General features: G+C 40.0%; 1 protein-coding gene across 2 annotated transcripts; it reads left to right on the top strand.

Annotated features, from left to right (window-relative positions):
• The first annotated feature begins 26,971 nt into the window (after positions 1–26,971).
• Positions 26,972–69,580, top strand: SLC25A43 (solute carrier family 25 member 43). 2 transcript variants are annotated; one of them, XM_079123431.1, is made up of 5 exons: positions 26,972–27,332; positions 33,614–33,855; positions 36,248–36,387; positions 67,460–67,594; positions 68,291–69,580. In XM_079123431.1, exons 1-5 carry the CDS (start codon positions 27,058–27,060, stop codon positions 68,489–68,491), a joined length of 993 nt encoding a protein of 330 aa, XP_078979557.1. In that variant the 5' UTR covers positions 26,972–27,057; the 3' UTR covers positions 68,492–69,580. The 2 variants fall into 2 exon arrangements, with proteins under 2 accessions (XP_078979557.1, XP_078979556.1); XM_079123430.1 differs by having other exon boundaries at positions 26,973–27,332; positions 36,215–36,387; positions 68,291–69,579.
• The last annotated feature ends 2,509 nt before the right edge of the window (positions 69,581–72,089 follow it).

Here is a 72,089-nt window from a genome sequence, read left to right as displayed (position 1 = left end):
GACTTGATTCATGGTGTTGGCTTTCCTACTACAACCTTGGCCCTACTCCACACAGCATCTGGCTCTCTGCCTTAGGATTCTTTAGGAACTGCCACCCGATTTGCCCTGATCATTTTAGGAGGGGAGGCCAGGACCCAGATCCCAGCACCAGAATCTCACTAACAGAACCCTGGCAGGGCCATGTAGTGTAAATTTCCAAACTGGTATTCTGGATTAGCAATCAACTGCTTGTAAATTGAAGTAGGGCAATTCCATCCCTAGACCTGAATACTCCTGGGGAAGCCAAGAAGACAAAGTGTCTGAGTCCTTGAATTTGCAAAACAGACCTTAGGCCCTTTCAGAAATAGCCCCTAGGCCCTTGAGAGGCCTCCCTCTTACAGCATCCAGTTCCTTTCTTTACCACATCATCACCGCAACTGGCAAAGCCCAAGAGATGATTCTGAAAACAGGACCTTGCCAGGGATGACAGGCTTTCTAAGGCCTCTGAGGAGGGTTGTAGGCAAAGCATAAAGGGTGTGAAAGTAGATTGTGGGTGTGTTAAGGTTGGTGGCAAGAAGGAAGATATAAAATAGCATGGTAGTTAAGAATATGGCCTTTGCCATGTTTGCATCTCAGTCCAGCCTCTTACAAGCCAGGGGACACTGAGAAAGCTCTTTAACTTCTCTGAAGCTCAGTTTCCTCCTTTTTTGTGCATGTTGGGGTGGTTACTGGAGATTGAACCCAGGGGCATTTTATTACTGAGCTATATCCCCAGACCTTTTTATTCTTTTATTTTGAGACAGGATCTCACTAAGTTGCTTTGGGTCTCACTAAGTAGATGAGGCTGGCCTCAAACTTACAATCCTCCTGCTTCCATCTCCTGAGTTTCTGAGATCACAGGCATGCTCCACTGTACCCAGCTCCTCCTATGTAAAATGAAATACTAATAGCATTTACCACTGTTATGATAATTAAATGAGATAATACCACAGAAGACTTAGCACAATGTCCAGCACATAGGAAGCACTCAGCAAATGTCACCTGATTCTAGAGGCTAAGATGTTCTAACAAGGAGGAAAAGGGGTGTTGTGGTTTAGATATGAGGTGTCCTCTGAAAGTTCATGTGTGAGACAATGCAAGAAAGTTTAGAAGTGAAATGATTGAGTTATGAGTTATGAGAACCTTAACCCCAACAGGGCATTAATCCACTTGAATGAATTAACTGCATGGTAATTATAGGTGGATAGGGTGTGGTGGGAGGAGGTAGGTCACTGGGGGCATGCTTTTGGGGTATATATTTTGTCCTCGATGAGTGGAGCTCTCTCTCTGCTTCCTGACTGCCATGTCCTGAGCTGCTTTTCTCCTCCACCCACTTCCAGCATGATGTTCTGCCTCTCCTCGGCCCAGAGTTAAGGAATTGGTCTTCTATGGACAGGCCTCTAAAACCATGAGCACCAAATAAACTTTTCCTCCTCTAAAATGTTCTGGTCAGGTCTTTTGGTCACAGTGGGGGTGGAGGGGACAAGATGACTAAGGTAAGGGGAATGAAGGAAGAAGAGAAGACTCAGATAAGCTTTGCCTAATTCCCACTTTTATCCTAGAGCCAGCATTAAGTATTTTAGGTGTTTAATCAGAAACATATTTGCAGGATTTGTAAATTTCCCTGTCATTACTGATTTCCAGTCCTAGCCCTTTCCTTGTTTAACTTATTTCCTTGTTAGCTGTGTGATCTTGGGAGAATCTTCTAATTTCTCTCTGCTTCAGTTTTTCCAAATTTAAAAATAGGTAGCTGTGTAAAAAATTGTTACATTCATTCTGGTTCTAGTTTACATTCTCGTTTTCCTTTTTCATGTCTCCCAAAACCATATGTTGAAGTCTTCATCCCTAGTACCTATAAATGGTACCTTATTTGGAAATAATCACAGATGTAATCATGTTCAAGTGAGTTCACTAGGGTGGGCCCTAATACAATATGGCAGATGCCCTTACAAGAAGTGTATAAGATACCTGGAGAGTCACAGGGAGAAGATGGCATGTGATGACAGAGGAAGATATTGGGTGGGTACATTCATAGGCCAAGGAATACAAACAATTGTCAGAAAATAATAGAAGCTAAGGAGAAGCAGGGAAGGATTCTCCCCTACAGTTTTCAGAGGAAACAGGCTCTGAAAGCGCTTTGATTTTGGACATGTAGCCTCCAGGACTGTGAGACAATAAATTTCAATTGTTTTAAGTCACCCAACTTATGGTTCTTTGTAGTGGCAGCCCCAGGAAACTAATCCAGAAAATCTTTCCCCCCCAAAAAAATGATTATTTTGTGTTAAACTGTTGTTTCTAAGGATTCTACCCACTTGTATATGTTCATTTATAATTAAAGTTAAAGCATAGCATTCTAAATTCCTGATTTAGCAATTTCATTAAATGATAAAAATCAATGCATGATATACCAGATATTTGGAAAACATAAATTGCCAGAATATTGTAGCAATATCCATACTAACTAACATGTCTTAAGAAAGGCTATGCATGTTTATCAACTAATTAGAATCATACAATCAACAGAATAAAAAGTATTTCCTTGGGGGACTTAAAATAAATAAATAACTACAATGTTTTCATTAGAGTTGGCAATGTTCCTTTGAACCTATTTGAATGCTAGAAACTGGAGTATAAATTAAATTTTATATTCATAAGAGATTTAGACCATTAGAGAAAAGTGTTTTAAACCATACTGTGTGGAGGTAGATTCAGTGGTAAAGCTCATGCTTAGCAAGCATGAGTCCCTGGGTTCAATCCCCAAAACCAAATAAATAAATGTATTACGTGTTTAAATCCTATGACACTTAAAATTCTATGTGAAAAAAATGAGCTATAACTCATTTCAAATCTTGAAGAAAAAATGCTTTAAAGACTCACTTCCATGTTTCCATCAGACATGAAAAATTCTCAGAGGTTCAGAGGTGGGCTGGGGGAGTAGCTCAGTAGTAGAGCATGTGCCTAGCACACGCAAGGTCCTGGGTTTAATCCCCAACATGAAACATACATTGATATGCACACACACACACACACACACACAAGTTCAGAGAATTTGACTGAAATGTACCAATTCCTAGATCAGGGCTTGCCAAACTATAACTCACAGGTCAAATCCATCCCACTACTGGTTTTTGTATAGCCCATAAGCTAAGAATGTTTTTTACTTACTTTATTTTTGCTACTGGGATTTGAACCCAGGGGTGCTTTACCACTGAGCTACATCCCCAGACCTTTTTTTAAAATTCGAGCCAGGGTCTTGCTAAGTTGCTTAGGGCCTTGCTAAGTTGTTGAGGCTGGCTTTGGACTTGTGATCCTCCTGTCTCAGCCTCCCAAATCACTGGGATTACAAATGTACACCACAGCATCCTGCGAGAATGATTTTTATATACTTAAATGGTAGGGGAAAGTCAAAAAGAGAATATTTTGTGACACATGAGAGTTACATGAAATTCAAATTTCACTGTCCATAAATAAAGTTTTATTGGAACACAGACTCCCTAACACATTCACTTCTGTATTGTCTGTGGCTGTTTGTATGGGTTAACTATTGATATGTAACAAACGATCACAACCTCACTTTAATAGAACACAAGTGTATTATCTCAGTTTCTGTAAGTCAGAAGACTGGGGAGGACTTAACTAGGCTCTCAGTTCAGGGTCTCACCAGGCTGAAATCCAAGTGTTGACTAGGGCAACAGTCTTATCTGAGGCTCAAGGTCCTCTTTCATCTCATTAGGTTGTTGCCAGAATTCAGTTCCTTGCAGTGGTAGGACTGAGGCTCCCATTGCCCTGCTGGCCATCAGCCCAGGGCTGCCCTCAGCTCCTTGAGCCTGCCTACATTCCTTGCTACATGGCCCTTTCATCTTCAAAGTCAGCAACAAAATCTCTCTCACATGAAACCTCTGAATCTCTCTGATTGGGAAGAGCCCCATTCCTTTAAAAGGCTCACTTGATTAGGTCAAACCTACAGAGTATAATCTCCCTATCTTAAAGTTAACTGACTTAGGACCTAATTACATCTCTGAAATTCCTTCACAGCAGCACTTGGATTAGTGTTTGACTAACCAAGATAAAGTATGTGTACATCAGGGGCCAGGAATTTGGGGGGCCATCTTAGAATTCTATGTACCACTCTGCTTTCACTCTATAATGGCAGACTTGTGTAGTTGCAACAGAAACCATATGGCCCACAAAGCTGAAGAAAATACTTGCTATCTGGCCTTTTCCAGAAAAAGTTATCAGACTCCTGCCCAAGTTAAGCTCAGTTTCAAACTCAAGAACTGTGTGATCCCTGTTCAGCAAATAACCATAAACCTGGGACAGCATAAACAGAGAGGCCATGAGGATGGAAAAATAGAGCATATGCTCTTACACACACACACACACACACACACACACACACACAGTTTAGTCAGCTTTTCATCACCGTGCCCAAAATACCTAACAAGAACAACTTAGAGGAGAAAAAATTTATTTTGGCTTATATGTTCAGAGGTCTCAGTCTATGGCTGCCTGACTCCATTGCAGAAACATCATGGCAGAAAGGTGTAGCAGAAGAACATTGCTCAGTTTAAGGCAGTCAGGAAACTGAGAGCAAGAGAGAAAGAGCCAGGAGCGGATATGATGCCAAAGGGCACACCCTCAGTGATCTTCTTCCTCCAGACAAACCCTACCTTCTTACCATTACCACCCAGAAACCCATTCAAATTATTAATCCATCAAATGGATTAATACACTGATGGAATTACAGCTCACATGATCTGATCAGTTCACCTCTGAGCCTTGAGGCATTGCCTAACATGTAAGATTTGGGGAGGGCATTCCAGATCTGTAACATAAATGCACACAAATTGATGATATTGAACTAATGGTGCTTTTTCAAATGAATAGTTCCACACACACTAAGGGAATAAGAAAATAATTCATGTCATGATGTTATTACTATTCATTTTTGTTAAATCCTAACATTTTTGCTTCTTTTTGAAGTAATAAGGAACACATAGTTGAAGGCTCCTCATACAGGCTCCTCTGATCCCATACCACTCCCTCCCACTCCAGAGGTAACCACTATCTTTCTTCCACATATACATCTATGCATTAACAATATGTAGAGGGAACTGGGGGGTGGGGACGGGGTGGGAGGAAGGAAAGATAATACAATGAAACAGACATCATTACCCTATGTACATGTATGATTAAACAAACAGTGTGAATATACTTCGTGTACAACCAGAGTAAGGAAAATTGTACCCCATTTGTGTACAATGAATCAAAAAATAACAATTTTTTTTTGTGGTGCTGGGGATTTGAACCCAAGGCCTTGTGCTTACAAGGCAAGCACTCTACCAACTGAGCTATATCCCCAACCCCCATAAATTTTTTAAAAATAAACAATATATGTCTGTTTGCTGTGTTTTAAAACTACATAAGTGGAATTATACAGCATGTATTCTTTTTATTTTTTATTTTTTTGTTTTTGTTTGCAGTGCTGGGGATCAAACCCAGGGACTTGTGCTTACAATGCAAGCACTCTACCAACTGAGCTATCTCCCCAGCCCCACGTATTCTTTAATTTGGTTCTTTTTCCCAGTGTGTTAATGAAATTCATCCACATTAGTATGCATGGTTATAATTTGTCCATTTTTACTGCTGTATAGCATTCCATTGTATGAATATATTAGGGTATATTTTTCTATTCTACTGGTGATATACATTTGAGTTATAGTGCAGTCATTTGTTACTACAAACAGTGCTTCTTTGAATATTCTTATGTAATCCCTTGAGTCAAATAAGAAAAAGTATCACTAGCATATTTGCCTGGAAATAGAAAGAGGATATGTTTATGTATATCTTTATTAGACACTATCAAAGTCTTCTCCAAGATGCTTATGCCAATTTGTTATACAGTTAACAGTGAACAGTTCCTCTTTCCCCCAAGTCCTTACCAATAACTAGCATTATCAGGCTTTTAATTTCTACCAGTCACTTGATTATGAAGTGGCAGTTTCATTATTGTTTAATTTTGCATTTTCCTGATTACAAATTATATTAAATATTTTTCCATATTTTTATTATCCCTTCAAGTTTCCTCTTCTACAAACAGCCTATACATAGTCCTTCACAATTTTGCTCTTGAGCTATTTATCAGTTTTTAATTGACTTGTACTTCTTTACATATTCTGAATACTAACCCCTTTTCATTTATATTCATTTGTGCATTCATTCAATAATTATCCATGTCTGGTCCATAGCACATACTACTCAACAAGTATTACTCTAGTATATGCTATGGGCCAGACATTGATTGAGGACTGCAGTATATGGCAGCCAGCAAAACAAAACTCTGCTCTCAAAGGACTTTTGAATTCTAGTGGGGAGACAGGCAATAAATAAGACAGCAAATGGAGGTCAGGTAGTAATAAGAGTTAAGGGGACGAAGCAGAGGGAGAAGATGGATGGTAGTATTTCCAACAGGTTGGCCAAGGAAGGCCTCTCTGAGAAAGTGACATTTAGACAGAGCCAAAGCAAAATGTATATTTGGACATAGATTGTTCTAAGCAGAGGAAGATGACATGCCAAGGGTCTAAAGTAGGTACAACCATGTGGTAGATATACTTTCCTAGTCAGTGGCTTGTTTTTTTGTTTTGTTTGTGATTTATTTTCTTGTACACAAATTTAATGTAGTAAAATATATAATGGTTTTGCTTTATAGTTTATCAATACATATTTTGTTTATGAAATCCTTATCACAAGGTCATAAAGATATTTGCTTATGTTATCTTCTAAAAGTTTTCAAGTATTGGTCACATATTTAGGTCAAAAAATTACTTTGAGTTTGTTTTATTTATAGTGTGAGATTGAGATAAAATTTTATTTTTTCCATCTGGATACCCAGTGGTTCCAGTGACATATTAAATTATTCATTTCCATAGTGTTCATGTATTGGGTTTCCATTTATTTGTTGGTCTGTTTCTAGACTCTCTATATTATATTTCACTGGTCTAATTTTCTCTGTACCCTCTTAATTACTATGGCTTATAGGAAATATTGACATCTGGTAGGGTATATTGTGTTACTTTCATATTGTCTTGGCTACCTTTGGTCCTACTTGGAATATTAATTAGAACTGTATTAAATCTCAAAATTAATTTAGGGAGGATTGACATCATTACATTAGTAAGTCTTCATATATATGAAAACATTTTATCCCTCCTTTAAGTTAGGTTTTCTTTAATATCATTCAGTTAATATTTATACTTTCTTGCATACAGATCTTGTGCATCTTTTGTTAGATTTATTCCTGGGTGTCTTTTAGTTTTTGTTGCAACTGTAAGGTCTAATTGTCACAATATTGATTTTTTTAATATTGTTCTTAAGTCCTCAAATATCGCTAACTAGTCTTTCTTGTTTCAATAGTTTGCTTATTCTCATGGATTTTTTGGATTTTTTTGGGGGGGTGGGATTATTTTGGGGGGGGGTTACCAGGAACTAAACCCAGGGGTGCTTAACCACTGAGCCACATCCCCAGTCCTTTATATTTTTTTTATTTTGAGGCAGGGTCTCACTAAGGGTCTCACTAAGTTTCTGAGGGTGGTTTTGAACTCATGATCCTCCTGCCTCAGCCTCCCAAGCAGCTGGGATTAAAGGAGTGCACCGCCGCACCTGGCATATTCTCTTGTATTTTCTATGTAGACAGTCATGTCATCTACAAATATTAAGGTTTGTTTCTTCTTTTTAGATTCTTTTTTTTTTTTTAGAGTTTTCTTTTCTTACTACACTGATTGGAGCCTACAGTACAAGGTTGAAAAGAAGTGGTAGTTTCACTCTTTTTTTCTATGGTTGTGGTACATTTATAGTTTTCTAGTATTAAATCATTTTAATTATTGAGATAAGCCCAACTTGGTCGTAACATATTCATTCTAATTGCTAGTGTTTTGTTTTGGATTTTTGCCTGTATGTTCTTAACTGAAGTTAACCTGTAATTTTATTTTCCCATAATATTCTTACCTGGTTTGGTATCAAGGTTATGCTACCTTTATAACATTAATTGGGAGGAAATTAAGTGCAACAGATAGTATATTCCTTGAACGTTTGATAGAACTAAACTATACAACTAAGCCTCTAAGGGGTGAATGGTGGTTTGTTTCTTTCTTGGTTTGTTGGTTGATAGATTTTAACCGTGACTTTAATTTTGCTAATAATCACAAATCTGCTTAGTTTTCCCATTTCTTCTTGAAAGAAATTTGTTAAGATGTAATTTATATTAAAGTATCCATTTAAGTTCCCAAATTTATTGACATAAATATATTCATAAGATTCTCTTATTATTTTAATATCCTACTATATTAATTATTGTAAAATAATTAATTTTACATTATATTAATTTACATCTATTTTCATTCTAAGTTTTTACTTGTGCCTTTTTTCTCTTTCTTCTTTATCAGTCTAGCAAAGAGTGATCTATTTTATTCATCTTTATAAAACAACTAGGGTTTCATTATATTTTTTGTTTGTAAATGTATCTACAACATGAATTTACAAAGATTAAACCACATTTGATTTTCTATTTAACCTTTCCTATAAAGAATAACTTACATGAGAAGAAATATAAACTTTAAGAACAATAATAGCCTACTAACATAAGAAGTACCTATATGAGATCAAACCTAATCTGGCATATCTACCATATATATTTGTCAACTTTATATTCATATAAAAACTAGTGTTTGATTTTGTTGATCCTCTTGATCTGACTTAGTATTATATTTCAATCATTTCTTTTTGAATGTTTTTGTTAACGTATTATAGTTATACATAGTATTGGGGCTCATTCTGACATAATCATATAAGCATGGAATATAATTTGCTCCATTTCAGTCCTCAGTACTTCCTCTTTCCCTCCTCTCCTCCCTCTCCATTCCCCTTCCTCTATTCTACTACTCTTCCTTCTATTTATTTATAGTTTTTTAAATTGGTGCTTTATAGACATACAAAAAGATAAAATTCACTGTGGTATATACATATATGTACATAGCACAATTTGGTCAGTTTAATTCCACTGTTACTCCCTTTTCCTGTCCCTCCTACCTTCTCTCTACCCCTCCTTTTACTCCACTGATCTCCCTTCTATTTTCATGGATCCCCATTTTTTCCGTTATTTTTACCTAGCTTCTGCATATGATAGAAAACATTTCACCCTTGACTTTCTGAGCCTGGCTTATTTCAGTAAGCATGATGTTCTTCATCAGTTCCACCCATTTACCCACAAATGCCATAATTTCATTCCATGTGCCATACCACATTTTCTTTATCCATTCATCTGTTGACATGTACTTGGGCTGGTTCCATAGCTTGACTCTTGTGAACTGTGCTGCCATAAACATTGATGTTCCTGTATCACTGTAATATGCTGATTTTAATTATTTAGGATAAATAACAAGGAGTGAAATAGCTGGGTCATATGGTCCCATTCCTAGTCATTTGAGGAATCTCCATATTGCTTTCTAAAGTAGTTGTGCTAATTTGCAGTCCCACAAATAATGTATGATTTTACCTTTTCCCCCTCATCCTCATCAGGACCTATTTCTTAATATTTTTTTAGTTGTTGATGGACCTTTATTTTATTTTATTCATTTATATGTGGTGCTAAGAATTGAACCCAGTGCCTCACACATGCTAGGCAAGCACTCTACCATTGAGCTGAACCCAATCAAGGATCTATTTTTATTTGTTTTTGTTTTTGTTTTTTGTACTGGGGATTGAACCCAGAGGTACTCAACCACTGAGCCACATCCTCAGCCCTTTTAATTTTGTATTTTGGGATAGGGTCTCACTAAGTTGCTTAGGGCTTCACTATGTTGTTGAGGTTGGCTTTGAACACCAAATCCTGCTGCCTAACTATAAATAAATGGAAAGAAGACCCATAAAGAAGAGGAAGGGAACAGTGGGGAGGGAGGAGGAAAGTGACTAAAAAGTATTGGGTACTGAAATGAAGCAAATTATATTCCATGCATGTATGATTATGTCAAAATGAGCCCCATGAGGCTGGGATTACAGGTGTGCACCATTGTGTCCAGCTTATTTGTATTCTTGATGATTGCCATTCTGACTGGAGTGAGATGAAATCTCAGTGTAATTTTTAATAGCTTTATATTTATTAGACAAATTGAATTTGTAGTTAACATAACTGTGACATGCAAAAAGTCTTCAAGATCAAGTGGTTCCATTGGTGAATTAAGTTAAAGAATAAACAAAGAAATAATGCATTTCCCTGATTGCTAGGGATATCGAATGTTTTTTCATATATTTGTAGGTCATTTGTATTTCTTATTTTGAGAAATATCTTTTTAGTTCTTTTGCCCATTTATTGAATTTTTTTGGTGTTGCTTTTTTTTTTTTTTTTTTTTTTTTGAGTTCTTTATGAGTTCTGGATAATAATCCCCTGACAGAGAAGTAACTGCCAAAGATTTTCTCTCATTCTGTAGGCTCTCTCTTCATGCTCTTAATTGCTCCTTTTGCTGTGCAGAAGCCTTTAAATTTGATGTCATCCCATGTATTGATGGTTGGCTTGATTTCTTGAGCTTTAGGGGTCTTGTTAAGGACATCAGTGTCTGTGTCAATGTGTTGGAGTGTTAAGTCTATGTTTTCTTCTAGCAGTTGCAACATTTCTCATCTAATTCCTAGGTCTTTGATCCATTTGAGTTTATTTTTGTGCAGTGTGAGAGAGAGGGATCGAGTTTCATTCTACATATGGATAATTAGTTCTCCTAGAATCGCCTATTAAAAATGCTATCTTTATCATATGTTTTGGTATCTTTGTCACCTATCAGATGGCCATAAGTATGTGTGTTTGTCTCTGTGTTTTCTATTCTATTCCATTGATCTTCACGTCTCTTTTGATGCCAATACCATGCTGTTTTGTACTATAGCTCTGTAGTATAATTTGAGATCATATATTCTGATGCCTCCAGCATCACTCTTCTGGCTCAGTATTGCTTTGGCTACTTTGGGTCTTTTATTCTTCCAAATGAATTTTACCACTCTTTTCCCTAGTTCTGTGAAGAATGTCATTGGCATTTTGATGGGGAGTGTATTGAATCTGTATAATGTTTTTGGTAACATGGACATTTTGACAATATTAATTCTGACTCTCCAAGAATATGGACGGTCTTTCCATCTTCTAAGGATTTCTTCATTTTCTTTTTTCAATGTTCTATAGCTTTCAATGTAGAGGTCTTTCACCTCCTTGGCCACATTTATTCCCAAGTTGTTTTGTTTTGTGATCTATTTCAATAATTTCTACTCATACTTTACAAAGTATTTTCCTCTACTTTCTTGTTACATCTCAAACTATTTTAAATTTTAGTCTTTCACCTTATATAACACTTTAAAGTCATATTTTCCTCTACATACCTCCTTAGTTGCACCCTCACAAGCTTTGATATTTGATATTTTCATTATCGTTCATTTCTAAATATTTTCTAGTTTTCAGTGTGATTTCTTCTTTGATCCCTGTGATATTTAACTATAAATATTTAAGTACATGTGGCTTTAAAATTACCCTAATAATGTTTTCTTCCTTAAAGTCCATTTTGTCTGACATTAATATAGTGGCACCAGTTTTCTTTTGGTTGTTTCCTGGGCATTTTTTTTCTATCATTTCACTTTCATATTTTGTATCCTTATGTTTTAGGGACATCTCTATAAACATCATATAGTTGAAATTTTAAAAAACAGTCTGTAATATATGTTATTTAATCTGCAAGTTTCATCTGTTTATATTTGTCATTGCTAGCTTTCCATTTACCCTATTCTTTCTTTCTTTTTTCCTATTTATTTGTGTTTGAAGCCTTCATGTTACATTTTCACTGGTTTTATATGATTTATGACATGGATCAAATGACATAATAAATGTAAAAGCATTTGGAAAACAAACAGTATTCACATGTGAGTTGGCATTGATTATGTCTGTCTATTCTTGTAGTTTGCAGATATTTTTAACATTTCTTATTATTCTACTTGTAAAGTTCTTATTGTTATTTCTAATCCATGACTGGGATTGGGCAGAAGTTGAACAGAGGGGTATTTGTTTTTAATAGGAATATTTTTATTTCTTATTTATATTTATTTATTTATTTTGGTGTTTGGGATTGAACCCAGGGTTGTTTAACCACTGAGTCACATCCCCATCACTTTTTATTTTTATTTTTTTATTCAGAGACAGTGTCTCTCTAAGTTGCTTAGGGCCTTGCTAAGTTGCTGAGGTTGGCTTTGAACTTGAGATCCTCCTGCCTCAGCCTCCCAATTCACTGGAAATACAGGCAAGCACCACTTCACCCAGCTACAAGAATCACTTTAATTCACTTTATCATTTTGTAAGGGTTGGGTTTAACATAATCATGTTGTCCATAAATTCACTATGCATGGCACAGTAAACAGCAGAATATTGCAACACACCAAAAGTCAGTATGGCACTATAGCCAAACCCTCCGTGTTGTGCAACTTTCCACCCTGTTTTCAACACCAACAGTCAGACATAAGACTAAATAAGTATGCCCATGACATCAGTTCATATGTTAAATATTAATATCTTACTCTTTGGTTTAAAAAATATACATATACATTCTGATATTTTATTCCCATCCTCAAAAGGGTTGGTGTTATGGGTTGAATTATATCCCCCCAAAAAAGATGTTGAAGTCCTAACTTCTTCAGAATGCAGCCTTATTTGGGAATAGGGCCCTTACAAAGGTAATCAAGTTAAAACGAGGTCATTAGGGTGAGCCCTAATCCAGTATGATTGGTGCCCTTATAAAAGGAGGACATTTGAATACAAAGATAGAGATATGGAGAGAAGGCCATGTGAAGATGAAGGCAGAAATTGGAGTAATGCAGCCATAAGGCAAGGAACACCAAAGATTGGCAGTAAACTACCAGAAGCAAGGAAAGAAACCTGAAAAATATCTTCCTCACAACCCTCAGAAGAAACCTATTCTGCTGACATCTCAATTTCAGACTTTTAGGCCCCAGAACTTAGACAAGAAATCTTTGTACCCAGTTTAAGATAACAGTTTACAACAGCCCTAGGAAACTAAGACAGTATTAATTTGTTAATTAAGCATTGATCTTGTCTGCCATATTCCTGGAATCAAATGTCCTTAAGTATACTTCTTTACTTACCTAAAATGCAGTTATTAAAATGCTTCTGTTCAAAGATAGAAGACAAGAAATTATTACAAATATGCTTATTTCTTCATTCAATCAATATTATTGAACACTTACTAAATGGCACTTACTGGGCATACAGCAGAGAACAAAACAAATGAGACCCTTATAGAGCTCACATGCTAGTGAGGGACACAGACATTACACAGACAAATTTATAAGTGATATTAGTGAAAAGTATGATGCTATGAGAGAGTATCAGAGAGTGCTCATATTGTTCTAGAGAAACAATAAGATGTGAGTTGAAGGAGGAAAAGTATTTCCATGTGAAGATTTGGTAAGATAATTTCAGACAGAGGGAGCTACATGTGCACAGGTCTTAAAGTAGAAATACTTGGGCATGGTTGAAGAACAGAAGGCATATCAGAACTTGACAATGCACTATATATGCATGGGAAATATTCAATGGCAAGTAACTTGAAAACTGGGTAAAAAGGGGTAGATATTTATTGAGATGAGAAAGACTCTAGGAAGAGTGAAATGGGTCTAGGTTGAAAGCAAGTGTTCATTTTTGATGTGTTGGGAATCTAGTAGATCTTCAAGTGGGAAATTGAATGTATAAGTTTGGAACTCAAGGGAAAGGTCTGAACTGGAGATATAAATGTTGGAGTTGTCAATGGAGGAGATGATTAAATCCATAAAACTGGAAAGGATTAGCAAGGGAGTAAGTGTAGCTAAAGAAGGGAAGAGGGCCAAGGACTGAGCATTTTAACATTCAGGTATTAGACTTTGCCAGATTACTTTGTAGTCTGAGAATCTCCCTTGCCAATTATTCTGCCTCTTCCTTGTCTGCTCGTAAATGACATGTCTATAATCACAGTCTTGAGGCATTTCCTGCCCAATCCTGCATCCTCCTCTTAAGTCTCTTGTGCTCCTAACTCTCACAGTGTTTGCTTCCCAGAGAACCTGAACTAATAGAATTGGTACGAGGACTGAGCTGAGAAAGCAAGGATAAGGTGGAACATTGATACTGAACCATTCACTGAAATGAAGATGCCATCACAGGTGGTATATGGGCAACAGTCCCTGATACAATATGGTGATCCAATTACAAAAATTTCCACTAGTAGTGATTTGGAAGGATGTTCTGGTTAAAGAAAATGCCCTGACAAATGCAATGAAAAGCAGAGATGGATAACTTTGCACACAAGGCAGTGGAATTGACTGGCTGTTCTTGAGATACATTGACCCTGTATGGAGGGATAATTGAACTGCTGAGGACAGTTAACAATTGAAAACTTAAGTGTGAGATCCAGAAGACCTCTTTTCTAGCTCACAAAGAGGTCCCTCTCTCCTTCACTGGGAGAGCAGAAAAAACTGAAGATGAAACTCTCTACTCAGTCACCAAATTTCAAAGATGAATAAACATTCATCCAAGTCGTTCCAACTAGTGAATTAGTTTCCAAGGCTTTAGTTGAACAAAGCTAGAATCCTGGCACATGGCACTGAAACATCTAAGTGTATACTCCTAAAAATTTTTATTCTCCAGACTTCTCTGAACCCCTAGATCCTGCAGAGATAATTCACACCTCCCTATTAAGGTCTTCCACCTTGTGAGAAAACAGTAGAAAGTTCTCACTTTTATAAGGAAACAAGATATGTCTCCATCTCTTCTTCTGGCTACAAGAACAGTAAAAAATGGTTAATACAAGGTATAATCCAACCAGGAATGTGCTGGGTCGGTAAGAAAGGTAAGAGTCTATGCTCCTAAACGAGTTGCAAGACAGCTAACATATACTGGAAGGAGAGAGAGGACCGTGGATTTGATTTACAGGGTGTTTGATCAATGAGGTCAGAATATAAGACTAGACAAGAACAAGTTTATTGATTTGGGAGCACTGTGTTGGAATACAGAACTTAATCTGGCAAGGATCCTAGGGATTGGTGCAAACTTGCTGTTTGGGTAGCTCCTAGAGGCTGGTGGAAAGTAAGGGCCCACACCAAGTGAGAATTAAATGCCTGAATTACCAAGGAAGATGATAAAAATAAAGGAACTAAAAGGCTCAGGAAGATGAGCTTGCTGGAGTGGATTTATTACCCAGAGGCCAGAAGACCCACTAGATAATTATGTTGCATGAGAGAAGCACCAGCATCACCAAGAAATTCCAGTGGTTCTTCTCCACAAGACAAGGAGACCGGTAGGAGAGGCAGTCACAAGAGCTGGGCTTGTTAATAGAGATCCAAATAATAAGGGACAGGTGGCTGTGTTTGTCTAAAACCAGGAGGCCACAGTTACCATAACAACCAGCAGTCACCAGGGCAGCCAAGGTGGCTTGACCCTCAAGGAGTCAAGAGGATTAATAGAGCACGGTGTTCCTAGAGACAAAAATATATGGATTTCCAACGAGGATATTATTTAATTTTATTATTTAATTTTTTAAAAGTAGTAATAAATGAACAGGAGGCTAAGGGTCAATACTTCAAATAGATATGATCCCTTGCCCGGTTCCTAGATCTGAGCTGGTTTTTTGACCCAGAACCCATTCACTGAAGAGGTAATGACTAGGTCCCTAAGAAGAAGACGCCTGTATACCATAATTATGATACTATTCCTTCCCTGAGGGGAGCTGTGGCCACTTACTTGGGTGACTCTACACCAAGAAGAGACATTTAGAGGACTACCGGAGACTGAAATCAAAAGGCCCAAAGTCTCTCTATAGTAAGATTCCAGGTAATAAGTATGGAGATAGAACACAAATGTGGATCATAGATAGTTTACCAATATATAAGAGGACCCTCCGGGGATAAAGAATTTAACACACTGGCAAGGACCCTGGGGCAAACACACTGCTAGCAAGGATCCTAGAAGCTTGGAAGACATGTTTGTCCACACTAAGTCAAGTAACAAGGCCTGAATTGCCACAATAGACAGTGAAGAAATGAAGTAAAAGGCTCCTTAGGGAGGTGGGCACGTGGGAGTGGACATATGAGGTCAGAAGATCCACTGGGCGATCATGTTGCACATAAGGGCTCAGAGAATGGACAGTTTACTCAGGCCATGAGGAATGTGCTGGTGAGAGGGGCACCAGCATCACTAAGCTCAGTGTGACTCTTCTGCAGGTCAGGACAGAGAGTGGGAGAGGCAATCACAGGGTTGGGCTTGTAACCAGCAATGGGAATGATGGGGTTTCTTCCGTCCTAGAAAGTCCAGCAATTCTCACAGGAATGGACATTTGTTCTGAGTAAGGTTTTACCTTTCCTGCCCCAGAACTTCATCCAGTACCTTAAGGGGCTTAAGAAGTGCCTGCTCCACACAATGATATCCAACACAGCACAGAATCTGACCAAGGAACTTATTTCGTAGTTAATACCATAGTTTGGGACTGTGCCCATGACCATGGAATCCCCTGGGCATGTTATATTCCACAGCATTAATAAGTAGCTGGCCCAAAAGAACAAAGGAATGGCCTGCTGAAGGTACAGCTGAGGTATCAGCTGAGAGGTACACTCTACAAAGATGTGGTATCATCATCCAGGGTACAGTGCAAACACTAAATCTGAGAGCTCTACATGGCGCCATCTCCCCAAGAGAAAAATTATAGTACATGGGTGCGGGAACCAAGAAGCAGAACCTACTAGTAGGCAGAAACCCTGCCTTCATTCTTCACAATCAGAGTTCTGGAGTGTAAGATGTACTCCCCCACAGGGGCTCAGCAGGAGTGCCACTGAACTCTGAGTTACAGCTGCCACCAGAATACTTTGGAGGCCTGAGAAATGGGAAGAAAGAATTAGAAATATTCTGTTATAAAGTATCTATGCTATACTAGCAATAGTTCAAGCGTAATATAGTGTTAGTTGAAAGTAAAGTTAGATTAGTTAAAAATGTGTATTATAAACTCTAGGGCAACCAGTATAGAGGGATAAAATGGATCCAGCTCAATGGTGCATGCCCATAATCCTAGCCACATGGGAACTGAGGCAGGAAGATTGCAAATTGGAGGCCAGACTCAGCATCTTAGCAAGACCCTGTCTCAAAATTTTTAAAAATTAAATAAAAAGGGCTGGGGATGTAGTTCAGTGATAAAGCACTCCTGGATTCAATCCCCAGTACCAAGAAAAGGAAATAAAATAGAATCATATAAAGAGCTTGGTTAAAACCTGGGAAGACAGAAAAAGAGAGTGCGGAAGAACAAAGGCAACTATTTCAGTTTGGATATGATTTATGTCAAAGATTCATATACTGGATGCTTGGTCCTTAATGTAATGGTACTGAGTGGTGGTGGGACCTTTGAGAGGTTGGAAGTAGTGAGAATTAATTAGGTCATGGGGTACTACTCTCAGAAAAGATTAATGCCTTCTATCCAGAGTAGATTAGGGTTCACAGGACTGAATTAGTTACCATGATAGCTGGTCATTATAAAGTGAGACCACCCCATGTGTTTGGCCTCTTCCAAAAGGGCCACTCACTACTCTCACACATACTTCCCACCAAGATGCCTTCCGCCTTGTTATCATGCAGCATGAGGTCCTCAGCAGATGTAACTGCCCAAGCTTGGACTTTTCAGCCTCCAAAATCATAAGCCACAGTAAACCTGTTTTCCATAATCACCCAGTGTTGAGTGGTTATAGCAACAAAAAACAACTAAGATAGCATCAAACAGAAAACAGTTATAAATATTAGCCTAAGTACATCAATAATCATATTAAATCTGGATGATCTAAATGCACCAATTAAAAGAGGTTGTCCCCATTTGTTAATAATAAAAATAAATTTTAAAAAATCTATTTTTGAAATTAGTTGATAAGATTTGAGTATTATTTATCACTTTATATGTTTAAATGCTATAAATTGTGTTAAATGGTTGGTTTATTATTTATGGTTTATTCATTGATTTTTGCATAATTATAAATCATTCATCATAATTGTTATTTAATATCTCTAGGGAAAAAAAAGAGGTTGTCAGAGTGGATTATAAAACAAATGGCCCAGCTACATGTTGTGTACAAGAAACCCACTTTAAATATAAAGGCATAGGTAGGTTAAAAGTAAAAGGATAGCCACAAATATACCAAGAAAACACTAATCAAAAAAAAAAAAGCTGGAGTAGCTGTATTTCTATCAGGGAAAAGTAGACTTCAGAAGAAAGAATATTATCAAGAATAAAGGACCTGGGGTTGTACCTCAGTAGCAGAGCGCTTGCCTAGCATGTGTGAGGCACTGGGTTCCATCCTCAGCACCACATATAAATAAATAAATAAAGTGAAAGTTTAATAAATGACATCTCATGAACTCTTTCTCAGGAAGCTACTAAAATGTACCTTTCTTGAAAAAAATAGTAATAAACCAAGAAAACAGAAAAAAAAATAAAAAAAATAAAGCGGGGTATTATGTAATGAATAAGAGGTCAGTTCTCAAGACAATGCAATCTTAAATGTGTATGCACTTAACAACAAAGCACTGAAATAAATGAAGCAAAAACTGATAGGACAGCAAGGAGAAATAGATACATCCACTATTACTGTTGGAGACTTCAACACCTCTCTGTCAGTAGTTAATAGATCAAGCAGGCAGAAAATCGATACAGAGATAGCATTTGGGTAGTGGAGAAGGGACAAGGTGAGAGCCAGTTGCAGCCCTGACACCACTGCAGCAAGACAAGCTGTATCTCTTCCTATTAATCCCCTATTCTAAGTTTTCCTTCATAAAAAGAGGTCCACAGGAACTCTGAACGTATCTGGAGGAGTTACTGTAAACAGAGGGTAGATCACGGCAGGCATGGAGGTATGCAGTTCAGCTCTCTCTTCAAGAAATACTCTGCCTTTTAGAAAAATTTGATTATCTTTCTATATTGTTTGTCTGCCTTATGTGTTTGCCAAGTTTACTTCATGTTCATTTTAGTTAGAATAAGTTTACCCATAATATTTTATTCTCTGATTTTGTGTTGGGCTTAAAGTGAAGTAATGAAAATTTCTTCTTCATTTTTGATATTGTTATTAAGATATCATTCACTTTTTCTGTCTCATAAAAAAAAGAAATAATCTACCATATGTCTGTGAGAATGCAATTAGCTCAGGCCTCAGCCACAGCATTCTTTTTTGTGGGAGGTACCAGGGATTGAATTTGGGTGAACTTGTCCAACGAGCCACATCCCCAGCTATATTTTATATTTTTTTTAGAGACAGGGTCTCACTGAGTTGCATAGTGCCTTGCTTTGGCTCAAGCTGACTGTGAACTTGCGATCCTCCTGCCTCAGCCTCCCAAACTACTGGGATTTACAGGCATGCGCTACCACACCAGGCAGCCACAGCATTCTTGACAAGGCCATGTTTTCCCTGTGCAACCTCCAGTTGATGACTAAGCAGGGTGGCAGAGTTAAGGGCTGGCCATTTCCATCCAACACTGGACTAGTAACAGGCAGCCTTTCCTCCAGAACTTGCCATTGGGTTGACCAAGACTTTGTCACTCCTGCCTCAGTCTAAGGAGATTCTGCCCAATTCTGCTTCTTCCCCTCAAGCTCTCACATGTGTCAGATCTGCATTATGATCTGAAGGCTTTCCTTGCCTGATCTTGCTCCCTGCCCTTTTATCTTTCACAGGCATCATCCCCAATCAGCATCATGAATTCCTAACTCCATGTTAGCATCTGCTTCCTAGAGGACCCAAATTGACACAATTAGCCACTCGCCACTGCCATCCACTTTGGGGAAATTCTTTAGAAGACACTTAATCAAGCAATTCAAGAGTCTCTTCATTATGATCAAAATGTTTTCAGCCAATTCTTCAGTAAAATCCGCAGCTAGATAATTCTGACAATAAGAAGCATTTAATGCCCCAGCCTCACAATGTCCCTCACGTCATGGGTGCTGCAGCTACTGTTTTTGCAATCATTACACTCAGTTTCTCTTGCAATGGTAGAACACTGATGAAGCAAGTCATACAAACATAAATGAGGGCTAGACAAGGTCAATCATAATCATGCTTATGCAATGCTTGAATGTCCTTTCATTCAGTTTCAACACTGTTGATAACATTTGAAGCAGAAAGGTTTCACATCAAAACATGTGAACCTTTCCCTCACTTACTCATTCTTATGAGCATTTGGATGGAAGGTTTTTGTTTGTCCATGCATGTTTATTGCAGCAATATTCACAACAGCCAGGATATGGAACCAGCCTAGGAGTCATTGATGGATGAATGGATAAAGATGATACACAGGGCTGGGGAGATAGCTCAGCTGGTAGAGTGCTTGCCTCGCAAGCATAAGGCCCTGAGTTCGATCCCCAGTACCCCCCCCCCCAAAAAAAAGACGATACACACACACACACACACACACACACACGCACATGCACAAACACACACACATACACACACACACACAGTGGAATATTATTCACCTGTATAAAAGAATGAAATCTCTGCCATTTGCAACAACATGGATGGAACTGGAGAACATTAAGTAAATCAGTCAGACATGGAAAGACAAATACTGCATGTGCTCACATATGTGGAAGCTAAAAAGCTGATCGGATAGAAGTAGAGAGTAGAATGGCAGTTGCTAGAGTCTGAGAAGGGAGGGGGGGAATGGAAGGAGGATGGCTAAGGGTGTGGTGTGCAGCTGGATAGCAGGAATAAGTTTGAATGTTCTATAGCACAGGAGGATAACAATGATTGACAACAATTAAGTGAATATTTCAAATTAGCCAATAGAGAGGATTTTTTGTAGAGGATTTTGAATATATTACAAAGAACGGATAAATGTCTAAGGAGATAGATATGCCACTGATCTGATTGTAACTATTCTATACATGTATTGAGATGTCATACTGTATCACATTAATATGCACAATTACTATATATCAATTTAAATGTGTATATGTGTCATGAGTTTATTCCTAGGTCTTCAGATCAGTATTACAGAAGTATGGCCATCTATTAGTGATGGAAAAATACTAGCAACAAAGAAACTAAAAGCATCGTGTGACTACCAAGATAAATAACAAATTTGGATTATCATGGCCTGGTGATGGGAGTAAATTGAATTCCATTATGTGACATGTGTCCTTAGCACAGTTCCTGATACAGATGACTATTCAATAAACATTTTTGGAATGAATAAATGAGTGAATGGGTGAGTAAGTGAGTGAGTGAAAGGTTCCCATGTTTTGATACGAAACCTTCCTGCTTCAAATGTCACCAAAAATGTTGAAACCAAATGAAAGGACATTCAAGCATTGCATAAAGTTAAATTCATTGGGCCAAATGCAAAAGCTGTGGAAACCACCTTTTAGGGTATTATATTTAATTGCAAAATGCAGAGCTGCTGAAGCCACTGTTAGACACACTTGCCAAAATTGTTACAAAAGAAATGGTGAAAATGATGATTTGGAAGCAAAGCAAGTGTCACTGTCAAATACCAGTCCACAGAAGTGGTGGGAGACTTAAAATAGCAAATATCTAATTTCTGACAGGACTGATTTAGTATTTGCTGCAAATTGATTAATCTACTGATCTTACGGATTTAGCTCATCTTTTAGTATTTATGATATATTCCCTAAATAAATCAGTTCATGAAGACACTGTGTTCTGCCAACCTTTTCCAATTCATACAGCTGAAGAGATTTTCTTCTCTCCTTCCTTGTGTTCTTTCCCCCTCCATCTCCTGTGTACTCCTGTTCACTAATGATGAGACAGCCACTGTTCCAGCTAATGAGAACACACAGGGCTGTGAACAAGAGATAAGATCCCTTGCTTCATGAATCTTACATCCTGATAGGAAGAAACAGACAACGAAAAGAAGAAATGATAGATAGGATTAAATGCTATCCAGAGAATTGAAATGGGGCAATGTGGTAAAGTAAGTGGGGGGGTCCATAGATTGGGCGGTCAGGCAAGCCATCTCAGAGAAGATAACAGTTAAGCTGAGTCCTGAATGACAAGAAAGAACCAACTCTGCAAACAACAGGGGGCAGAACATTCCAAGCAGGCACAGCAAGTAGAGAGTAGTTGTCAACATGAATGACATCACTTCCTAGGAAGCATTTGGAAATGGAGAGGGAAAAATGATCAGGGTATTTTTCTAGCTTTTTTTTTTTTTTTTTTTTTTGGTACTGGGGATTGGACCCAGGCAGGGGTGGTTTACCACTGAGCCACATCCTCAGCCATTTTTACTTTTTTTTTTTTAATTTTAAGACAGGGTCTTGCTAAGTTGCTGAGGCTGGCCTCAAACATGTCTCAGCTTCTTGTCCCAGACTCCCATATGTGGGATTACAGGTAAGCACCACCCCGCCTGGTTTCTGCTGGTATTTAAAGGACAAAGGCCAGGATGCTCCACACCTGCAATGCACAAGACAATCCTGCATAACTTTCAAAGATCCCACCAGATCATGTAGGTGGAAAACCTATTTATAAATATCAGAATTGAGAACTTAATATTGTTTTACCCTTAAAAACAAAACATGTTCTTCACAGTGTTTACATACATGGTATTTTCCAAGAATGCAAGCACCATGTAAATAGAAGGAAGATGGAGTTTTGCTCCATTCAGAATCAAGAGTTGTTTGCTTTAAAAAACAAAACAAAACAAAACAAAAAACCTCACCACTAGGCAGTACCACAGAAAACACTGCATCTGATGGGAATGCTTCAGAGAAAATTGAAGGAGGAGAGAATTTTTTCAATTGATTATACATGCCCATGATGTTATGGTTTGGATGTGAAGTGTCCCCCAAGAGCTCACATGTGAGATAATGCAAGAAGGTTCAAAGGAGAAATGATTGGGTTGTGGGAGTCTTAGCCTAATCAGTGAATTAATCCCCCGATAGGAATTAACTGAGTGGTACCTGAAGTGGTAGGGTGGGGCTGGAGGAGATGGGGCACTGGGGGCATGACTTTGGGTATATATTTTGTATCTGGCAAGCAGACTCTCTCTCTGCTTCCTGATCAACATGTGAGCTGCTTCCCTCTGCCACATTCTTCTGCCATGATGTCCTACCTCACCTTGAGCCCTAAGGAATGGAGCCAGACTTCTACAGACTAAGACCTCTGAAACTGTCAACCCTCAAATAAACTTTTCCTTCTCTATAATTGTTCTGGTTGGGTCCTTTTAGTCACAGTGTAAAAAAAGCTGACTAAGGGGCTAGGGAGATAGCTCAGTCAGTAGAGTGCTTGCCTTGTAAGCACAAGGCCCTGGGTTCGATCCCCATCGCCCAAAAAAAAAAAAAAAAAAGCTGACTAAAACACTTGGCAAAAAGAAAAGAGGGGAATAAATGAAGTCACAATTCAATCCCCCTTCCACCTCTGTTCCCAAATGTTTTGGTTTCCTTTCCCAAAGATATCCTGATTACCAGGTTTGGGGGTTTCGTTTTGTTTGATTGTTGTATCCTTCCAGAGAAACGATTTCATTTTCATTCTGAAGGAAGGACAAATGGGTGGGAGAGAGGGAGGAAAGAAAAAAGGTGGAGAGGGAGAGAGGAAAGACATAAGGAGGGGAGGGAAGTGAAGGAAGAAGAAAACAACCCCATATAAGTAGACATTTATTTGAGCACAAAGTTAGAGAATACACACACACACACACCAAGTTGTTAACAGTGGTTATCTGAGAGCATGGATGTCACTTTCCTCAGTACACTTCTGTACTAACTTGGCATAACAGATATGTACCACTTTTGTAATTTACAAGATTCCATAAGAGTACTGAATAAAAGAAAAATTAGGAGACTAGGAATCAAAGAGCATTAGTATAAATGCTGCAAGATAGATTATAAGAAATATTAGCAAGTCAAGCTAAGATAATGATATGTTGAGTGAAAATTTTCAGTGAGAACAGAAATAGAAAAATGAGAGTTGGAGGAATAACAAACCATCAGTATCTCCTAAGGCCTAAATAAGGTGATTTTTTTTAACTGACTGGCTACTTCCCCTTATTTTTAGTTATACATTTGCTTTTAGTATAGCACACAAGTTTCATATATTTCCCAAAGTTGGAGATCTTACTGATGCCCTTCAAAGACTTTTCAACAAGTATGAAAAAGAGGCAGTTAGGTTAGTTTGAGTCCACAATACAAACACTGGATACCCTCAGGGGTTTATTTATGCTCAAGATCAATATATAGGGCTGGGGATGTAGCTCAGTGGTAGAGTGCTTGCCTAGCAGGCAGGAGACCCTGGGTTCCATCCCCAGCACCACACACATACAAAAAAAAAAAAAAAATCAATGCACATATTGTACCCAAAGCTTTGCAAATGAATGAGACTGGCTGAATCAAAAATGAACACATCTTGTTAGCACATTATCATGAAAACACAGAAGGCATCATATACACACTTTGCTGTTACTCATTTTACAGTTCGTTATCTGCAGAGAAAATATACTAAAATATACTTTTGAGATTAAAATAGACCATTGGCTCATTATCTTTCTTGGCCTCTAGCTATGAAGACTTAAAATGGCCCTTCTTGCATCTGGCTCACTTGAACATCTTATTTGTGCTGAAGGGGGTGGGGTGCTGGCAATGCTAAAGAAAAGGGTATTCAGTTCCCAAGACTGGTACAACTGAAACTCTCACATAACTTGCCTTAAAACAAAACCAAATGACACAGCTCAGTTGATCCCATCTCCATACAATAGGGTATTGCATCAACTGTTCCAGTCCCAGGCAGAGGCTCCCTGCAAGGGCTTTAGGACCCAGTCCTGTTGGCCGAATGCTTTAGAACAGGCTGGTGCCTGAAGATTTCCTTATCACAGTCCCAAATTCCAATTCAAGCCCTTTTAAAATTTGTTGTCCTCTGATTTCCAGTCATAAACCTACTTTTGCCAATTTCCCACATCTATAAAAGAAACTTACAGGAACACAGGATAATTCACAAAACATGAAAAATAAGCATTTCCCAATTCCTTAGAGCAGAGCAGGGCTAATGTAAGTAGAACAAGTTCTCCCAATCAAAGCCCTGCAGCGCCTTTCAGAAAAACCTCCTTTATTTCTTTGCATTGGAAATATTTAAAAATATTCAAAATCCTATCTTTTAGCAATTTTTAAATATACAATAAATTATTGTTAATATTCAAGGCAATGGATATGCAAATACATTGAAACATACATGTATCCAAATATTACACTGTTCCATATGCAAATGTATAATTACTATATGTCAATTTAAATACACACACACGCGCACACACACACATGCTTAAAAAAGATTCATTTATCATCCTGTGTTAATTGATGCAGAAAATACTACACAATCCTAAAAGTAACCGGTCCCTGGGACATCTTGCTCACACTAATAGACTGCTCACTGTCCCTTTCCTTGTAATTATTATTATTGATATGGCTTTTTGTTAAAAAAGAGAGAGAGAGAGAGAGAGAGAGAGAGAGAGAGAGAGAGAGAGCTGGGCATGATGGTGCACACCTGTAATACTAGCAATTTGGAAGGCTGAGACATGAGAATCCCAAGTTCAAGATCAGACTTGGCAAGTTAATGAGACACTATCTCAAAAAAATAAAAATAAAAAGGGCTAGGGGCATAGTTCAGTGGTAGAGCACCCCTGAGTTAATCCCCCGTACTGTAAAAAAAAATGTCAGGGAGCCAGCCCAGTGCAGTCTTGCACACCTGTAATCCCAAAGACTTGGGAGGCTGTGACAAAAGGACCACAATTTAAAGTCAGTCTTGGCTATGTAAAGAGGCCCTCAGCAACTTAGCTAAACCCTATGTTAAAAGAAAGGAAAAAGGGCTGGTGATGTAGTTCAGTGGTAGAGCACCACTGGGTTCAATCCCCAGTTAAAAAAAAAAAAGAAACACAAAAATAAAAATGGAAGTTTCTTAAAACTTATTAAAATCCCTCTTCGACTCTGGTCAAATCACTGAGCGCTTCTTAGCCTCTAATTGTCCTGGTAACTAAGAGAACCACTGATAAAGTCCCTACTGGAGTTATACTCTGCAGTACTAATGGATGTGTTGTGTAGCCCTCAGTGAATGTTGGCAGAAAATTGATCAAGATTTGAATTCTGATTCTGCATTCCAGTAGTACTGTGACCTTTAGCAAGTCAATGTCTTTGGATCTTAATTTTCTCTTCTGTAAAGTACTACCATAACTAACATAAGTAGTGCTTACCTGTCCCAGTCTTTGTTCGTTTAATCCTTACAACAACCCCTAGGAGAAAGAAACCATAATCTTCACATCACAGATGAAACACGAGGCACAGTGAGGTTGAATGACCTCCCCAAGGTCACACAGCTTGCAAATTGCAGTCGAGATTCTAAGGCAGGTTCCAGAGTCCAGGTTCTAACCACCACACCTACAGTCTCTCCAAATGAGGTCACACCTACTAAGGGCTGTTCTGAGAATTAACTGAGATGATATTTGTAAAGTCCAGTACTTGGCAAGTGTTTGATGGGTAGCGGCTATGACTGTTACTGGTTTGTTCGTTCTACACTGCATAGTTTTCCAGGCTTTTTCTTTGGGCAGGAAAAAAAAAAAGGGTGGAGGGAAAAGGAGAAAGAGGGAAGAGCCAGGGGGGAAAAGAAAGCCTGGAGGCATGAGATAAGGGACAAAGAGGGGCAGAGGAATCGCTGATGGCTTAGGAAACAAACAGTCTAGCTGCTAGGCCTTGAGAAAATAGTGACCGTTCTCAACTGAAAATCGAGTCCTGCCACCCGAAGAGCCTCCACGCTATTCAAACCATGAGGTCCCGGGGCCCCAGGTCAGCTGGCCCTCGACCCCACCCCTAGCCCCGAGGCCGGCTCAGGCGTGGACGGGGTTTCCGTTCCTCCCACGGGTCCGCCCCACGCCGGGCGGGGCCTGGCCCGCCCCTTTGCCAGTGGCCCACGAACCCCAGGCCCGAACCACGCGGTCTCCCGGGCCGGGCCGGGCCGGGCTCGATGGCTACATGGAGGCGGGACGGCCGGCTGACCGGCAGCCAGCGGCTACTGTGCGCGGGGCTGGCGGGGACGCTCAGTCTCAGCCTCACCGCGCCCCTGGAGCTCGCCACCGTGCTGGCCCAGGTCGGCGTCGCGCGAGGCCACGCCCGGGGACCGTGGGCCATAGGGCGCCGGGTGTGGCGGGCCGAGGGGCCCAGGGCCCTGTGGAAGGGGAACGGGGTGGCGTGCCTGCGCCTCTTCCCCTGCAGCGCCGTGCAGCTCGCCGCCTACCGCAAGTAAGAGCCGGGCCGGCGCGGGCGGGGCAGGGAGGCTGGGACCAGGCCGGGTGCGGCGGTTCACCGCCACCTTACCGCCTGATGTCGGGCCCTGTAGCGGGGCCTGCCCCCTTCCACATCACATGGGGGCTCCTCGGAGCAGTGAGGCCACAAGGCCATACCTGGGGCCCCCAAGGCCCAGATCCAAAGCTTTTCACTTGCTTTTGGGATTCCTGCCCCGCGAGATGCAGTTTTGTGGCACGCAGCCTAGGCCCAGGGCATTTTTTCCGGGGTGACAGGGGTGAGCAGGTGGAATGGAGCAAAAGGAGATTCGGGGTAAAGGAATGAAGAGATCTCCAGAGATGACTCCAGACCGTTCCCATCGGTTCAACAACTTGGAAATTTTTGCTTTGGCTGGCTTGGGAGAGAGACCCTCTTGAAGGTGTGTGTATGTAAGTGTGTATGGCCAATGCCCAAGAAAAAAAGGTCTTAGCCAGGTGGGAGGGACTGGTCCCTTGCCCAAGAAAAGCCAAAGATTCCTGCCCAGCCCCAAACCCAGACTAATGGAAGCTTGACTTTAGATCCCAAGGGAGGCTGCAGCTTCCCTGTTCCTGAGCTTTGAAGAGTCCCCTGTGCCTAATGCTTCACCTCAGCCCTTTGCCCACTGGCCTCGTTCTTTGGGCCTGTGCACCTTCTTCCACATCCGCAGCTACTACTTAGGAAAAAAATCTAGAGATGCAAATGTGGGATGCACCTGAAAGCTTCCTCAGGGCTTAGACACATTTGCCTTGGAACCAAAAATGCCTAAAAGAAGAAATGGGAGCAGTGACATTTTAGGAAGGAGAGCTATTTCTGTATTTGGAAGGATTGTCCTTGTGATCCTTATTCGGTGGGCACTGGCCTTGGCTCTGAATTAGACAAACAGCCCATAGCCCCGAAAGTCTTTGTTTGTATTTTTGTTTGTTTGTTTGTTTGTTTCTAGTGCTGGAGATCTAACCCAGAACCTCACCCCAGCTAGGCAAGCCTCTACCACTGAGCTACAACTTCAGTCCCAAGAGCTGGTGAGCCTTGAACACATAGTTTAGACTTGGTGGCTAACAGTCAAAGGATTTTTGCCTTGATGCTGTTAAACTTGGAAGGCCAGAGTTGGAAGGCTCACCTGACATGTCAAACAGAATCCTTCTCACAGAGTCCTGTCAGCTGGCATTCATTTTGCTTCTTCCTGGGAGGAGAATTCCCTTCTCTTTCTCTGGGGAGGGAATCATGGGTAGGATTGTGTGGCATTTCTGTCAAGGTCATCTTCCCTCCACAGCCCCCCTTGCCCTCAGCAACATCTGGCCTGCAGTCTGTAAACAATGTCTTCTGGGTTTTAATCATTGGATTTCTCCTCACTTCCCCCTTTCTCCACAAAGTGATATGGATATCTTCCTTTGTGTGGGATAGAAAGGTGTACCAGGGAGCAGGAAGCAGAATTTCAAAAGGCAGGTTCAAGTATTGTGACATTTCTGCTAACCACCTAGTGTTCTGTGTGTGTGTGTGTTGTGTGTGTGTGTCATTAGATTTCTACAACTCCTGCCCTGTAAGGTCTTTAGACAGGAAGTATTATGTCCATTTGGTAGATGCAGAATTGGGCTCAGACTGGTATACTACATCAGCCACAGAGTTGAGTGCTACCACCTGGCTCTCTGATGCCGGATCTCATACTCTATTGTGTCTGAATTCATTTGACATTAATTTAGTTAGGGTACCTGAAATACTCACTGTGTGTATGATGCTGAGGTCAATGCAAGGACAAAAGGGGCATGATCCCTCTGCCCCCAAGAGCTTATAGAGTAATAGAAGAATAAGACCAGTAGACTAGTGAGTGCATCTCTAACCATAACTTACAAAGTAGCACATGATTGTTGTGGATAAAGTGCTATTGAAATGTGCACTTTTGATGAGGGATGAAGAAGGTATGAAGACCTCAGAGAAGAGGAAAAAGATTTGAGTTTGGTCTTGGGAAAAAGAATGAGAGTCTGCTGGGTAAAGATTGGGAGAAAGAACTGCAGGTGATGTCTGCAAAGGCCAGAGGCGGGAAGGCATGCAGCATGACTGGAAATGCAGCAGGAAAGGCAGGTTGGGATGTGATCTTGGAGGATCAGGTTAAGGAGTTTAGACTTGACTTGGTATGCAAGGGTAGCTGTGGGAAATTTTTTTGCAGGGTGGCGGGGCAGTGCTGTGATTAAAACAGTTCACATAGAATCATTGTCACATGGTGGCATGGTAGGATGACTAGAAAGGAGGAAGGCTGGGATGGCAGGACCAATTAGGAGCCTGCTCTAGTCCACATGGCAACTGAGGGCACCTGAAATAGGCTGGTGACAGTAAAAGAGAATGATACATGGAAGAACACAGGATTGCGTAGACTAGATTTGCTAATATCTTTCTTCTTGCAAGACTATTTTCTTTATGAAAGTTAAAAGGAAGTATTTCAATGAATGGCAAGGCATAGATGGAAAGCAAAGTGGGTGATTAATCAAGATGTCATCCTTCCTACCTAAAGATGATATTCTTGACTCATCATTATACTGATTCGTTTCTGCTCTTTTCCTTACCACAAATTTGTAAAACAGGTGGATAAATGGGATAATGGTACTGCTTCTGCTCATGGACTTGAACAAAGCATAAATAGTTGGCACATTTAGGGAACAGAGTGGTTAACCACTTGGCTACAAACACAATGGCAGAGCTGGAACTTGAAACCAGGTCTTCTGGCTTATGGAGCCACTCCAGAGCTTTGTCTGCCATTTCACAGCAGAAATATCTGCTTACTCAAATTCAAGATGGAAAATCTACTTGATAGTATCTATCAGTAGCTAGGTTCCTGTCATAAAACAGTGATAGATAACACAGTGGATGACTTACAAATACATCAAATGGAAAACCTCCCCCAACTTTATTCCACAACTATTTGTCTATAAAAACTTTGGTTTGTGTCCCTGCTGCTCTGAAATTGTTTAGAACCGCACCATTTCATTGTTGAATAACCACTCCATGAGCGTGCGCTTGCTATATTTGCTGCTAGCGTGTGTTAGGTTGAGGTGTTAACCATTCTAATCACATGAATCCAGGGTGTGTGGAATGTCTGTGCTGGCTGAAAGGAAGGGGTTACTGCAGTTCACTAGCTTATCCAGCCTCCCAGAGAAAAACTTCTGTGCATGTATGTCTGTGTGGGGGTGGGAGGAAGAACAGAAATGGGAACCCCAGCATTCCCAGCCAATCAGACAAGCATTTAAGATGTAGAGACCAGGATAACGTCATTGCTGGCCTATCAGGGTTGCCTATCTTGACTTAGCAATTCTAATTAGAGATTGGTGTTCCTCATCCCTATGTCGGATGATAGGAGTCTAAGAAGAAAGGGTTTCCTTTGGTTCTTCTTTTTAATTTTGTATATTTAACAGTAAGACCCTACTTCATAAAAGAGACTGACATAAGATAAGGTTCTGCTTCTAGATCAAGTCATTGAGAGGACCAACGGCCTGTTTCTCACTGGTTGCCCTGTCAGTCATTTCCTTATCAGGCTTGTTCAGCTCTCTTATGTGATCTGTGCTGAGAGCTAGCACAGTGTCTGGCACATTATGGATGTTCAACAAATGGGTAATCAATTAATCAGTGTCCTAGAAGTAACCAAATGGAATGGGGAATAAGGGTGGGACAATGAGAATGAATGATATTTCTTTTGGCAATTCAAACTCCACCTTCTAGGTTGTTCCAGCTGCTACCAACATCCAATCAAGCATTTCTACTTCCTCTATCTCCCCTGCCCCTCCAACTTGTCAGCAGTGCCAAAGGAGGAGGGAGGAATGAGGAAGGATACAGACAGTAAGACTGAGGCAAATAGTATATTGGTGAATGCCAGCTTTAATTACATGTTTGTTTGTTTGTTTGTTTTTGCACCAGGAATTATAGCCAGGAGCACTTAACCACTGAACCAGCCTGGGAAACTTATGAGACCCTGTCTCAAAAAGGGCTGGGGATGTTACTTAGTGGTAAAGCACTCCTGAGTTTGATTTCAGTATTGCTCCCCCCGCAAAAACAAAAAACAAAACAAAAAAAGAAGTTGGTTTACTCAAAGGATTGTTTCAATTGACAGTTAAGGTAGGTTAACAAAATGAAGACTTTCCTATAGCTTGAAGGAAATGTTTTTAATCAATGAGTGTTTTCTAGGAGCAGAAGCGCTAGCCTAGAACCTTTTAAAATGGTCTCACCTTAACACTCACTCATCATGCTCAGAGACCTAGGCTGCTGGCAGCTGAAGGAGCAAAAAATAACCTCTTCACTGGAGGTTTTAAAGCTAAAGTACTAGGGATGCTTTCATTTTTTAAAAAAATAAAGCACTTATTTTAGTCTAGCTCTGTTCACTTTTATTTTATTTCAAGCCCTCACTATCTTGCTCCCTATTTCTACTCTCTGGCAGAAAATATAATTTTTCCTGACTTCCAAGCCCTTTCATATTTTGTTTTCATCAGCAAAGAGTAAAACCGCTTTGCTTCCTGGCCAGGGAGCAGTTACTGTGAGAAGTCCCCTTGTAACAGTTTCTGCCAGGCTGGGCCCTTGTGACTGGGGATCCCCTGCTTAGAAAAATTGTAACAGAGAAGCTTTATGTTTTGCATTTGTAAAACTCCACCCAAATACATTTTAACTAAATTGTAAAACTGCGGAGAGATAAAAAGAATAGTCTAGTAAACACTCAAACCAAATGTCCTCAAGTGATCCTCCCATTTCAGCCCCCAGAGTGGCTACAGGTATGGGTCACTGCATTGGGCAGCCACATGTCTTTTTTAGATATAAGAGGACATAACAGAAAAAGCTGAACCTGTCTTCATTCTCATTCCCAGTTCCATTCCCTCTCCCCTTTTCCAGAGGTCTATTTCTATACTTCTTCATATATATTTATTATGAATAATGTAAGATATTGCTTTAAGGGTTTCTAAATTAAAAAGATGGTTATCATACACTATATATCACTCTGCAATTTGCTTTTTTCATTCAACATTATGCTTTTATGATTTATCTATGTTGACACATAGTTCCAAGCTCACTCATCGTAATGGTTACTTAGTATCCATGGTATGACAAAGCCAAAATTTATCCATCCCCTCACCCATGGACATTTAGGTTGCTTGAGTTTTTCATATTTATAAACACTACTGTAGTATGTGTCTTCGTACATATACTTGAAAGGGTTTCTCTAGAGTGTACACATACAAATGAAATTAATGGGATAAATATAGATGTTTCTCCAATTTCTCTAGGTACTGCAAAGTGGCCAAATTTCTATTTCTCCCAGCAATGGGTGAGACTCTTTTCTACCCATTCCCACCATCACTTGGCATTATCAGACTTTGTTGATCTTTGCCAATCTGCTTCGTGAGAAATGGTATCTTGTCATTGTTTAGTTTCTCATTTTTCTGGTAACTAGTAAGACAGAGCATCTTCTTTTATAATTATTGTTAAAAGGAAGATTCCTTTAAACCAATTAAATTTAGTAGCGCTTATTTGAACAAAACAAATACAAAATTCACATACTAAACAGCTCCCAGAATCAAGCCAGCTTGGCAAACTCCAACCAACAATGTGATCAGACAGCATTTATAGGAAAACAGGAGGAAAGCCTAGAGAACAACTGAGTCAACTAATCAATCGGTTGCAGCTTAACTGGTTATTTATAGCCTAATAAATTAACTAGATGGCTATAGGACCTTCTGCTGCCAGCCAGAGCTTAGTTATTGTGATTAAACTATCAGTTGGATCTGTTAGGCCCAGTATAGGTGCTCAATCCAAATCCATGACCTCCTACAAAACTTTAACATTATTAAACCTTTATTTCCAAAATTCAATTCCTGGGATGCTAAGACATCATTTCAAGAAATTCCATTCCTTTTCAGTTTTCACAGGATGGAAAGGGTACATTCCAATTTCGTATTTACCAAATACTTCTGTGTGTTATACCTCACAGGCAAGCTAGACTTGACAGGTATGCAGATGAAAGGGGAAACTGCTTGAAATAAAGTGGGAAGAATTTAGGACAGATATAAATAGAAAGGTTAGGCACCTTTTCTTTATCAATAACTAGCATTATAAAAATATAGTAGGATTTAAAGACATTATTATTTCTACTCTATTAATTCTAACAGTAGAAATTATCACCTTGTAAATAAAGCACTCACAGATGCTGGAAAATATTTTGAGAAGTACTGTACAGCACAGAAGCACAATCCATATCTGATTCTTTTGGGATTTCCCCTATTTTCTCCCAGGTTTGTTGGGCTGTTCACAGATGACTCAGGCCATATTTCCCAACCGAGCTCCATTATGGCCGGGAGTCTCGCAGGCATAGTTTCCACCATTGTGACATATCCTACAGACCTCATCAAAACCCGGTTGATTGTGCAGAACATGCTGGAACCGTCTTACAAGGGGATCCTCCATGCTTTTTCTACTGTCTATCAACAGGAAGGGTTCCTGGCCCTTTATCGAGGGGTTTCCCTCACTATTTTAGGTAAGATGGAACATTTCACCTTCTTCAAGAAAAGGCTATGTTCTCTGCATATATGAATATATCATATACCTTTGTAACCAGTTAAATCAAGGTTGTGTGGAGCCAATTACTTTATCTATCCCATAACCATACACCCCACTCCTAAACTTTGGTCAGTCACATCCCATGGAAGAGAGTAGTACAGAGTAGAGGTGGCTCAGCTATAGTGGTAGAAAAGCAGTCCCCAACACTGCTGCCAGGCAGCATGATCTTTTCAAATACATTTGATTGTTTCACCACCTGCCCTCTTTTAAAAAATATATTTTTACTTGTAGATGGACACAGTGCCTTTTTTTTATTCATTTATTTTTATGTGGTGCTGAGAATCAAATCCAGTGGCTCACACGTGCCAGGCAAGTGCTCTATCACTGAGCTATGACCCCAGCCCCATCACCACCTGCCCTCTTCAAAAGCCTTCCTTGGCTCTTCTGAGCTAAGGGGGAAAGTCAAATTCCTTATGGCATTTCAGATCTTTCAACCTGCCCCTGCCAATCCAGTCCACCTTATCTCATCCCATGCCATGCCTCCATCTGCACTCATGTGCAGCTATACAGGACTTGTGTTTCCCAGATATACTATTCCTTTTTACATACCATTCCCTCTGCCTAGTCTGCCTTTCCACTCTCTTGATGCCTAATGAACTCTTACCCTTTCCTCCAGACCAAGTTCAAAAGATCTCTCTTCTGTCAAGTCCTTCCTCATCCTCCCAAACTGAATCCTTTCAATCCTTGTGTACCTAAAGCATCTTGTATAGGCCCCTATTATGATGCATAACAGGGATGATACCTTATTAGTTTTTCTGAGATGTCTCTTGCCTCAATGGTAAGCATCTCCTGAAAGTATAGCCTGCACCTTTGTATTCCCAGCACCTGGCATAGAGCTCAGCACAGCATGAGCTCCCCAGAGATTTTCTGAATAGAGGTAAATGGGAGGTTGGTGAGTTATTTTAATATGCTTTTTTAATAAATGTTACCTGGTCTAATGATAAGCAATCCCACTTGTATTATCCCCTCTTTTAAATCTCATTTTGGGGAAGAAATTTAGTCCCTCTGTAAATTGAAGATGGCTCCCAAAGTTTATAAGAGGGCCACCTACTGCATTACTTGCTCACCTTCTTAGTTACTAGAAAGGTGAGGATGCCTCACAAGGTAGGGTGCCCACTGGGCCCTGATATTACTGCATCCAATGTCAGGTACCCTCCCTGAATACAGTTTTCACAAAATGTTTCTTTCATAGCTACAGACCCGTCCCTTCTAAGCTCGAAAATGTGATTAGGTGCTGCCCACTAACTTTTCTTTTATGGGAGTGATTTTTCCCAACACTTTATTTTAGACTGCCAGAAAAGTTAAAAGACTTGTAAACACCCATATACCCACCATTTAGATGCTACACTTATCGTTTTGCCAGGGCGGAGGTGGGGGTTGGTTGTTTTTGTTTTGTTTTGTTGGGGTTTGTTTTTGTTTGTTTGTAGTACTGGGTACTGAACCCAATGGGCACTCTGCCACTGAGCTATACCCCCAGCCCTTTTTATTTTTAATTTTAAGACAGGGTCTCACTAAGTTGCCCAGGTTGGCCTCAGACTTTTATTCCTCCTGCCTCAGCCTCCTGAACAAATGGAATGACAGGTATGTGCCATCACACCCAGATCACTTAACATTCTTGCTTTATTGCATATCTCTCCATCCTAATCTTCAGTCCATCTTTGTTATTGATTATTTCAGCGTAACTTGTGAATATCAGTGCACTTCAGCCCTAAACACTTCAAATGTATACTATTAACTCAAGTTCAATATTTATGGTTCTTTTTATGTCCAATTTATATACAGCAAACTACACACAAACCTTCACCTTTAATGAACCATTTGATGCATTTTGACAAATAACACAACCCCTATCAAAATATAGAAATCAGCTGGGTATAGTGACATATGCCTGTAATCCGAGCAGCTCAGAAGGCTGAAGCAGGAGGATCACAAGTCCAAAGTCAGTTCAGCAACTTAGCAAGGCCCTAAGCAACTCAGTGAGACCCCGTCTCTAAATAAAATATAAAAAGGGCTGGGGATGTGGCTCAGTGGTTAAGTGCCCTTGGGTTCAATCCCCAGTATAAATAAATAAATGTGTTTGTGTGTGTGTGTGTGTGTGTGTGTGTGTGTGTGTGTGTGTGTGATCCCCTGAGAGAGTGCCCTGGTACTCATTGGGTCAGAGTGATTTCAACAAGCCCAGAGTCCCTCCTTTTTCCTTTGCTAGCTGGGAGGTGTCCCAGCATATATGTTCTCAAGCCACTGTTTTCCCCAGACAGCAGCCTCTTGTTGCTCTGCAGGTTCTCTCCCATTCTCCGCTGGCTCCCTTCTAGTTTACATGAACCTGGAGAAGATCTGGAATGGACCCCGAGACCAGTTCTCTCTGCTGCAGAACTTTACCACTGTCTGTCTGGCTGCTGTGGTGACCCAGACCCTCTCCTTTCCCTTTGACACCGTGAAGAGAAAGATGCAGGTGAGGAGTGATGGTAGCAGGTGAGATGATGCCTTGAAGTGTTTGTGGGTAGGTAACAACAGGTTTCTGAGGATCTCATGACTGCTCATGCAGATACTATACAAACGCCAACTCTGTGGCATTTCTGCTACTAACCTCAGGGCTGTTGGCCTGAGCCCAAGCTGCCACCTCATACTGTACGCTGTTCTCAGTCTTTCATGAAGCTTCTGGATGAGGCCCTTTTCTGTCCTCTCTTCCTGGATACAGCACTGTGATTCTCCTTCCTCCAAATTCACGGAGTAGAATATAGACTGTAGCCTGTTAACTCACCCTCTCCTTGCCACATCCACAGCAAGAATGTGCAGCCCTCTTGCTTCCTCACTGTACCTTGCCTCAGTGAAACGATTGCATAGGATGAGAAATAAGCCGACAACTGTAGCCAGCAAGGATCCAATAGTCCCTGACACCCTCACTGAGGACTAACTGCAGGACTAATGGTAAAATAGGCCACATCCTAGTGGGATTGGCCATGCCTTGTCCTAATTGTTACCTGGGGAACTTGCATTTTTTCTAGAGACCATAGAGGCAAAAGCCTAGTAGCAGAGGTTTAAAAGTGAATAATAGGCTTGTCTTAATATAAGGCAGTTTCAATAAAAGAAAAATCAGACTGGTTCAAATAAGGCTGGGGAATCACAGGCACATCTGTATAATAGGGGCAGGCTCCCAATCCAAGCAGGTGTGTGGCTTTGAATCCTCCCTTAACTTAGGTCTCTCCCTTCAACTTGTACCTCCATTGACTTGCCTGTCTCCCTCCCTTACCTCTTCTGGACAAATCCTGATTTATATAAGTGATATATTCCTGAAGAGCTGCATAGAAATGAATTTGGAGTCAGTTTAATGCAATTTTTTTTTCTTGGTACTGGGAATTGAACCCAGGAGTGCTTTACCACTGAGCTACATCCCCAGCCCTTTTTATTACTTTTTTTTTTTTTTTGAGTCAGGGTCTTGCTAAGTTGCAGAGGTTGGCCTCTAACTTGCAATCCTCCTGCCTCAGCCTCCATAGTCGCTGGGATTATAGGCATGAGCGACTGCACTCAACTTGCAATTTGATTGATTGATTGATTGATTGATTGATTGTGCTAGGGAATTGAACCCCAAGCCTTGTGCATGCTAGGCAAGCACTCTACCCACTGAGCTATATCCCCAGTCCCTACAATTTTAAATTATTAGTCTCAGTTGTTCATTTTTCCACATGACTCTGACTTGTCTGTCTGCTTGCTCAATGCCCCTCCCCACTTCCTGCTTCTCCTCTGTAGTATTCTCTGCTGATCAGGGCCATTGCTTACCTAAGCACTAAAAAGCCTGAAAGTACTTATTTATCAAAGCTCCCTTTGGACAAACATACATGATCACACTCATTTCTGCCACTCCAGTCTATGACACTTATCATCTGTCTGGGTTCTTTCCTGTCCCTGACCAGATAAATAATAGTCACATTGTTATAAATGTAGTGTGGGTGCAAATTGAGAGCCTGCTTAGTGCATGCTTATTTATTAATAGGATGGTTTCTAATTTTAAAAGTATTCCACATATACTTAAAATGGTTAATGTGGTTAATTTTATGCTGTTTGTATTTGACCACAATAAAAAATGTAATGCATATGGGATGTAGAAAATTGGGGAAATATATTAAAAATAATAAATTGCCCATAGGTAGGCATGGTGGCATACCTGTAGGCCCAGCTACTTGGGAGGCTGAAGCAGGAAAATTACTTCAGCTCACAAATGTGAGGGAAGCTGCAGCAACATAATGAGATCCCATCTCAAAATAAATAAATAAAGATAGAAATTACCCATCAGCCCATGGATTATAATGATGAATAGTTTTTCTTCTATGTATATGTATGTATACACAAATGTAGGTATATATATAAATAAATCTTTTCAGAGAATTGTGTCCAGATGGTATATAAAAATGAGTTTTCTGCTTTTTCCACGTATTATATAATGGATATTGGTCCAGGCTCTTAAGTATTTGATTATCATATAATATTCCACCAAATGGGTGTGCCTGAAATATTTAAGGTTTTTTTAAATAGTAAGATTTTTTTCTCATTTTAAAGTATAATAACATTGCAATGAAAACCCTTGTGTTTATTTCATACCTGCAATAGTACTCAGGCTGTATTCCTAGAAATTGATAAACAGTTCACAAGATATAAATTATTCTAAGGCTCTTAATGAAATTTGCACTGCAAAAATTTGTAAGTTTACACTTATACCAGTGGAAAGGGAAAGTGGTTCCTCTTCTAAATTCTCAACATATATTATCATTACTTTTAAAATCCTTCTAAACCTAGTAGCTAAAAAATTGTATCTTATTGTTTCTCAGTGAGGTTGTGCATTTTCCATATATCATTTGGCCCTTTGTATTTCTTTATAAATTTTCTCTTTGTGTCCTTTGCCTATTTTTCTCGGACACTCAGATTTTTCTATTGATTGATAAGAAATCTTCATGTATTAAAGGTATTAACCCATGTCACATATTGCACATATTTTTCCCAGTTTTACATTTGGCCTCTAATTCTGTTTATGGGTTGCTATTTTGTTGTATGTATTTTTATTGCTATTATTTTCTTTCTAACTTTGCTTTTCTGCTTAAAAGGCCCACTCCATACAAAATCTTATGAATAATTTTTTACCTATACATTTTTTTTTGGTACTGGGGATTGAACCCAGCGGGGGCTCTTTACCACTGAGCTACATTCCCCAGCCCTTTTTATTTTTTTATTTTGAGGCAGGGTCTTGCTGAGTTGCTTAGGGCCTTGCTAAGTTGCTGAGGCTGGCCTCAAATCTGTGGTCATCCTGCCCCAGCCTCCCAAGCTGCTGGGATTACAGGCATGTGCCACTGAGCCCAGCTTTATATGTTCTTTTAATACTGTTAAGAGTTTTACACTTAACACTTGAATGCATTTAGAATTTACATAGGGCATGATATGAGGCAGTCATCTAACTTTTAAAAAATAGTTTATCAATTGTTTAAGTACTATTTTTAATGACTTTTGCTTTGTGATATGACTTTCACCACATGCAAAATATTAGAAATATTCTAGGGCCTCTATCTCTGGGCTGTATATTCTAGTCTGTTGATCTGTTCAACTGTTCTTGTGCCAGTACCATGCTATTTCAATTACTATTGCTTTATAATAGCTTTTATCTTCATAATTCTTTTTTTAAACATTTCCTTGATTACTCTTAGTCATTTACTCTTCCTGATAAACTTTAGAATTACCTTGTGCTTAGAACTTTATTTACATTAAACTATAAACATGGAATAAATTATGCCAAACTTTCCATCTTTTTCTGGAATATATCTCTCCTTTAGTTCTCTTTCTTTAGGTTGAACCATATGAAATTGCCAGCATCCAACATTTTGACATATTAAATGGCAATTTCACGTATTTCAACCCTTAGAAAAGTTATTTTCTTCAGATGGTATTTATGCTCTTTCTAAAAAAAGATACCTTCTTTTAAAAGAAAAAAAAAGTTGTCAGACATGGTGGTGAATGCCCATAATCCCTCGGAGGCTGAGGCAGGAGGATTCCAAGTTTGAGGCCAGACTCAGCAACTTAACGAGGCCCTAAGCACCATAGCAAAACCCAGTCTGAAAATAAGAATAAATAAAAAGAACTGGTGATGTCACTCAGTGGTGAAGTTACCCTGGGTTCAATCCCCATTACCAAAATAAGAAAAAGAAAAAAGACAAGAAAAAGGAAAGCAAAAACTGAGGGCTGAGGATGTAGTTCAGAGGCAAAGTACTTGTCTAGCATGGATTAGACCCTGGGTTTGATCCCCAGCACCAGAAAAAAAAGAAACATAAAATGAGAAGAAGGGATCAGTTGGGAAGGAGGCATGATATGCTACAAGCTTTTACTCAAGTGTTTAAAATTCCTGGCCCTGCCAGGAGTGATGCTACACACCTATAATTCCAACTACTCTGGAAGCTGAGCTAGGAGGATCATAAGTTCAAGGCTAACCTTGGCAAGTTAGTTAGAACCTGTCTCAAAATAAAAGTTTAAAAAAGGGCAGGTGATATAGCTCAGAGGTAGTACCTTCCTGGATTCTATCCCCAGTACCACAAAATCCTGGTCCTAAGAATTTCTCTCACTGCCAAGGGCATCTCTCCAGCACTTCCTGCCACCTCTTATAATTTAGTATTCCTTATGCATAATTAAATTTGCTGAGCTTAGTTTCCTCCCCCTAGCTGACCTATCCAAAACCAAGGCTTTGAGACTGAGGGGCAGAGGTAGTGCTTGTTGTGAGGAAGGTTTTAGATGAAGTTCAGTGACTTCATGAAGTTCAATGTGGGACTTAGGGGCTTCAGTCTTCTCCATAAACCTTTAGCTTTCATTTATTTTCCTGGGAGCTAGAATAGTGACTTCCTCTGAGAGAAGTAGCCAAGAATATGTTCTGTACTACAATATACACTGACCACAACAATCTGCTATGAACTGGGGTAAGATATACTAGAAGTAGATTATTTGAGGGCGATCCTGATTATCTTTTCCTTTGTATGGGAACCTTCTAGATAATGCATACAAAGAGTTTCAAGAAAAGCTTTCAAATAAATGCAAAATCATGATAATTGTAAAAATAAAAAATCCAAAGAGGTAGTTGTGCTGTTTCACAAAATAGGATCAGCATCTAATTATGAATATCATCATAAATGTCACGTAAAGACATAAAAAGAAATTCTTAGTGTTGCAGTCAAACTGTTACTTTTCATGAGCTAGTAAATATAATAATACCTTGTTCGTACAATATTTTAAAAAATTAACACCGAAAACAAAACCACAGGCTGCTTTTAAATGCAAACATAGTATTACTTTCTCTGGCCATTAGATGTCGCTGCGGTAAATGGAAATAATCTGAGCACCATCTGGGGGTACTAGAGCCAGCAGCTCAGGGATCTCTGTTCAGTTATCATCCTTATCCTCATGATGACAACAGACAAACCACAAAATCCAAATTCACCAAGAAGAGCGAACTTTAAGAACTATATGCCTCACTGGAGTAGGCAGTGTTTGCCAGCAGAATTTGTAATAAGGGACCTTTGCAGGGCAACCAGGCTCCTGTGACCTGAACATACTTAATGGTAATATTTGCATTCCATTGACCTTCCCCATTGCACTGCCCAGCACAAAGCAAATCAGTAGCAGGTGTCTGGTGGACAAGCAACTGGACAGGGAATTTTTCTCATCTCCCACACTGACTAGCCCCTTTGTCTGAATGTCTCATTCTCCTAATAGGCTTTTATCCAGACACACACACACACACACACACACACACACACACACACATACACTCTGCCCATTTAATGCCACATCAGGTTGGAACTATTTTGAATGTTAATGACAATAATCAGAAGTCTTGTTTAACCACCTGAGCCCTTCCTTCACCATGCTTACACTCATTTTTTTCCTTTTTTTTTTTTTTTTTTTCTTTTCTTTTTCTTACCTTGGCTCCTGTCTGGCATGCTAGAGAATGGAGAGGTAAATAAATTATGCATGTGCATGTTTTGATAGAATGTTTCTGATGGGAAGGGGGGTGGGTCAACCCTGTGCACAAATGAATTGAGGTGTCCCTACCTGGTGTGCTCTCATGGACTCTAAGACCACCCTGTCTGAAATTCCTTTCTCCACATGTCTGTGCATTATAGTCCAAGCTCTTCCTGGTACAGTTCAGCCCTTTTATCTATATCTCCCACAACTGGCCCAGATCTGGGCCAGAAGAGACTGGCAGCACTTAGTGTATTGAGAAAACAAGTAAGGAGGGGGAAATATTGACAAAGATTAATTTATGTAATTAACCTGGGCCCCTAGTAAGGACCAGGGAGTCCCAAGAATATGGTTGTGGGGACATGTGCATAAACAGGAGAAGTTGATAGGTGGGGGAACACTGCCCTGAAACTCCAGGGAGCAGCTAAGAAGGCAGGAGCCTCAGAGCCTGACAGGCCTTCTGAAAGAATCAGGAAGGAGGCAGCAGGCCCAAGCCTGATCCACACACAACTCTGCCTGACACTCTCCCCTGTTGCCAATATTAGGTGTCTCCATAAAACAACATAAAACCAAGTGTCAGCCTGTTGCTTTATACCCCAGTGGACTTTGACCCCATCACCACAGCTCACAAGGTAAGCACGATTGGGCCAGGTCAGCATTTGAACTGAAAGCACATAAGATGAAGGACAAAGGTAGTATCCGAGTGGCACAGCTGACTGAGCAGAACACACATGGTCAGTGAATAAACAGAGGCCCCAGCCTGCTCAAATAGAGATTCCATATCTAACCGAGGTGCCTTTGCTAGATTGGACATGGTTGCTTCTCATGCTCAAATTTCTGTCTTCATCCCTGACCTCCCTCTGAGCCCGATACCACAGTTCTCACAGTGTGCCAAACATTATCATTTAGTCATCACATCACCACCATCAACTCTAATAAGTATCAAACTGACCTCTCTGTTCCCAAAAACCCAGAGGTTTCCATTTCTTTTTCGTTTTCCAGAGTTTTCCATCTCAATACCATCACTGTCCCAGTGAAGCGGACTGAAAATTCAGAAGTCAGGTTTGACTGTCTTCCTGCTGACCCAGTCAATGTCAAGCTTGGTCACTTCTTCATTCCTAACTCTCCCACACAGGTTTCTTATTTTTGCCCCCTGTCCCAATCCTTATCAGCTCATACCTACACTATTACAGCAATCTTCAAGTTGGTCTCCAGGATTCGTTCAAAAAATGATCATAAGCATCCAATACTAGGCTATAGAAGGCAGTGTCCTAAGGGCTTTATGTTCATTATCTCATTTAATCCTTACAACTTTATGAGGTGGGCACTGTTGTTATTGAGCCCATTTTATGATGGCCAAAACTGAGGCACAGAAAGGTTCTGCAGCCTACTAGTTGATCATCCAATAACTGAACTGGATATAAGCCCAGGTAGCTTGTCTCCAAGGTCAATATTCATTTCATTCCCCTCCAGCCTGGCCCATGGGCTTCTGCCAGACTAATTTTCTTAAGATCTGCCTGTGTTGGTCCTTCTTTATTGCTCCTAGAGAATAAAGGCTGAGCCCCTCGGCCTCGCGTGTTCCCTTACCAACTTTGCGATTCTCATCACACAGAGGCCCTTTGTATGAGAAGTTGCAAAATCAAATGCCTGTAGGAACTCAAAAGTAACATGGAAAAGAGAATGTGGAGTAACCCAGAGAACACGCACTCAGCCCTAAAGAATAATCCTTCAAATGTGCTCAGAGCCATCATGGCTTTTGAAAGCATTCTGGAGAGCTAAATTTCACTGTGCTCACAAAATGTGATTAGCATTTAAATATGGATAGTAGAAAGGAATGAAATGAGCCAGTGGAGGCTGTAGGCAAGCCACAAGCTGCTCTTCTCCAAAGGATGGATGCCATTTCGAAATGCAGGCCTAGTTTTCAAGAGTGCCTAAAATCCAGATTTTTACGTAAGGGCTCCCAGTTTTTCAGTGTTACAAATAACAATTAAGTACCGACTGGGCTAAACAAAACATGCCTTTTAATGACCTCTGCTCTACTCAAGCCTCCATTTTCATCCAAGTGATCTTCTTAGTCCCCCTCACCCAAGCCCTAAAGAATAACTGTATTTTACATTCCAATCACCCCGCCTTTGTTCAAGTGACTACTTGTGCCTCAGCATCTCTGCTGTTTACTTAAAGGCTCATCTGAGTTTGCCTCAATGAGGGCTGTCTCTCCTGACCTGTGTTGGTTTGATAAATATATTGACCTTTCCTAAAACAGCTATCTTATTTCAATGGATGTAGAATCACAGGGTAGCGGCTGCAGGCTAGTGGAATAGGGATTCTGGGGCAGGAGGCTGAGTTAACAAATGACATGCTCTGTCCACAATTGTGGATGCTGGGTTTGCATGGACTCCCCCACACCCCACCCAAGAGCAGAGTTATTCTGTTCCAAAAGGTTGTGGTTGAATAACTCCTTTTCATTGATGCTGTTAGCCTGTATGTGACCTCTAATCCAGTCACTTTCTTTTCCCTAGCATATCTCTCCATGCCCCCATCTTTTCCCATCTCAGCACCATTGCTCTGCTGTCTCTTCACTATCACAGCCACCTCCAGATGTCATCACTCACTTCCCCAAGCAGAAGTGGTCTCCCCCTTCATAAGGACCTTAGCTCATCCCTGCTACAAGATAAGATCCCTAGTCTGAAATCTGAAATGCTTCAAAATCGAAAACTTTTGGGGCACAGACAGGATAACCCCAGTGGAAAATTCCTCACCTGACCTCATATGAAGGGCTGCAGCAAAAATGCAGGCACAATAAAAATATTGCATAAATTATTTTCATGCTGTGTATATAAGATATACATGAAACATAAATGAATTTCATGTTTATACTTGAATCTCATCCCCAAGATATCATTACTTATATACAAATATTCCAAAATCCAAAATCTGAAATACTTCTAGTCCCAAGCATTTCAGATAAGGGATAGTCAATCTGAAGAGCTCTCTTATGGCCCAGGTCACATGTTTCCTTGTACTATAATCTTTTGTGTTCCTTATTTTCTCTATAAATTGCAAGCTCTTTGTCTATGGGAAGTATGTCTTACACATTTGTATATCCCCAAAATACACAGTTTCACACAGCGGGCACTTGATACTTGTTAAAAAATTAAGTTTCAACCAGGCCTGGTGGCACATGCTTGTAATCCTAGTGACTCTGGAGGCTGAGGCAGGAGGATTGCAAGTTCAAAGCCAGCCTCAGCAATTTATTGAGGCTCTAAACAACTCAGTGAGACCCTGTCTTTAAATTTTAAAAAATATAAAAAAGGGCCAGGGATGAAACTCAGTAGTTAAATGCCCCCGGGTTCAATCCTTGGTACCAAAATAAATAAGTGTAGGGTAGGCTTAGAAGATCTTGCTGCAAGTACAAAATTAAACCTTAGCTGTTGCTGAGTGAGGCCCAAGTCTATGTAGTTGTACCTACCCTAGCTGAAGGTAAGAGCACACAAGCCTGCCTTCTCAGCCCAAGAAAACCTCTGCTTGTCCCCTGCCCGAGACTGCCTATGTGCTTCGCTCTGACAATGCACACCTTCCATCCCCTACCTTAGCAGTTGGGCTCTGTGCAGCTCAGGGCAAACAGCTGATAATAGCTCAAGGCAGGCAAATGTGCTGGAAGGACAGAGGACAAAAACTTCACACCATTTTGGTTTTTACTCTTTCCATTCTAGCCTCTCACTACTATGTGTGGTACCTAGAAGTACTTGGAAAATTACAGCATCATCAAATTTATATTTGTTAGTTGATTGCTTTCAGTAACTGTGACCAGATCTAAATGAATGTATGAAAATCTGTGCTCTTCTTTGGTGGAGAGACTTTTGTCAGGGTAAGCACGGAGACAAACTATGTCAGGCAAGGTATTGACAGGAATGCCTCCCCAGGATTAAAAAAATTATAGCTATATAATATTAACTACCATATTGGTCATTTAATTTGTACAAAGGAGTTTCTTAGCCCATTTGATCTTCTGTCACCCCTACCAACTAAGTGCCATTATCATTCCTATTTTATAGATGAGGAAGTGAGGCAAGAGAGGGTCATTTGCCAAAACAACACATGGCTGATAAGTGGTAGAGCTGGAACTTGAACCTGGGTCTCTTCTTCCTCAGGCCCTTCCTTTGTCCACCAGGAATCCAAGGACTTGTTCCTAGATGCTAGGTAATTGTTTAATTTTTACTTTAGTTCCCTTGCCCTTGGTGCTGGAGTAAGGAATGAGGGAAAGGGAAGCCAAATCTTGAGAATGAGGAACCCAAATCCTCCATGCAAGAGGAGCTGAGAAAAAATAATAGCACACAAGCTCAGAAACTGACAGGCAAGAACTTTGTCTTAATCCCTTCAGGCTGCCATTAAAAAAATACCAAAAGCTAGGTAGCTTATAAACAACAGAAATCTATTTCTCACACCTGGAGACTGGGAAGTCCAAGGACAAGGCAGATTTGGTGTCTGGTGAGGGCTTGCTTCCTGGTTCTGGGAAGGGGGGACACTTCTCCCTGTGTCCTCACATGATGGAAGGGGTAGAGCCATCCCCTGGGGCCTCTTTTGTAAGGGTACTAATCCCATTCACAAGGGTAGAGCCCTACTTATCTCCCAGCAATCCCACCTCCTGTTATCATCACATGGGGGTCAAGATTCATCCTAGGATTTGGGGGAAACACAAACCTTCAGACCATAACATTGGCCTAGAAATGGTTAACTCAAGTGAGAGAAAGAAAATCTTAGGAAAATGGGGCTGTCCTGGGGCTCGCTTTAGTCCCTGGCAGCCTGGCAACAGAATGCTGGCCAAATTGGCAGCTTTGACTTGAAGCTGTCAGATCAGATCGTAATGAGGAACAGTGAGCCACAGGCATAGATCATTCGACAGTCACGGACCCTTTGGCCGGACTAACCCTAGCTGCTCAGGATTGGGAAGAAAGCCCCACTGGCTCTCTGAGCCCTTGGGGAAACAGGGACAAAGCCCCAGGAGAGGAGAGAAAATTGCTGTCATCACCCAGGCTAAGAGATGCTAACACATTTTCAGGGTTTCTGCCTCCTGCAACCTCTCTTGGTTGGCATAGCATCTATTCTCAGTAGGATCAGACCTCTGTTTTCTGAACAGAGCCGACTAACTACCTGGAAGTACAAACATTGCTGAGGGCTGATCTCTCAGGATAGTGAGAGAGGATGGGATCCTTACCTTTGTTGCATTTTCAATTAATTCCTCGCTGTCATCTGGCTTTGAGGTCTGCTCCCTTTGAGGACTAACTTCTGCCTAAGTAAGTGGCATTGCCTTGGCTGTCAAAGAAAAAGGATGCTTTTCAAATCCAGGTAGATGCCTGGATATTTCTTAGGCAAGGTAGCTTTTTTAAACCTCATTATTAAAGTGCAGGGAAAGGAAAACTGTCCCCCTTGTTTTTCCAAAAGGTATACAGTGCCCTAAATACTTCAGAGATGGTAGTTGTTGATCATGGAAACAAGACTGTCCCTAGGGAGCTGGCAAGGAGGGAGTTGGGAGGAGCCTTCCTAATTCCACTGAATATAAAATCATTCTGCCCTTTTCTCCTGGTCCCCGCTGACTTGATCCTTTGAAGGGATAAAGGTCTGGGAGTCACAATGACCACCTGTGCTAGGAAGGCTTCTTTGAGCTCCACTTGAACAGTAACAGCAGCTAAGATAGGAGCTTCAGCCCACCTCCCTCCCCACCAGAGTGGGAGCGAAGACAGTGGTAGGGGAAAGGGAAAGAAAGGGTCCAGAAAGTGCCTGTTGTCAACCAGGGTAGGTCCTGTAGCTGGCCATGAGCATGCATAGGAAGCCCTGGCTCTGAGGAGGTGGGGAGACTGAAGTTTGCTGACCCCTGCGCTGGCTTCTAGCCAGCTTTGGAAATGAAGCACCAATTTCACCTCCTTTTTTCACATAACTGTCAATTGTTTGTTTTTAGTGGCTGTGTTCACGCTGGGGCTCTAATGGACAGACTAGCTCAATGGATCACAGTATGGACTCTGGGTCCCAGTCCACCCCTTACTCTTGCATAAACTTCCATGAGCCATACAACTTCTCTGAGCCTTATCTTTCTCATTTATCAAACATACGAATGAGAATTGTGCCTCCCTCATACACCTATAGAAAAGATTGAATTCAGTTATTGCAGATCCAGAGCCAGGCACATAATCAATGGTGTTTTTATGTGCTTGGAGCATCTCTTCAGAATCTATGCATGGAAGGCCTGATTATAAAAGCCAGTCCAGGTGTGTTTGTTTCCTGTGATTACTCTAAACCCACACGTGAGCCCAGATCATAAAACCTCAGTCAGCCCTCTTTCTATACTAATGATGAGCAGGGATGGTAAAAGAATTCATTATTCTTTTTTTTAATTCTTTTGTTTGGATAGTTTAATAAGCATTTTCTGAGAGGCCACCATACAAAAGTCATGATTATATCTGGATATACCCAGCCTTCTAAAAACTGTCATCTACCAAATCTTTTTCTTTACACATTCTCACCTTCAGTCAAGTTTTGACACTCTCGAAGTTGGCTCTTCTGAAAGCTGGCCATGGCTGTTCTGCATGGGGCTTTCTTGCACTGGGCCTCAGCCACAGCATGTTTTGCTCACCTGCATCTGAACTGCTTTCTCCAAGCAGGCCCAGCCGTGCCCTTTAGACTTCTCCAACTCCTACCCCAGGGGCAACACAGGAACCTACTCTATCTCTTCTCTCTGCCCAAGCAGAATACTAACCTGCTGTCATTTGCTCACTTCCCCCATGGCGATGGCAGGCTTAGTGATCAGCTAGTCATCACTCTGGCCTGCTGCTAAAATGGAAAACATTCACTCTGAGGGAACAGGAGAGAATCTCATAGGCATGCTGTGCTGGGAGGGCAGCTGCCTAAAGCCAACTTGTATGAATATCCCCACTGCCGACTGGGGATTTCCTAGCTGTAGGAGGACATCTATTTGAGTCGTGGCTATGCCAAGAGAAACATGGGTCATGTGGCTCACAGGATAGAAGGGTCTTTTTGCTCCAATTCGTTGGCTTTTTTTGTTTGATTATTGGGAATTTGCCAAGAGATTCAAGTGTACCACAACTGCCTTCCACATATATATGTCTCAGATGGTTTGGAAATTAGACAGCTCTGTCTTCAGGTTGAATACTGCACATCTACAGAAGATAAAGCTCACTTCCAAATGACAAATTGAAAGGTTCTGACCTCCTCTTTGCTCCAGCTGGCAGGCTCTTTTCTCTGCTTGTTCCCCTTCCTTTTGTCTGTCTCTGCCTGCCTGCCTGCCTGCCTGTCCCCACAAACCCCTCTCAGAATAGGGTCTTGCTATGTTGCCCAGACTGGCCTCATACTCCTGCATTCAAGTGATACTTTTGCTTCAGCCTCCCAGATATCTGGGGCTACAGGTGTGCACTATTGTGCCTGACTTTATCTCTCCTTCTTAAAGTTCTTTTTGAAAAAAAATAATAGTATTATTTAATGTAAACATTTTTCACAAAACATATCCTTTGCTCCTGAAGCAAAACATTTCAACCATCAAAGTAGGTCATTGTGGCTTCAATGTTTACAAACTGGCATGACTCTGGAGAAAAGTTTTGAACAAAGCTTATTGTGTATAGAAGATCTTAAAAGTGAATCTTAGCGTTGGGCATGGTGGTGCATCTTTGTAATCCCAGCGCTCAGGAGGCTGAGGCAGGAGGCTCATGAGTTCAAAGCCAGCCTCAGCAACTTAGCAAGGCTCTGAGCAACTTAGCAAGACCCTTTCTCAAAAAAAAAAAAAAAAAATTAAAAGGGCTGGGTATGTGGCTCAGTGATTAAGCACCCCTGGGTACTATCCCTGGTACCAAAAAAAAAAAAAAAAAAAAGTGTATCTTAGCCATTTGGATTTGTGACATTAGGAAAAATAGTCTATTAAAATCTAGACTAATGTCTGGTCTTTTCCATAATCTTTGGCAAAAACTAAAGACATTACTATAAATTCTCATTCTAATAAGTTACTAAAATTACTTAGCAGCTTAGAAAAATTCAAGCACATAACTATACATGAGACTAAAATAGAAAAACCAAGAGATTGCTGATTTAGAATAAGTGGTATTTTTTATTTTAATGGTCTGATCAAAAATAATTTATTTCTGGGGCTGGGGATGTAGCTCAGTGGTAACACACTCACCGAGCATGTGTGAGGCCCTGAGTTTAATCCTCAGCACCACATAAAAAATAAAATAAAGGTACTGTGTCCACTTACAACTAAAAATATATTTAAAAATAATAATAATAATAATTTATCTCTAAGAACTTTTGCTATTATGTTACTGCTTGAGGATAAAATAGTCAATGTGTTCATTTCTGTATCAATCCTTTTTATTGGTGTATATTATACAGAATAATAGTTTCCATTATGACATTCATACAAACATATGATGTAGTTTGATCAATTTCATTCCCCTATATTTCCCCTTACCCTCCCTTTCTCCTTTCCCCTGATCCCCTTTCTCTAGCCTAATGGTGTCCCTTCTACTTTTATGAGATCCTCATGAGTCTGGCTTATCTTGCTTAACACAATGCTCTCTGGTTCCATCCATTTCCCTGCAAATGACATAGTTTTGTTCTTCTTTATGGCTGAGTAAAACTCCATTGTGTATATATACCACATTTTCTTTATCCATTCATTTGTTAACAGACACTTAGGCTGGTTCCATAGCTTGGTTACTATGAATTGTGTCATGATGAACATCGGTATGCATGTATCTCTAAAGTATGCTGACTTTAATTTTTTTGGATAAATACCAAGAAGTGGTATAGATGAATCATATGGTAGTTCGATTTTTAGTTTTTTGAGGAACCTCTATGCTGATTTCCATAGTGGCTATACAAATTTACATTCCCATTAACAGTGTATACAGATTCATTTTCCCCCAATTCCTTGCCAGCATTTATTATTATTTGTATTCTTAATAATTGCCATTCTGACTGGAGTGTAAGCTGGAATCTCAATGTAGTTTTTATTTGCATTTCCCTGATGGCTAAAGATGTTTAATCTCTTTTCACATAATTGTTGACCATTTGTACTACTTCTTTTGAGAAGTGTCTGTTTAGTTCATTTGCCAATTTATTGAATGGATTATTTGTTTGTGTATTCATTTTTTTTTGTTTTGGTACTGAGTTTATTTAGTTCTTTATACATTCTTGATATTAGTCCTCTGTCACAAGAGTAGCTGGCAAAGATTCTCTCCATTGTGTAGTTTCTCCCTTCACGCTGTTGTTTCCTTTGCTGTGCAGGAGCTTTTTAATTTGATGCCATCCCATTTACTAATTCTTGCTATCATTTCCTATTCTAGAGGAATGCTATTCAGAAGTCATTGCCTCTGCCTATATGTTGGAAAGTTAATCCTGTTTTCTTCTAGCACTTGCAAAGTTTCTAATCTTATATCTAGATCTTTGATCCATTTTGAGTTGACTTGTGCAAGGTGAGTCAGGGATCTAGTTTCGTTATCTATGTATGGTTATCCAGTTTTCTCAGCACCACTTGTTAAAGAGGCTGTCTTTTCTCTGATGTTTTTGGCACCTTTGTCAAGAATCAGATCATTATAGCTGTGTAGATTTGTCTCTGTGTCCTCTGTTCTATTCCTTTGGTCTATGCATCTGTATTTATGCCAGTACTGTGCAGTTTTTGTTACTATGACGCTGTAATGTAATTTGAAATTACATTAGTATTGGTAGTATGATACCACCAGCATGACTCATTTTGCTCAGAATTGCTTTGGCTATTCTGGATAATTTGTTCTATATAAATTTTAGGATTGTTTTTTCTAGTTCCATAAAGAAATGTCATTGGTATTTTGATGGGGATTACATTGAATCTGTAGATCACTTTTGGTCATATGACCATTTAAGGATATTAATTCTGCCTATCCATGAACATGGGAGGTCTTTCCATCTTCTAGTGTCTTCTTCAATTTACTTTTCTGAAAATTTTGCTTGTAGAGGTTTTTTTACCTCCTTGGTTAGATTTATTCCTAGGTATTTTATTTTTTTGAAGCTGTTGTGAATGGAATTATTTTCCTGATTTCTCAATGGGTTCACTATTGGTTTATAGAAAAGCTATTGATTTTTTCTTTTTATTGGTTCTTTTCTGTTATATATAAGTTTTCATTTTGATATAATTATAAAAGCATGGAATATAATTTGTTTTAATCAGTCCTCATTACTTCCCCTTCCCTCTCCTCCTTCCTCTCCTATTCCCTTCCCTCTGCTCTACTGATCTTTCTGCTACGTACTTGTTTTTTTAATTAGTGTCTTGTGGACTTAACTTTCTTATGTACATATATGAATATACCAGATTAACCATCATATACATCCATAAGCTATTGATTTTTATGTAGATTTTGTATCCTGCTATTTTGCTGGATTTAATTATTATAAGTGTTCAGGTAAAGCCTTTAGGATCTTCTAAGGATAGGATCACATCACCTGCAAATAGGGAAATTTGACTTTTTCCCTTAACTATCGGCCTCCCTTTTATTTCTTCCTTTTGCCTAGTTTCTCTGGATAAAATTTCAAGTATTATATTGAATAGGAGTGGTAAAAGTAGAGATCCTTGTCTTGTTCCTAATTTTATAGTAAATTCTTTCCAATTTTTCCCCATTCAATATGATGCTAGCTTGTCATATACAGCCTTAGTTAAGTTGAAGCAAATTCCTTCTATCCTTAGTTTCTTCAGTGTTTTTAATCATGAAGGGATTTTGTCAAAGACTTTTACTGCACCTATTGAGATGACCATGTGATTTTTTTACCTTGATTCTATTTATGTGGTATATTACATTTATTGATTTTGCAAATATTGAACCATCCTTGAATCCTGGGATGAAACCAATTGGATCATGATGTATGATCTTTTTAATATGTTGTTGAATTCAATTTGTAAGTATTTTATTAAGGACTTGTGCGTCTATGTTTATGGGATATTGCTTTGTAATTTTCTTTCCTTGATGTGTCCTTATCTGGTTTGGGTGTCAGGATGATACTGGCTTTGTAGAATGAGTTTGGAAGTGTTCCCTGCCTTTTGTTTCATGGAATAACACTGGCATTATGTCTCCTTTAAAGATGGTAAAATTCAACTGAGAATCCATCTGGTCCTGAGCTCTTCTTTGTTGGAAGGCTTTTTATTACTGCTTCAATCTCATTGCTTGTTATCAGTTCATTTAGGTTGTCTGTATCCTCTTGGTAGGTCACATATGTTTAAAGCTCTTTACAATTAAATATTCTACTTTTTGAGCCCACCATACAAAATCCAAAAGGTGCCATAAGTATACATTGAAAACTAAGCCTTCCCACCCTTTATTCCTTAACCACCCAGTTCTCCCCAGAGAAAACATCGTTGTTACAAGTCTCTTATCTATATCTTTCCAAACATGGTGTATGCAAAGATCCATATAAACATGCACATTTATGTTCTTTTGTTTAAGGGTAATCAGCAGCATACTGCACATACTTTTCTGCACCCTGGTTTTTTTTTTAACCTAAAACTGTATCTTGGCGATGACACCATATCAGTCCAGATGGAGCTGCCACATATTTTTAAATTGTGATATAGTATTCCATAATATGATGACCTGTTTCTTTAGTCCCATTTGTGAACATTTAGATTATTTCCAATCTTTTAGTATTACTAAAGATGCTATAACAAATATCCTTGTAACATGCATCATTTCCCACATGTACAGATATATCTGTAGAATAAATTATTCCAAGTAGGATTGCTTTGATCAAAGGATATATGTGTTTTACATCTTTATATATATTGTTTAAGCTGAAAATGGTGGTGCACACCTGTAATCCCAGCAACTTGGGAGGCTGAGGTAGGACAGTGACAAGTTCCAGACCAGGCAATTTAATGAGATGCTGTCTCAAGATACAAATCAAAAGGAGTAGGGATATAGCTCCGTGGTAAAGCACCTCTGGGTTCAATTCCCCAGAACCAAAAACTAGGTTAATTAATTATTGATTAAATTATTTCAGTATTCATGAAAAGAATGAGTAACCGGGCTAGGGATATAGCTCAGTTGGTAGAGTGCCTGCCTCGCAAGCACAAGGCCCTGGGTTCAATCCCCAGCACTGCAAAAAAAAAAAAAGAAAGAAAGAAAGAAAGAAACAATGAGTAACCAAAATGTTACCTCTGTTGGAAGGCCTTTATGAAGTTTGTCACAGAAACATTCAAGTGCTTTGAAGTATTTTTTCTTGATTTTCATCTCCGGTAAGTTTGTTCCTTCTTTTCTTCAATATATAATAAGCACCTACTATGTGCCAGGCATATTGGTAGACTTTAGGGAATAAAACCGTGGTCAAGACAGATGTTATCACTGCCCTTATAGTATTTATAGTTAGAAAGGTGAGGTAATGGGGGTAGGAGGACACATGAAAGGAATAATTGCACAATAGATCATAACAAACTGTGTTAAGTGTCCTGAAGAAAAAATACAGGGTAACCAAAAGTGTTCAACAGGCTCCTGACTTAGTCTGGGGATCTGAGACTACTTTCCAGAGGAAGGGCTGGGAATTTATCCTGATCAATAAAACAGATTAGCAAGACAGAGGAAATGGCAGAACTGAGGTCTTAGAGGCAGGAAGGAGCAAGGAGTCAGGCCAAAATCAAGGAGTATGAACTGAAAAGGATCTTCAAGGTCATTTCATTTCAATCTCTTTTCTTGACAAATGAGGCTCCAAAGGTTCAAAGAGGTATATGACTTGGCCAAGGTTACACAAACAGTGGCAGAGCCAGGCCTGGCTCCCTTGATTTTTTTCAGATGATATCATGCTTTGGAATCCAGTATTCTCCTGAGAGCTATGAATCTGAACTAGACAGCTACATTTTATTAGCCTGGATAGTTGCCTGGGTTTGTATAGAAGGAGGAATTAATACAGGTCCTTGTGGCTAGCAGCCTGATGTGCTGTTTTTCTTTACTAGCAAGATACTGTTTGGGCAAATGGCGATCTAGCATTCCAGTGTAGCAGGTTGGTTTGGTCCTTAGCATACTTGTCTCTTCTCCAAGTTTAGAAATTATAATAATGACATTAGTGCTTGCTATAAGTCAAATACAGTTCTAAGGACTTTGCATGTATTAAATCATTTAATATGGACAATAATCTGATAATGTAGGTGTTATTATTACCCCCTTTACAGATGAGGAAATTGGGGCTCAGAAAGGCCAAGGTACTTGCTGAAGGTCCCAGAGCTAGTAAGTCACTCCAGGCTGTCTAGTTTCAGGGCCCCTGTGCTTTTCCCAGGCACTTTTAGTGTGTTTAGCAGGTTGATGGTCTGAGCCCTGAGCCGCATGTGCTGTGGAAGGCCCACACCAATGGGTATCAACTTGGATACGTATCAGAATCACCTGGAGATTGAGCTTGTAAAAATGCTAATGTCCAAGACTCACCCTAAGTCAGTTAAATGGTAATCACTAGGGGTGGATCCCAGCCATTAATGACTTATAAAACTTCCCTGGTTAAGCTAATATGCACCTAAGGGTTGAAAAGCACTGGTATAGGCTGTGGTTATAGCTTAGTAGTAGAGCACTTGCTCAGCATGTGCAAGGCTCTGGGTTTGATCCTCAGCACCACATGAAAATAAATAAAAGTATAAAAATACAATAATATTTTAAAAACTACTCAGAAAAAGAAAAGCACTGGTATTTATCCTAATCATCCCTTCACCCTTTGGGGATGACCAGCAATACATGCTTGCCTTTATGTTCTGGACACCCATTTAATACACTTGTAGAGGCACTTATTCATACCATGCCGAAAGCTCCAGTCTTTGCATAAAGAATCCATTCAACAAGGCATGATGGCATACACCTGTAATCCCAGAAACTTGGGAAGCTGAGGCAGGAGGATTGCAAGTTCAAGATCAGCCTCAGCAACTTAGTGAAACCGTCTCAAAATTAAAAAGAAAAAAAATGGGCCAAGGATATAACTCAGTGGAAAGCACCCCTGGGTTCAATCCCCAGTACCACACAAAAGTAAAATGCATTCAGTATACATGCCATGGCAGCTGTGTCTACCTGGTAATGGATGGTCACAACTGTGCAAAGGGCTAAGGTAATATTTGAGTGTGGCTCTTAATCAAACAGACCCAGATTCTGATGGATGTTTTAGCTCATATTCTGTGACTATGGAGACTGGCATTTATCCTTTCACAAACTCCATTTTGCCATCTGTAAAATAGGGCTCATAAGATCCTACTATCCATTTAATAAGGATTTTATGAGGATTAAGTGAGATGGTACATATAAAGCTCTCAGTGTAATGACTGACACCTAGCACTCAGTGAGCATTGGCCATTTCTTTATTTCATGACCATTCACATGGGTTATTTGGGCCTGCTCACAGGTAAGCTGCCACATTTGGGAAAAGCTACTCATGATGCTGATATCTAGGGGAATATGATCTGACAGTCACTGAGTGTCTGAGATTTCTGGTGCAGTGTGTTAGACCCCGAAGGCTTCTGCCCGCTTGCAGAAGCCTCCTGGTTGGGAGGGGCCATAAAGACTTGTACCCAGATAAATCATACAGGGTAAACTATGCCACAGCAGAAGCCTAAACAAAAAGCTAAGGGAACACAAGGCAGGGAGAAGAATCCAACTCGAAGCTAGAAAATAATTCTAAGGGCCTGGGGGTATAGTTCAGTGGTAGACTGCTAACCTATCATGCACAAAACCTGGGTTCTATCCCCAGCACTGCAAAAACAAAAACAAAAACAAAAAAAAAGGACAAAAGAAAGAAAAAGAAAACAATTATAAAATAATTGAAGAAATGTGACCACTGATTGGACATATGATGATATTGAGGAATTATAATTTTATTTTATATCAGACATTGAATGCAGGTGCACTTAACCACTGAGCCACATCCCCAGCCCCTTTTTAAGGTTTATATTTTATTGAGGCCTTCACTCAGTTGCTGAGGCTGGCTTTGAACTCACAATCCATCTGCCTGAGCCTCCCAAGCCACTAGGAAGGAATTGTAAATTTTTAGGTGTGATAATGGTAATATATACAGAATATATATATATATATATGCATATTACATATATGATATATAGATAGGTATATAGATCATCCTAAGGAACCATTATAACTTAGAGAAACATAATTACATATTCACAGACAAATTGAAATGATATCTTGTGGGGGTAGAGATGAAAACAGATTGACCATGTATTGCTAATTGCTAAAGCTAGGCACTGGAATTTTGTGTTCATTTCATTAGCCTGTCTACTTTTGTATATGTTTGAATTTTCCACAGTAAAAACACTTCAAAACAGAGAGAGAAAGAGGTAAAGTTTAAGATAAGGAAAGGAGGGAGAGAGGTACAACAAAGAGGGAAGGAGAAAGGGAATGAGCAGTTTCAAGTGCAGAATCAGAAAAAAAATGTTAAATGAGGTAACCTGTAATCCATGCTTGGGTGACTAGCATTTTGCCCATCTGAAAAAAGTTTTCATACTGTTCAGGAGATGTGTTGAAAAGTGTACATGGTCATAGGGTTCATGGGGTAGGAATATGTACTAGGTTTCTCCATAGAAATAGAACCCATGAGATGTATATGTACAGAGAGAAAAAGATTTTTATTTTAAGGCATTAGTCCACATGACTTTAGGGAATGGAATGTTGGAAATCTCCTGGATGAACTGACAGGCCGAAGACCCAGGGAAGAGTTGATTTTGCAGTTCAAGCCCAAAGGCAGTTGGCTGTCTGAATACCATCTTCCTGGAGGGACCTCAGGCTTTTTTCTATTAAGGCATTCAACTGACTGGATAAGGCCCACTCACATTATGGAGGATCATTTGTTTTATTCTAAGTCTACTGATTTAAATATTACTTGCCTAAAAAAATACCTTCCCAGCAATATCTAGTGTGGTGTTTGACCAATTATCTGGGTACTGCATCCTAACAAGTTGACACAAGAAATTAGTCATCACAGGGTTGTAGTGGGAAGTGATGCTGGAAAAACAGAAGGGGGCCAAATTATGAAGGGTTTTGAATTCTGTTACATTTTTCTTTAGAAAACCCCTTTAGAGCCAGGCATGGTGGTGCATGCCTGTAATCCCAGCAGCTCAGGAGGCTGAGGCACAAGGATTGAAAGTTCAAAGACAGCCTCAGCAATTTAGCAAGGCCTTAAGCAACTTAGTGAGACCCTCTCTCTAAATAAAAATATAAAAAGGGCTGGGGACGTGTCTCACTGGTTAAGCACCTCAGGGTTCAATCCCTGGTACCAAAAAGATAGGGTGGGGGGAGAAAAATCCTTTGGAGAACTTCTTTTCTTCTTGAAGTTTTTCAGTTTTTCTTTGGAAAACGGAATTGTTGGGGGATTCTGAGAAAAGGAATAGGAGCATCTGATGAGTTTGAAAGGGTACCTGGCCACAGTGTAGAGGATGAATGGCAGGGGGACAGAGGCCGGAGATCAAGAAATGGGTGAGGAAACTAGCCCTCAATCAAGAGAAATGATGTGAGGTACCAGCAGTGGAACTGAAAAGTGGCTCAAATATAGAATGTGATGCAGGAAATAGCAAGAGATCAGATTGAGAAGTAGGCTGAGGCTGGGGTATGGAGGGCCTAGTAAGGCAGATTAGAGACTGGACTTTATCCTGAAAGCAGCGGGGACACACTGAAGGATTGAAGTCAAGGGAATAACCTGATGAGATCATTCTGCTGACTAGATGAGAATGAAGGCAGGTCAACCAAAAGTTGTAATATGGAAATAAAAAGATAATGGTGGCTCTTGGACTTGTATGATGATGGTAGAAAAAAAAGACAAATAGACAGATTTGGGATATGTTTGGAGCCACTGGAACTAGCTGGTGGTGAATTAGGTAGTAGAAAATTAAGAGGCAAAGAAAATTTATGGGCAACTCGGGTTTGGGGCCTAAGCAAATAGATCCCTAGCATTGCCTTATACTGATAAGAAGAAAAAAACAAGATTAGAGTGAAATAAAGAGTTCTGATTGGGACATAAAATATTTGAGATACTTATTAGACTTCTGAATGCAGATGTCAAGAAGATAGTTGCATGATCCTGTGGCTCAGAGAGATAGGAAAAGCATGGTAGAAATCTGGAAAACGTAAGGCAGAGGAGAATAGAAAGAAGGCCAGTGTCATGGAAATGTTAGTACATGAACAAAAGAATGATAAAGTGGCAAGGACGGGCAGGGCACATCATATAAGGCTTTATAGCCTACAAGGAGGGGGCTAGAGCCAGCCCCTGCTGGTTCAAGGGAGCTAATACTTAACTTCAGGAAATTTGGGAGCTGGTTGACCTGATATTCAGTACTCTGAAATCAGTCATGGTAGAAGTATTTACACCATTGGAACTGGCAGATGCTTCAACGCACAGATTTTATTTCCCCCCAGAGATCCAGTTGGTAAACATTTACCACCATATTGCCACTATAGCTTGAAGGCAGTAAGAAATCTAGATTTCATTCAAAGTTGGAAGTAAGCCATTAAAATATTTGAAGCAAGGGCTGGGGAGATAGCTCAGCTGGTAGAGTGCTTGCCTCACAAGCGCAAGTCCCTGAGTTCAATCCCCGGTACCACAAAAAAAAAAAAAAAAAAAAAAAAAATATTTGAAGCAGATGATTCAAAGGATCTGATTTTTAAAATCATCACAGAGACTGGGTAGAGAGGCAAAAGACAAGACCACTAAAGAAGCTGAAGTGGTGACCCACGTGAACAAGGATGGTAGCTGGGAAGTGGAGGGGGAGTGAAATAAAGACATTTGCAAGAGTGTTAAAGTCCTACCCTGAATAAAGATGGACCTGAATTTATCACAAATTGATTATAATTGACCCATTATATAATTCATTTAGTTTAGCATCTTTGTTTTAGTTGTGGTGGGGGGTAAAAGGTTACAGAATTATTACTTTGCCTCAAGACTTGAACCTTTTACAATTTGTACTAGAAACTAGCAGAAGACAAACATTATTTCCTAGGAAGTAACGTTACTTTCCTACACAAACATCATTTCCTCTTTTCAGTATTTCAGTCACACAGTAGCAGGAGGAACTTGAAGTCTTGTGATTCTTTTTTTTTTTTTTTTTTTTTTTTTGGCAGTACTGGGGATTGAACTCAGGGCCTTGTGCTTGCAAGGCAAGCACTCTACCAGCTGAGCTATCTCCCCAGCCCAAGAATTAAGGTATTTAGAAGTCAGAAGTCAGGTGGAAATGGGGTTTGCCAAATACCTCTTTTTTTTTTTTTTTTTTTTTTTTCGGTGCTGGGGATTGAACCCAGGGCCTTGTGCTTGCAAGGCAGGCACTCTACCAACTGAGCCATATCCCCAGCCCTCTTGTGATTCTTTTTAAGAGGGAAGGAGGCTTAATATCTGTTTGGAAATAGCTCTTTACTGATGGAAGAAGATGGAAAGGAGGCCAAGTCTGAACAGTGTTAAGGGAAACACTGTATGACATTTGCCAAAGACACCTGACCATTTTGGCTATTGTAACTCCAGGCTAGGAGACTCAGCTTATCCATTTCATGTTCTAGTTCTAATAATCTGGCCTGTGATTGGTGTTAATGTACCTCAAAGGGAAGGTCAAATTCAGAATTGTCACCCTTCACCTTGATGGAAAGCTCTATATTTTTAAAGTATAGAATGTTGATCCCTTAAGCTCGATTAATGAGGAAAGATATGGTGGTCATTTAATAGAAGATAAAGAACTGGGAAATTTCATTAACTTGCATGTCACTAACCTAAAAATTCTAATAACCCAGGGCTTAAAAAGCAAGTGAATCATATAAACAGCATGATTATCAAAATATTTAAACTCTCCCAAAAGAAGCTGCTTGTAAAGCCTACTGAAATACCTATTTAATCCTAGTAATGGCTAACACCATTGAACACTCGTAATGTTCCTGGAACCCTTCTTCATTGTCTCATTTAATTTGCACAGCAGCTCTGATAGGAGTTATCAGTCCCAATTTTGAAATGAGGACATTGAAGCTCAGAGATATTAAGGAACTTACTTATGATCAAATAGCTAGTGAGTGGAAGAGACAAGGACTCAAATCCAGATCCGTTTGATGCTAAATCCCACAGACAGAACACTGGTGATCTACTTAGGCTTCCACAAACCACTGAACTGCACATAAAAGTAGGGCCTGAAAAGTTTCTCCACTAGGTGACTCTTCACTAATCTAGTTCTAGTCATAAATAGTAAAATAGAACATCTTGCCAAATTTTTATAATTTATACTCACTCCCCCTACATGTATGCACTAGTTGGAATTAGTGATACTTTACTGTATGGTTTATTGAATGTCCTTGCAGCAGGAGCTCACAAGTTAAAGTCTAACTTAGGTATGATGGCTGTCATTGCTGGGACTATGCAGCAACAGGAACTGGGATGGGGTGTCCTGCAAGGGCATGAGATAGATAGCTGTCAGGTGCAGCCCAAGTTGTGGTTTTAAGCCTTAGAGCCTAGAGGTCAAGGTCAGAGAGTCACTTGGAAGTAGGACTCCATAAAGTAGATTGCAGTGGACTAAGAAACAGAGCATTTGGCTTCTAGTCTGGCCCCTGCTGCACACTAATTGGAGTTTTGAGTTAAGTCATTCTTCCTCTCAAGGTCTTGGGTTTTCATCTGTAAAATGAAGTAATTAGCCTGGAAGATCTTAAGGTCCCTTTCAAATTTGAATGTGTGATCTGGGAATTCTGGGTTCACAGGCCCTAGAGTAATCACTGCCTTGAAGATCTAGGACTCAGAAGGAGAGCAAGAAAGAGTCTGGTTTCAGTGATCACAGGCAACAAAAATCAAGAGGCCAGAAGGCTTGGTTTGAATCATTATAACTGATTTTTAGCACTACTCTGATTATAATTTGTTCCTGTAGTCTATAGATTTTTATGGAAGAGAGAAGAGAGAGAAGCTAAGTAAAACAGTCCTAGCCATCACTGATCTAACATGAAGCAACTTACTATAATATAAAACAGAAGAAAATGTGCTAGTAACTAGCTACTACATGGACCTTGGTCAAATTGCTTAGCCTGTCCTTAAGTTTCAGTGTCCTCAACTGTAATAGGCACATTAGCAGTTAATAAAGATCGGTAGCTATTTATTATTAGTGGCAGTAGCATTATTATGGACTACATATGTGATATTTTGTATTATGTTGTTGCAGCTTAGTAAAGTAGGACTATCTACAAAGTGTTGTGAAAAGAAAATTAAATAATGAAATTTTGATACTTATTTTCTAAAATGATTCTGCATTACTTTGTATAGATGTCATTTTTATATAATCATGCATAAAATTATGTTAAATGCTTTTAAAAATCCATTCTGCTCCTATACCGAGCATTTTATGCATTCATTCAGCAAACCATTCATTGAGTACTGGCAATGTGTCAGTTGTTGGTTCAGGAAAAAATATTGGAATAAACAAAATCTTCAAAGGGGAGAGTGGGAGTACAGAAAGAACTAAGGAATACAATCAGTATGGTTGGGGTGAAGGATGCTTTTAGTACTGGAAAAGTTGCCCTGAAGGATTTTGTCATTCTAAGAAGCTTGAGTTGCATCCTTTAGGTGGTAGATAGTCAGAAGGAGTCGGTGGTCCAAATTGAAATCATAGAAGTACACTCTGGCTGCAGTGTAAAGAATGAATTGGAAGGGACAAAAGTGGGCCCAGGAGGCCAGTAAAGATATGGTTGCAGTAATGCATGAGGTGATAGTAGCATGAACTAAGGTGGGTGTGAGGACATAGGGAAGGAGATGATCTGAAAATCACTACATTTAGAAGATAAAATCGGTAGGATTTAATAGTTGACTGGATAGGGCAGTAACTGTGAGTGACACAAAGGACTCTCAGGTCTCTGCCTTGGGGCCACTGGTTGAATGGTGAGGCTATTTACTAAAATAAAAATTACGAAAGGGGCGGAGGGTGTAGCTCAGTGGTCAAGTGCTTGCTTTGCTCCATATGCACATGGCCCTGGGTTCCATCTCCCAGCACCATGTGAAAGGAAAAAGAGAAAGAAAGAAAAGAAATAGGAAAGAATAAAGTTGACCCCATTCAGGAGAAAGACAATCATGGGTTCCAGGTGTGTCAAGTGTTTGAGTGCTGTCCAGGTAGAGAGGTCCAGTAGGCAGTTGAGTGCTTGGTTTTGGAGCTCAGGGGGAGAAATTAATACTGAAGATAAAGACACCTATAGATGGTGTTTAAAGCCATAGCTGATGCTGAACATAGGAACTTTGACTTGATGATGGTAGAAATGAAAACAAGTCAAGCAAGAAAACATGCAGGCAAGACTTTCATTGGGCTTCGCATAAGAGAAGTGAGACACCACTGACCACTGTCAGACTGATTTCCCCAACAAAGGGAGGGAGTTAATTTAATTCATGTGAAAAAGCTTTTTGCAAGGGCCAGGGCCAGGGTTTAGGAGTGTTAATTGTCTTTAGGTACACTGCAGAGGTGTGCTTTTGTTTTCCTATGAGGGCACTTTAACTCTGAGGAAGGCATCCTGGAGCCACAAGTTCATTTTTTATATCTGGACTGCATTCTGTATAAACATCTCTGTCTTGTGATAAGGATGAGTTGCTGTAGCTGGTGGGAAATGGAAGAGAACACAAATCATGGCAAGTAACAAGATAAGGGTCCTGGAAATTTGATATTTTGATGACTCCTCAGCAGTGTTTATCCTTACATTGTCCTTGGAGAGTGTCCTAGCAAGAGCATCCTCACCCTATCCCCGCAACACCACAATGTTGTACCTGGTCTCTGAGGCTAATAAGGTTGTTTAAGGGGGGATAGGTAAGGTACATACCAAACTTTTAATAAGCTATGAGTTAAAGTTAGGGGGAGGGGTACTTATACTAACTATCTTTTAATGGCTGTTCATTTGCCTTCTGTCCCTATGGTGTTCTCCAACTGTCTCAGAGCTATGGTAGAACTTGCTAGACAGAGTGTAGCAATTGAAGAAGACAAATAGTTGTTGGTTATTGGTGCTAAATATTACCCAAAACTCAAGTAAGAAAATGGTCAAAATGATCCCATTTGATTTGGCAGTTAGGAAGTCACTACATGCAATACATTTTGCTCATCCAAACATTTGTTGAATATTGACTATGCTTGTTAAGAACACTAAGGATACAGTGGTGAGCCAAACAAAAATGTCTATCTCACAGAGCTGAAATTCTAGTTGGAGGAGAAGGCTTTTTTTTTTTTTTTTTTTTTTTTTTGGTACCAGGGATTGAACCCAGGGGCTCTTAACCACTGAGCCACATCCCAGTCCTTTTTATTTTACTTTTTATTTAGAGACTGGGTCTCACTGAGTTGCTTAGGGTCCTGCTAAGTTGCTGAGGCTGACCTCAAACTTGGAATCATCCTGCCTCAGCCTCCTGAGCCAGTGGGATTACAGGTATGTGCCACTGTTCTGACAAGAAGCAGATTCTTAAAGACAAGTAAATTATACTAAATATTGAAAGGTGGTAAGTGCTCTGGAGAAAATAAAAGCATGGAAAAGCTTGACCACATTCAGTTAAGTGGAAAAACCAAGACAGATGCCAGATTGCAAGTAGTACAGCAATAAGTGAGAGAGAAGAAGTGGAGTCAACCAGAGAGCCATTTCAGGAAGCACCAAGGAGAAAGAAATGAGGTATCCTTTAACAGGTGACTGCAGAAACAAACTATGGTATAACCACAAAAGGAATATGACTCAGCAATAAAGCAACTATTGATGAACCCGGCAACATGGATAAATCCCACAGGCACTACCCTGAGTCAAAGAAGCCAGTTTCAAAAGTTATGCTTCCATTTATGACATTCTCAAAAGTAAAACTATAAGGATAGAGAACAGATCAAGGGGGAGTGATCCTTGACTACAAAAGACATGAAAATTCGAGGGCAGATGGAAACATTCTATGCCCTGATTGTGGTGGTGGTCATACCAATCTATATATGTGTTCATAGCTCGCTGCTCCTAGAATTTGACACCAAAACAAGCTCACTGCACTGTACGAGAAACTGGACAGTATCTGAAGGGCAAAGTCAGGAATGGAGAAGGAACTGCTTTTGAGATGGGAAGGACCTGAGTTTGTTCATTTGCTAAGGGGGAAAGGCAGGTCTCTTGGGAAAGGGACCAAAAGGAGTTGAAATATTTGAGACCCAGCGGGGCACTGGGAAGGAAAGATGTTAGCAAAAAGAAGCAGAAGGTAGAGGCCCTGTATAATCTGTTTTCCCCATGAACTAGGAGGCCAGATCACCTGCCTAGAGTGGAAGACGTGGGTGTGGGGGAATGTGGTCAGGTGTGGAAAAGCCATTGTGAGAAATGGCACAGGATGCTTTGAAGATTCGTTCTGCAGTCTGAGCCTTGGCAAAGGTTAAAGGCCCCGAAGCTTCCACAGCCCCCATCTGCCTTTTTGTGGATTCATCTTTAGCAACGTAGAGCAGAGGGAGTTTGTGGGGATGAGGGGATCTACTGTAGGAAAAGTGGCAAAGAATTTGAGAGTAGGAGCCAAAAAAATATAGATATACTTATAAAAGAGCGGCAAGGATGAATAAGAAGAAATAGGAATCCTGTCCAGCAGAACATTGGTGATCTAGAGATAAAGAAGCCAGCTGATGACCAGAGGGACTAATGATCTGAAGAATGATGACGAATGGGAACACTGAATGAGATAGCTGGATGGATAAGGACATTGTGGTCAGAACAGTTCTGATATATAAGATTTCAAAGTAGATATGAGGACTAGTAAATAAAGTAAGGGATTTGATCAATACAGTACTTTCTTCATAATAGTAATTAACAGCAATGCTGGCATCTATGTATTGATCCTTACTATGTGGTTGACATGCTAAGTGCTTTACATGTGTCATCTCATTTAATTCTCACAACAGACCTTCAAAGTAGGCACCGTTCCCATTTTCTAAATGAGGAAACTCAAGACGGTTAGGTAAATTGTCTAGGGCAACACGGACAGCAAGCGAGAAGCCAGGACTGAACCTGACCTGTGCAACTCCAGGGTCATGCTCTTCTCAGTCTTGGTTCCATTGCTACAGTATGCTATATATCCTCAGCCAGACAGTTCAGAATCCAACCAAAATATGTACACAGCTTAAATGTAAACACAACACCATTTCTGAAAGTCAGTGGACAGGTAGAGTTGATTCTATGTAGAGATGGTATATTGAAGTCATCTTATCTGCTCAAAAAATTATTTTGTTTTGTTTTTGGTTTTGGTTTTGGTACTGGGATTGAACCCAGGGGCACTCAACCACTGAGCCACATCCCCAGCCCTTTTTTCTATTTTATTTAGAGACAGGGTCTCACTGAGTTACTTAGCACCTCACTGTTGCTGAGGCTGACTTTGAATTCACAATCCTCCTGCCTCAGCCTCCTGAGCTGCTGGGATTACAGATGTGAGCTACCGTGCCCAGCAGATAAGTCTTTTTCTAATGGACAAAAAAGTTACCTACAGAGATAGAGCATTTGGATAATAACAGGGTTCAGTCACGGTAGTTCTTGGGTTGGCCATGGAGTAGCTAATGTACAGGATGGCCAAAGTGATATAACTGTGAAGTCACTGAAGTTGAGGGCCAGAATCTGAGGATAGCATGGGTATCGTAAAAGTTATGTAAGATGATGGTAGGCTGGGTGAGGGTAAGCCATCAGGTGTCACACAGTCTTCAGTGAATGTGGAAGAGTAGCCAGGAGGTAAGTAGATGATAGCAGGACAAGGAATGTGGTTGAGGGACATGAGCCCCACATGAACACTTTGGTATGAGAATGAAGCAGTAAGGGACTGAGAACAGCAACAGGAAGCTAGAAAAACACCGCTATCACTCTGCTCCCCACCCTGTGACAACTGTGATGTGGGGAAATAAGCAGCCCCCACTTCATAGCTTCCCAGGAGACAGAGCATTTATGACAAGGTTGCAGGGGGGGCACTAAAAAGGTGAAGTGTCAGTTTACCCTGATCTATCTTGATTACAGATGCATTGATATTTTAAGAATTTAACAGAACTTTCACTTTCTCTTTTAAAAGCTTGTTCCATATCTGGGGGTTATGTTTAGAACCTTTGAGTTCTATAGGAGAATCTGTCTTTACCAAAATGGTTATATTGTGTCTGCTCTGAGCTATAAATTGAACCCTGGGTTGGACCAGAGTTTGAAACCCCAAGAATTAAAAGGAATTAAAGAAGTTCTTCAAAACTGAAAAACTGGACTTTAAAATGTTATGTCCAGAGGACACAGGCTGGAAGGGAATGTAAGCACAAAATCAATTCTGTCCCAAATGCCTGCTTCCTTCTAAGGAAAAAAAAAAAATATATATATATATATATGCATATGAACAAAGCATCGTGGTTTTATTCCATGTTAATATCATTCTACATCTATGGAATAAGAACAACCCTGTGGCAGCCATTCTTTACCATCATCTTGGACAGGAGCATACATCCAGAGTCCAGAGTTAAGATCCTGGCTTCTTTGACTAGGACATTTATTTCCTGGCATTTAAATCGTTTCATCCCACCTTCTATTTCTTGCCAGGCTCAGAGCCCCTATCTTCCCAACTATGGAGGTGTAGATGTCCATTTCTCAGGAGCAATGGATTGCTTCCGGCAGATAGTGAAGGCCCAAGGGGTACTGGGACTCTGGAATGGATTGACAGCCAACTTATTGAAGGTGAGAAGAGTGACCAGCCCATTGCTTCTCTGCCTCTTCAGTTCTACCCCCTTTCTTTGTCACGCTCCCCACCCATACAGTTTGCATGGAAACAACACCATCTAGCACTGACAAGGCCCATAGATGCAGGCTGGCTGTCAGCCCTGAAGAGAGGAGACCCCGTGGGTCCCTGTGCAGTGGTAGAGCATCTTCTCCTCATCCTAGATGAGAAGAGCATTTAGTCTAGAGGTTCCTAACATTGGGGTTCATGAACTACTTAGGGGAACCTAATCCCATCCTAAAATTGTCTGAAAAACTCTGTGTGTGGTGTGTGTGTGTGTGTGTGTGTGTGTGCATCATATTCCCAAAGAACTCCATGATCAAAGAGTTAAGGTTAAGAACTCTGGGCTAACCTTGCACTCGCTGACATGTAAATGATTCCAATCAAGGCCAGCATATATATTGACAGGCAGTGTCAGATTATCTAAATGCATATTAATCCAGGCCCACTGCTTGTCCCGAGCATGCCCTTCAGTGGCTATCATCCCTGTCCCCACCCACACTATACCAGCCCTCTTTTTGCCCTCTCCCCAACCCCAAAAAGAATTACCATGTTGTATTGCCCACAGCTATTGTCAGTTTGTCCTGATTTGTCTTGATTGCAGATGCATTGATATTTAAAGAGTTTAACACGATTTTCATTTTCTGTTTTAACAGGTAGTTCCATATTTTGGAGTTATGTTTAGCACCTTTGAGTTCTGCAAGAGAATCTGTCTTTACCAAAATGGTTACATTGTGTCTCCTCTGAGCTATAAATTGACCCCAGGAGTGGACCAGAGTTTGAAGCCCCAAGAATTAAGGGAATTAAAGAAAGTATTCAAAACTGGAAAACTGAAGTCTAAGAAACCAACACTGTAGAACTGAATGGAACTAGCAGTGCACTGGCTGAAGGCACGTTACAACTGCAGATAAATGTAGTCTCCTAACTGTCCAAGTGAAGAGTAATGAGAGGGTATTCCTGTTTGCTGTTTTTGAAACTTAGACAGTTTGGCCATATACATCCTCAGAGCCCCAACTGATGTCCATGAACACCTGTGCCATGAAGTTTCTCAACACTACTACTGTGTCACGACAGCTTCCCACCAGATTTTATGACCAATGCCTAACGGTGACAAAATGTGCAATTCACCCTCTAAATAGAAACACAACACCATGACAGCTCAAGCAACAGGTAGATAAAATGACCAAGTAGAGACTATGTCACAAACTCAGCCACAGGGTTACTCACAGTTGATGCAAAGCCCACACAAACTGTTGGCCTAATTTTATTCCTTTCACCTGAACTCATAGCAGTTGTTCTTGAACTCAAGTTTTGCTGACTTCTGGGAGCACACAGCACAGTATAGATTAGAGCTTTATCAGAAACCAAATGAAAACATTAACTTCTAAAAGTTAACCACACCATAGTAGAACCAACCTTCTCTATTAAAATATGAAGCATCCTAGGCTTAGAATCTTGTGTTTCAGGAAGGCAGTTTTTACCATGACTGCACAATTATGCCCCACAGATCTTCTGATTGAAATCACATACAGTTAAATGGACTGAATTCTCTGCCTTTTTAACTAGGTTTGCAAGCCTACCCGGAAAATAAATTATTTAGTCATGTTATTCTCACAAGATGTCCCAATTGCCTAGGAAGAATCAAAAGGAACATTTGACACACATACCCCTAAAAAATTTAACAGAATAAAAACACTGTAGGCTAATCATCTGTACTAAATTTTTTTAAAGTCAAATTGTAGGATTGTTCCACCTTGAGGATTCCATGTAAAGTTCATATACCTTTTCAAATAGTGCCTATCCATTTAAAATGCATTAAGATCTAACATTAAGTTGTTAATTCATACATACACATATTCTCTCTCTCACACACACACTAAGGTTTTCAGTATGTTAAAAGTATTTTTGCTATTAAATTTATTTTCCAAAGGAAAAAAAATGTTGTATTGGTTATTTATTATTAATCAGAGCTTTAAAACTATGGTTAAACACCTAACGAGCCAAAATATTAAACTCTCAGAATGGTGTCCTATTTAGATACATGAAAATAACTCATTTTTCCAACTCCTATAGCAGACTGCTTTATGAGGAATGGCAGTTAACACACATGCAAATTTCGTCTATAGCCCCATCTGTTAGAGTTTGGAGGGTGGCAAATTTTTAACCCAGTGAATAGTTTATGTTTATCACTCTTTTTTTCTCTTGAAGCAAACAACCTTTTGAAAAGTTCTAAAAGCTTCAAAAACAGTTTTGTATAAAATCTAAAATCCTAACCTCAGGTTATATACATGATAGTATATCTGCTATATGTTCTTTTTTGTGTGTGTAGTTGTAAATGGACAGAATGCCTTTATTTCGTTTATTTTTATGTGGTGCTGAGAATCGAACTCAGTGCTCACACCAGCTAGGCAAGTGCTCTACCACTGAGCTACAGCCCCAGCCCTTATACAACTATAAAATAGCTCAATTCTTGCTACTTATCACAGGAATGTTTCCTAAGCTTCAGTTTTGATTTTTTTCAATACTAAAATGAGCAAAAGAACGTGCCTCATTTTTCTCATTTCTGAACAACTCTTTCAAAGTAGTTCTGTGGCTGGGTGCAGTGGTACATGCTTGTGTTCCCAGCAACTCAGGAAACTGCAGCAGGAGGATCACAAGTTCAAGGTCAGCCTCAGCAACTCAGCAAGATCGTGTTAAAAAAAGGACTGGGGATATAGCTCTGTGGTAAAACACCCCATACTACAAAACAAAACCCTCTAGTTCTGTTTCTAAAATGACTATTTTAATTTCCTCAGAGATATGAGGAAGTGTTCTGTCTTCCTGCCTTATTTTATCACTTCCAGTGTGCACCACACAGGATTAAGTACTTCATGAAGATTATAAAGAGGTGTTATGAAATACTGACTCAGGAGTAACTTATGGTTTTAAGGAATAAAACACTACATATGTGACATGCCTATGATTATAAAGCACATACAAGAAAAGGTTTGATAATGTAGTTTCAGCTGTTGGCAAGATTGCCAAGGAGCTCGATATATACTAACTAAATAAATTATTAAAGAGATCATTACAGGTGCTAATGAGCAGGGACTCTTGAAGGTAATGAGTCTTGAACTAAGCCCTGAGATACTGATTGGTCAAGAATAGGAAGCCAGACATTGCAGCTTGAAGGCAGGCATAAGCAGTGTCACAGAGATGGAAGCAAGGAAGGGGTGTTTGGGATAGAGTGAGAAGATGCTTCATGCATCCAACAACTGCTAGGTGCTATGGATGCAGTAGTGTGAAGGACAGATAAGGCCCTTGACCCCACGAGGCTTACACTCATCAGGTGGCAGTCAATAAACATGTATGCTAATAGATAGGTGATTATGCATTGTAATGTTATGCTATGAGGGTAATAAACAGTGGTTTTTTAAAGGATTATGTGGGAAAGAAGGAACTGGCTTAAATCAGGGAGCCAATGAAGTATACTCTGAGAGGTAGCATTTGAGTTAAAACCCAAAGAATGAGAAGAGCCAACCATGGAAAGAAGAAGAAGAGCCTTCTGGCACAGGGAAGAACAGGTATAAAAGTCTGGTTATGGGGAAAAGTTTGGGGAGTATAGCCAGAGTGTGGTGAGCATGTGAGATGAGGTTGAATTAGAGAACCAGATCTTTTTCATGTGTTTATGGCACTGGGGATTGAATCCAGGACTTTGTACAAGCTAGGCACATGCTCTAGCACTGAGCAACAGCCCCAAATCCTAAGAGCTAGATCTTATGTGACCACATAGTCCAGAGATAGAAGTTTAATTTTATCCTAAATACAGTGGGAAGTATTGAAGGTGTTTAAGCAGAAAAGCAATAAAATATGATTTTCATTTTTTAGAGATCATTCTGGTTATTATGTAGAGAATGGACTGGAGGCAAGCAAGGCTGGGATTGGGAAGACCAGTTAGGAGGTGATTCTAGAAGTCTAAGCAAGAAATGATGGCTTGGAGAATGGTACCAATAAAGATAAGAGGAATGGATGAGCTCAAAACATATTTTGGAGTTGGACTCATCAGGATTTGCTGAACAATTAAATGTAGTGAGTAAAATGAAGGAATTGAACATGGCACCTAGGTTTTTGGCTTTTTATTTGAGTTAGCAAAGTAGATGATGTTGCCATTTGCTGATGTAGGAAAGACTAGGGGGCAGAGTTTTGATGGGGAAGGAATTAAATGGTGTAGGTTAGACATGTAAAATTCAAAATGCCCAGGAGACCTATAAATCAAGGAGTCAAGGAGACAGTTAGCCAGAGCATAGGCTGTCTATTAATTGTCCAAACCAGTTGTGCTAAGCAGAATAATAGTTCCCATAAAGGTGTCCATACCCTAATCCCAGAAGTTACGAATATGTTCTCTTACAAAATAAAAGAGGTCGGGCAGAGGTAGTTACAGTTATAGCCATTGAGACAGAGAGATTATTCTGGATT

The sequence above is a fragment of the Sciurus vulgaris genome (assembly GCF_902686455.1).
Source record: "Sciurus vulgaris genome assembly, chromosome: X".
Lineage (NCBI taxonomy): Eukaryota > Metazoa > Chordata > Mammalia > Rodentia > Sciuridae > Sciurus > Sciurus vulgaris.
The sequence above is the reverse complement of the archived record's forward strand: the minus strand, read 5'-3'. Positions and strand labels throughout refer to the sequence as shown.

What these genes read in the sequence shown, in the direction of transcription:
- SLC25A43 (XM_079123430.1), top strand. Translation starts at nt 27,058, where the DNA reads ATGGCTACATGGAGGCGGGACGGCCGGCTGACCGGCAGCCAGCGGCTA. An exon ending in GGTTTCCCTCACTATTTTAG is followed by an intron (nt 33,856 to 36,214) that starts GTAAGATGGAAC and finishes GTTGCTCTGCAG; the next exon opens with GTTCTCTCCCATTCTCCGCT. An exon ending in TGACAGCCAACTTATTGAAG is followed by an intron (nt 67,595 to 68,290) that starts GTGAGAAGAGTG and finishes CTGTTTTAACAG; the next exon opens with GTAGTTCCATATTTTGGAGT.